General features: G+C 46.0%; 2 protein-coding genes across 2 annotated transcripts in view; both read left to right on the top strand.

The window, feature by feature from the left end:
* LOC136610416 (olfactory receptor 10A7-like) overlaps window positions 1-4,555 on the top strand; it is a 16,867-nt gene extending 12,312 nt beyond the window's left edge. The window contains exon 2 of the mRNA XM_066589647.1: window positions 3,601-4,555. Within this exon, the coding sequence (XP_066445744.1) occupies window positions 3,601-4,555 (955 nt within the window). The remainder of the gene's footprint in view (window positions 1-3,600) is intronic.
* Window positions 4,556-22,554: 17,999 nt separating this feature from the next.
* LOC136610415 (olfactory receptor 6N1-like) lies at window positions 22,555-66,162 on the top strand. The gene is made up of 3 exons (XM_066589646.1): window positions 22,555-22,755; window positions 59,335-60,242; window positions 66,129-66,162. Exons 1-3 carry the CDS (start codon window positions 22,555-22,557, stop codon window positions 66,160-66,162), a joined length of 1,143 nt encoding a protein of 380 aa, XP_066445743.1.
* The last annotated feature ends 5,927 nt before the right edge of the window (window positions 66,163-72,089 follow it).

The following is a 72,089-nucleotide window of genomic DNA, read 5'->3' as shown; positions in this document are numbered from 1 at the left end:
CTTCCCTGCAATTCATCCAGAAATGTGTTACAATAAAAATATATACCGGCGTATAAGGCGACGGGGCGTATAAGACGACCTCCCAACTGTCACCTTATACGCCGGTAATACAGCGGAGCAAAGAATAAAAATCATTACTCACTTCTCCTGGCGTTCTGCGGCGCTGCTGCAGGATGTTGCTCCCTCCTGGTCCACGGCAGAGCATTGCTTTCTGGACGCAGGGCTTGAAATCCCCGCCTCCAGAAACACACGTGCCTTCAGCCAATCACAGCCATTCAATGACATCATTGTCATTGGCTGTGATTGGCTGAAGGCACGTGTGTTTCTGGAGGCGGGGATTTAAAGCCCTTCGTAGAGAAAGCAATGCTCTGCCGGGAACCAGGAGGGAGCGACAGCCTGCAGCAGCACCGCAGAACGTCAGAAGAAGTGAGTAATGATTTTTATTCTTTGCTCCACTGTATTGCCGGCTCATAAGGTGACAGTTGGGGGGTCGTCTTATACGCCCCGTCGCCTTATACGCCGGTATATATTTTTATTGTAACACATTTCTGGATGAATTGCAGGGAAGGGCTTATATATTTAACCCCTTCCCGACAATTCATCCTGCGATCGCCGGCAGCCCATTGCTTTCAATGGAGGCGGCTGTATTGCTGGCTCCATTGAATTCAATGGGCAAACATCGTTCTTCTCTGCCACAGCTGTTACAGCTATGGCAGAGAAGAATGATTTGTCTTCTACATGTTCTCAATGGGGTCGGCGCTGCTGCCGCCAGCCCCATTGAGCGCATATAGAGAAGAGAACAGAAATCGCAGATCGCACATAGGTGCGATCTGCGATTTCTATGGCCTTAAGAAGGACCGTTGGGGTTCTTGAAGCCTAAAATCACTCTTAACACTCTCCCTATAGCAGCTCCGCCATCAACAACACTTTCCCTGAACTATGTCAGAATGCATCTGAGGCGAGCCGCGGGAGGGGCCGATTTATATACTCGGGTGACACCTGATCTCGCCAGCCACTCACTGCAGGGGGGTGGTATAGGGCTTGAACGTTGCAGGAGGAAGTTGTAATGCCTTCCCTGTCTTTCTATTGGCCAGAAAAGCGCGCAAATTTCTCAGTGAAGAAAGTGAAAGTAACCCGAACACTGCGTGGTACTCGTCACGAGTAACGAGCATCTCGAACACCCTAATACTCGAACGAGTATCAAGCTCGGACGAGTATGCTCGCTCATCTCTATTAATTACCTTTTTTGCCTGGAATAACCCTTTATAAATATTATATTATAATATTTTTGCCAAGAACATTTATTTAACTCACTGAGGAAGAATAGTCTCAAATAAAATCGTCCCCTTTCACTGACTAGACTATTTTATAATATATTTTTGCATTATATATATATATATATATATCACATTTTATTTTATTTTCCTTATTATCTTTGTCTTTTTGTTCATACTGAAAAGGGAGGGAATTTAGCCTAGAACAAATTTAGACACTCTGACCCACAGAGAAAGATCACTGAATGATTGGGCAGGATAGAAAAATCTATGAGCTAAAGCTAAAAACTAAAATACGATCATCCACTTTCTTTCCAGACAGATAGAAAACCATTGAGAGATAGGATAACGGATAAGATAGAAATATTGTTGCTTAAACTAAAGCTGGATTAGGATCGTTTTCTCTCCCTAGAAAGATAGGGCATATGTCAGAGTTAGATTAAGGCAGCACAAGACAAATAGAATCTAAGTGCTACTTAAAACGGATAGGAAGTACTTAAGGGATAGAAAGATCAAGGATTAGAATAAAAGTGAAGCAACAAAAATTATATGTTGGGATTAGAGATGAGCGAACGTACTTGTCCACGCCCCTTTTTCGCCCGAGTAGCGCGATTTTCGAGTACTTCTGTACTCGGGCGAAAAGATTCGGGGGGCGCCGTGGGTGAGTGGGGGGTTGCAGCGGGGAGTGGGGGGGGAGAGGGAGAGAGGGCTCCCCCCTGTTCCCCGCTGCTACCCCCCGTGCCGCCACACCTCCCCCCGCCCCCCGGCGCCCCCCGAATCTTTTCACCCGAGTACTGAAGTACTCGAAAATCGCGGTGCTCGATCAAGTAATTACTCGATACGAGTACGTTCGCTCATCTCTAGTTGGGATAGGAGAAAGATAGATTTAGTAAAAGGCAGAGAGAAGTGAATATCTAGCATAAGGAAACATGAATTTGTTGTGCAAAAAGACACTTCCTATCATGCAGAGAACGCTCTTTTGGTCTTTTCATTTATTATATGGATAAATGATCTTGAATATTATTAAAACTTTCTCTTTCCTTCTCTATCCAGCACTCTATATCTCTATCTGTGAGTACTACGAGGGAATGAAATTAGCCATTGAGCATGCTCCCTCCTATTACTTGACTCTATGGTTGATCCTGGGAAGTGTCATAAAGCAAATGACATGATATTTGTATTTACATATTAAACAGAGGTTTATTTTGGGTCCCTAAGGAGCTTACCTTGAGCAAAATGCGTTGGACCAATAGAGACCAATTATAGCACTCTCTAAACATAGAGGTTGATGATACAACTCGATCAGGCCACTCGGTCTCCCACAAACTTGGAGACACTGTTCAACACTCTTTGTGGACACTTAGTTGTACTAATACCCTTTGAAAAATAATACGCAGTTATTTTCATACTGAAAGGTTTATTTTGGTGGAAATCTTCCATATGTGTCACTGTCTAGAGCAATTATTTGCCAAATTTGGGGTGAACTAGTATCCTAAATCCATTGAGATCTTAAATAATCTTATAACACCCCGGTCTAAATTAGAAAGGGTCTCATGGTTGGATTTTTCCTTAGGTCCTTTGCATTTGTGGGTTTCCAGTGTGATTAGTCACCCTCCACAGGATGGACCTACACTGGAACTTCAAGAATATGTGTTTGCTTTTGTTTTGTAAAAAACATAAACCTATGTGTGTTTTAATATATGATCATTAAAAGTTATTTTAAAATAGTCTAGTCAGTGAAAGAAAAACATTTATTTAGCCCTAGCTCCTAATAATTAAAGGGGTTGTCCCGCGCCGAAACGTTTTGTTTTTTTTCAATAGCCCCCCCCCGTTCGGCGCGAGACAAACCCGATGCAGGGGTTACAAAAGAAAACCGGATAGTGCTTACCTGAATCCCCGCACTCCGGTGACTTCTTACTTACCTGGTAAAGATGGCCGCCGGGATCTTCACCCTCGGTGGACCGCAGGTCTTCTGTGCGGTCCATTGCCGATTCCAGCCTCCTGATTGGCTGGAATCGGCACGTGACGGGGCGGAGCTAAGAGGAGCCGCTCTCCGGCACGAGCGGCCCCATTCAGAAAAGAAGAAGACCGGACTGCGCAAGCGCGTCTAATACGGCGATTAGACGCTGAAAATTAGACGGCACCATGGAGACGAGGACGCTAGCAACGGAACAGGTAAGTGAATAACTTCTGTATGGCTCATAATTAATGCACGATGTACATTACAAAGTGCATTAATATGGCCATACAGAAGTGTATAGACCCACTTTGTTTAGCGGGACAACCCCTTTAAATGAAAAATAAATTTGGTGTTCTTTTTGCTTAGTGCTACAAAACTGTTGTTTCACACACAGGAGAACAATCTGACTGCGGTCACAGAATTTTTCCTCTTAGGATTTCAAGTCAGTCAAGGTTTGAGACATTTCTTATTCTGTATTTTCCTGGTGATTTACTGTGGGACAATATGTGGGAACCTTCTGATCATCACCCTGGTGTCCACCAGCAAGAACCTCCACACTCCAATGTACTTCTTCATCTCACAACTGTCCATCAGTGACATCCTATTAACCATAGATCTTGTCCCCAACATGCTCCACATCCTACTGAATAATGGGGGGACCATCACTTTTTTAGGTTGTTTCACTCAGTTCTGTTTTTTTGGTGCTATGGAAGGATCTGAATGTCTCCTCCTCACAGTGATGTCTTATGATAGATATGTGGCCATCTGTAATCCCCTCCATTATGCTTCTATAATGACAAGTTCCAGTTGTGTGATACTGACTGCTATGTGTTGGTTGTTTTCATTTTCCATAGTTTTGATTGAGACCATATCAACAGCAAAGCTGATTTTTTGTGGACCAAATACCATTGACCATTTATTCTGTGACATGGTTCCTTTAATAGAACTTGCCTGTTCCGACACCTCCTTTATCCATTTGGAAATTTATTTAATAGGCATTCCAATTATCCTCATTCCAACCGCAATCATTGTAGTGTCTTATACTTATATTGTTTTAGCAATCTTAAGGATCCCATCCATCTCCGGTAGACAGAAAGCCTTCTCAACCTGCAGCTCCCACCTCATTGTGGTCTCCTTATTCTACTGGACTATGTTTAGTGTTTATGTTGTCCCAACAAAAGGCCAAACAGTCACCATGAGTAAAGTCCTATCCCTGCTATATACTGTATTAACTCCTCTGGTCAACCCCATTATATACAGTCTGAGAAATAAAGACATTAGGAAAGCTGTACACAAAATAGTTTATCAGCGTGTGATATAGTGTAGATAATATAATATCTCTGAGCTTCTACATGAGAATACTGTAGACATACTGTACACATCGGCTTAATTCCTGTTATCTGCTTTGTCTTGTTAGATTTATTTAGACATTGTGTATAGTAGGTAGAAGATGTGAGAGGGGCAGAGCTACTAATATCCTAATGAATAGTACAGAACATTAAAGGATATGTTTAAATTGAACATGTTCTATTTTAGAGCATTTTTTATATATTTAAATAAATGTATCAGTTCTCCAAATTATCAAAGGCTTTCTTTTTTATTCACTGGAAGGTGTCAAAAAGTTAAGCACCAAAATGATGAATATTTTATCTGGTAGTTATATTGTCCGGGCTGTATGCATAGTACAACTAGAAAAGAGTTGTTTGGGGTTTTTTTTTTTTTTCTTTTTTTTGGGGGGGGGGGGCAATCTCTTTTTATTGAGGAAACATATATGATTTGAAAAGACACATAAACAAAGACAAAAACATAAATAAACCAGCAGCAATGCAGTGTCAAATCGAGAAAGTAATCCTAATAGAATGAACATAACAAAAAAGTAAATTACATCAATGAGAAGTAAAACCAGATAAATGAGATCCAGGCAAAAAGGGTTGATAGATTGTATGCTTAATATTGAGTATTTTAGAGCATTGCTGTGTTGGGTTAGTTTATAAGATTTGTTCCTTTAAATATGTTGTCCATGGTGACCAGATTTCATGAACATTAATTCTCAAGCCAGACTCCCAGCTTCTAATTCCTTTCATCTATATAATTGTATTACTTTATCTCCCCATTTTCACACTTTGGGTATTTGTTTTTCTTTCTAAAAAAGTGGAATAAGAACTTTTGCTGCTGCTATTAACATGGTAGGTAGGCATTTCTTCGATAGTTGAGACTGTTTCTATAGCAACACCTCCTCGGGGGAGAATGAAAAAGAAGTCCCACAAATATTATTTATTTGTTCCATGATAAGTTGCCAGTAGAGTTTGATATTTGGGCAATTCCACCAAATATGCAACAGAACCCCCTTTATCTGAGTCGCATCTCCGGCATGTGTCTTTTGGGAAAGTTTGGATTTGAATAGTGAGACTGGGGTTTTATAGGATTGTCTGACTTATGTATATGATTTCTCTTGTATGCAGACACATTTGGAGAAACCATGAGAATTTTTTAGAACTCTCCTGGTTTAAAACTCTCTATCAAAAGTGACAGCCAGTTCTCTCTCCCATTCTCTAACAAACCATGGTTTTTTTGCAGATGGACCTATCATTAGGCCCCTGTAAGGATGTGTCATGAGCTTTTCTGGCATCAGGAAGTGATATAAATTGTTTGTACCATGATGGGTCTCACAGCCCGAGTCGGTACTTCACCTGAAATTGTTTTAGGCCTCCTTCACACGGGCGACACCGCATCGCTGCGAGAAAATCGCAGCGATATTGCATCGCTGCACTGTATGATATCGCTGCGATTTTCTCGCAGCAATACCGCGATTTTGTAGCGCTACAAAGTCGCAAGTGACGCTACAAAATCACGCGACTTTGTATCATCTGCTACTGTCAAAGTTGCACCGCATCGCATGCAAACCGCATTTTCGTGCGATGCGATGCAACAGAGAGGAAGGCTCCATAGAGAAACATGGGCTACAAAACCTCGCGTGTCGCGGGCATATCGCCGGACCTGCGAGGCTTGTGTGTCGTTTTGTACCATGCTACAAAACATCTCATGTGTGAAGGAACCCATAGGAAACCATGGGCTTCTCATACATGCGATTTGTAGCATCGTAGCAATGCTACAAAATCGCGCGACTTTGCCGCCCCTGTGAGAAGGGGGCCTAACGAAGAATAAATGTTCAGTATTTCAAGAAACTTTAGGGAATTATTTGGAAACAGCGAATCAATGTGAAAGAAGTTAGTAATCTTGGCCCCATTGATAATATCAGGAACTGTTAAAGAATTGAGTCTTAGGCCTTAGTCACACGGGCGTTTTTTCACGCGATTTGCGCATCGCATGACGGATGCGCATGCGCAAATCGCGTGACCGGCGCCGAAAAATCGGCCCAAAAATCGCCCGAAAATCTGCTCCTAGCCGCGTTTCATTAGAAACGGGCCGGAGCTGTCCAGCGCATTGCATTCAATGGAGCCGGCAATACAGCGGCTCCATTGAATGCAAGCGCTGCGGGCGTGCGCGGGGTTAATTGTCGGGAAGGGGTTAAATATATAACCCCTTACCTGCAATGCATCCTTAAATGTGAAAAAATAAAAAAAAAGGATGTACTCACCTGCTCCCGGCAGCTGGAGATCCCGGCGGTCGGCCTGCAGTGGGTGTGAAGGAGGTGTGACTCAGGCTTGCCCCTGATTGGCTCAGCGCTGAGCCAATCAGAAGCAAGTCTCAGTCACACCCATTCATGAATTCATGAATGGGTGTGACTGAGCTCAGCCTCTGATTGGCTCAGGCTGAGCCAATCAGGGGCAAGCCTGAGTCACACCTCCTTCACACCCACTGCAGGCCGACCGCCGGGATCTCCAGCTGCCGGGAGCAGGTGAGAACATCCTTTTTTTTTATTTTTTCACATTTAAGGATGCATTGCAGGTAAGGGGTTATATATTTAACCCCTTCCCGACAATTAACCCCGCGCACGCCGGCAGCCCATTGCTTTCAATGGAGCGGCTGTATTGCCGCTCCATTGAATTCAATGGGCAAACATCGTTCTTCTCTGCCACAGCTGTTCCAGCTGTGGCAGAGAAGAATGATTTGTCTTCTATATGTTCTCAATGGGGTCGGCGCTGCTGCCGCCGGCCCCGTTGAGCGCATATAGAGAAGAGAACAGGAATCGCAGATCGCAGATAGGTGCGATCTGCGATTTCTGTTCTCTAATTTATCGGACGAGCGCATAAAAAGCGCTCATGTGTCCGATACCATTGCAAAGCAATGGTTTTAAAAAGTCGCCGGACGCATGCGCATGCGCAAATCGCGGCAATAAACGCCCGTGTGACTAAGCCCTTATGCATGGGTTTGCTGCTTTCAGTATTTCATTAGCTAAGATAGAGGGAACTAAGGATGCAGGTGTCATTGGTGCTAGTTTGTGGTAATCACTCCCTTCCAGCCAAATGGAACATATAATTTTAACTGTGCCTCTTGCCTCTACATAATGAGCTGTTACTGGTCTAGAGCAGGTATTGTCCTTCTTGGTCTATCAAACTTCTCTCTACGTTGAAAGACATTGAGGAGCTCCAGTATCCTGCTGTTCCTGCTCCAACAAACAAACACATACAGCCTGCCTGCAAGTGGCTGTGGATAATGGAGGAAACAGACAGTAAAACTGACACAAATCGAGGAAAGCGGAGTGGACGCGGGGGCTGACTGAACCGGCTGCCACGTGGAGAGGACAGAGGTGAGGGGACTCCAGCCAGCAGCCGGAGTGTGTATAACTGTGGGCTCGCAGCCTATCAGCAATTACTGCTGCAATAAGCTGAAGAAGTGACTTCATGACTTGATAATTTATTAAAGGGGTTGTCTCGCGGCAGCAAGTGGGGTTATACACTTCTGTATGGCCATATTAATGCACTTTGTAATGTACATTGTGCATTAAATATGAGCCATACAGAAGTTATTCCACTTACCTGCTCCGTTGCTAGCGTCCTCGTCTCCATGGTTCCATCTAAATTCGCCGGCAGCTTGCTTTTTTAGACGCGCTTGCGCAGTCCGGTCTTCTCCTTCCAGCACGAGCCGCTTCAGTGTGCTCCCCGCTACAGCTCTTCTGCGCATACGCAGACGAGCTGTCACTGCTCGGGAGCGCGCTGGAGCAGCCATTCTGTACCTTCCTCTCTTAGAGGAAGGTGCAGAGCTGCCGAGCTGTCCGGAGAAGCCGCCCAGCTGTCCCGCCGTCCAGCTGTCCAGGTAAGTGATGGGCCGGGGGGGCTGCCGCTGCGCCGGGCTGCGCGGGGGAGGGGGGGCTGCCGCTGCGATGGGGGGGGGGCTGTAGCTGCGATGGGGGGAGGGGCTGTCGCTGGGCCGGGGGAACTAGCGCTGGGCCGGGGGGGGGGGCTGTGGCTGGGCCGGGGGGGGTTGTCGCTAGGCCGGGGGGGGCTGTTGCTGCGCCGGGGGAACTAGCGCTGGGCCGGGGGAACTAGCGCTGGGCCGGGGGGGGGCTGTCGCTGCGCCGGGGGAACTAGCGCTGGGCCGGGGGGGGGGCTGTCGCTGGGCGGGGGGGGCTGTCGCTAGGCCGGGGGGCTGTCGCTGCGCCGGGGGAACTAGCGCTGGGCCGGGGGGGGGGCTGCCGCTGTGATGGGGGAGGGGCTGCGCCGGTTACCTTCTGCCTGGCGGTGGGTGACTGGTCGGCCGTGTTCACTCCAGGGGTCCGGTCGGTGGCTGCGGGGCGTCTGGTTGCCATGGAGACACAGCTGGTAGCGTCTCGGGAGCGCGCACGTCGGGCTACAGCAAGCGATGCGAAAAGAGCTGGCGGCCATCTTGGGAAAAAGTTTTATAAGTTGCTGAAACGCTGGAACGGTAAGTAGAAACCAGCTAGGAAAGTCATTTACAGGGGTAATTAGTAATGTATGTTTAATTAGGGGGACTGGGCAAAAAAAAAAATTCACTGCTTCCTCGAGACATCTCCTTTAATTGCTCTGAGGAGTGCCAGCACAGGGCTGAGCAAGTGGAGTAATTTACTAATTTATTCACTGTGCTCAGGGTATTCCAGCAACCAGCTGACCTAATTTATTCACTGCGCTCAGGGCGTGCCAGCAACCAGCTGACCTAATTTATTCACTGTGCTCAGGGCATGCCAGCAACCAGCTGACCTAATTTATTCACTGCGCTCAGGGCGTACCTGTAATCAGCTGACCTAATTTATTCACTGTGCTCAGGGTGGGCCTGCAAAGGGGCTGACCTAATTTATTCACTGTGCTCAGGGCATGCCAGTAATCAGCTGACCTAATTTATTCACTGTGCTCAGGGCTGGCCAGCAACCAGCCGACCTAATTTATTCACTGCGCTCAGGGCGGGCCTGCAACCAGCTGACCTAATTTATTCACTGTGCTCAGGGGCTTGCCAGCAACCAGCTGAGCTAGTTTATTCACTGCGCTCAGGGCGGGCCTGCAACCAGCTAACCTAATTTATTCATTGCGCTCAGGGCATGCCAGCAACCAGCTGACCTAATTTAGTCACTGCGCTCAGGGCGTGCCAGCAACCAGCTGACCTAATTTATTAACTGCACTCAGGGCATGCCTGTAACCAGCTGGCCTAATTTATTCACTGCGCTCAGGGCGGGGCTGCAACCAGCTGACCTAATTTATTCACTGCGCTCAGGGCGGGGCTGCAACCAGCTGACCTAATTTATTCACTGCGCTCAGGGGCATGCCAGCACGGAGCAGATATCACTCTCCACCCTACTCTGAGACACAAGTGAACACAGTTGGATTAACCATTACATCACCACTACCTCAGGGCTCTTAACCACGAGCGCATATACAGGGACGGCATTATTCCTTTTTCACGCCTACTCCGTATAAGCGCCTGACTGGGCATTTTTCCGTGATCACGGCCAGCGTTTTCTCGTCCATTCACTCGACCGGGAGCGTCGTTTTTAGCGAAAAAATACACCGGACCCTGGACAAACCCTTGCTCTGCCAAAATTCCAATACCTATATAGAGGCACCTGTAAGCTTTTCGCAGTGTTGGACGCTGCATAAATGCCTCCCTCTCCCTTTCTCTTTTACTGCTCCCATAGGACTTTATAGGACCCGCTGGCGTATATTAGCCAACACATAGTTCCAGAACTATGCTTTCGCTGAACATATATGCGCCAGCTGCATATATCTTCAATTTTTCGCGCAGCCGGCATATTTACATGTTGTATATTCGTATGAAAGTCTGCACTGGAAACCAATGCTTCTCATGGGTACCATATATGCACCTGGGCGGGAAAACATGGCGTATATGTGCTCATGCGAATAAAGCCTCAGAGAGAAACTTTGCTGCGGTTCATCTCCCCACTGGTGGAGATAAAACGCTCTGATGACCAAAATGAAAAGCACACTGTAACAGCAACTTCTCATTTTAATATACAGACTGCTCCTTCTCTTACTCTCCCACTCCACTTCAGCCTCAAAGGAGCAGAAGAAGAAGTCAACAGGAGTTTGGCCAGCCAGGAGGAATTGCAGAGGGCCGTGCCACAATTGCCCAGACAAAACCTTTAAGAGACATACAGTGGTCTTACGTAGAAAAACACACTGAAATACTTCCTTAACTAATATCTAATATTACTCTGACAGTAGGAACTACTGAGGATCCTGATTAAGAAAAAGTCAGTGTAACTCCATGTCAGGATACCTTACCACTACTACAGAAAACATAAAAATGCCCTTGCCCTCCCAGAAGTAATGTGTGAGAGAGCTCCATGACCAATGTGGAGGAGGCATTTTATTAGCAACTTACCAGGTGGACCCCCCCCCCCCCCACACACACACACACACACACACACACACACACACACTCTCTTCCTCTATCAACTAGCAGCTGTAGGGCAAACAGAGAATCCAAGTTCAACAAATTATAAAGAAATTCACTTTTGTCACTCAAGATGGTCAAGATTGGACGAAAATAGGGACTTGGCCGTTACTAACAAATCTGGAAATATAGACAACTTTGTGAAAAAACGCAGCTGCCTCTCTCAGCACCTTCAGCGCATCAGACGCCATGCTCTGTGAAAAAAGCTATGCTGATGACCTCCAACACGAGGGCAGACAAAGTGAGCAGTGAGGATGAGGACCCTGCAAGTAACAGAGAACTGCCCATCACTAGAGACTTCCTCACCAGAGCACTGGGCCCCTGATGAGAGAAATACAGGACTTTAGACATGAGATGAGACTGATATGAGGGAGAGTGGAGCAGCTAGAAGCAACACAAGAGAAGCTGGTAACCTACACCACAGCCGCTACCTCATCTCTCACAACCTGTCAAAGCCATGTAAATCAAATCGTTGACTGCCTGGAAGATCAAGAGAATAGAAGGAGGATAAATAACCGGAATCCATCCTACCGGAGTCCATCACTGGAGCAATAAGGCAGCTCTTTATCACACTGCTAGATGACAACTACCCAGAGGAGATTATAGAAAGAGTGCACAGGGCCCTGAGACCAAGACCCAGGCAAGATGAACCACCCAGAGATATAATCTGCGGGCTACTTACTTCCAAAGTCGGAGATGACATCCTGAGAAGAAGCAGAACGTATGGAGAACTATTACTGGGAGGAGCCAAAATCTCAATTTTCCAAGACCTGGCGAGAGTCACCCTCTCTAAAAGGAATGTGCTAAGACCCCTGACGGAAGTCCTCAGGAACAAAGAGATACCATACAAGTGACTCTTCCCATTCGGCTTATCATTCACAACTGAAGGGAAAAGGTTCCAGATTTGGAAACACTCCGACCTTTCAGACGTATGTGAGACTTTGGGAACATATGATTTGAGAATTCCAGATTGGGCTGCTATGCAGGACATTGGAGATTTACCAGCTATTACAACCCCCGCACAGTGGGAATTGGCTTGACCTCCAAGACCACCCAGATCTTGCAAGGGATCAGGCAAGCTTACCCCCAAGAGGATCAATATGGACACCCCATTGAAAGCTACCATACACTTTGCTGTCTGACTGCCGGCCACAAACACCAACGATGAGGTCAGACCCAATCTTGATGACTACTCCGTCATATATTAAATTGCCCCTCATTATTTCCCTCAACAGGCCCTTTAAGGACTTTTGCACCATACAAAATGATCCTCGACTACCTCGCACGCTATGACCCACTAATTGTATAATCCGAGTTCATTTGGATTGAGGGTGACTCAATTGACGGATCTGTCCGGGAGAGGTTCTACTAGAGTCTCAGTGAGTGTGCATGAACTTAACTACGCTGTCCCCTCCCCTCCTTCCCCTGCTCCCCCCTCTTCTCTCCTTACCTGTGTTTATCCCTGCCTATTAACGAATTATATAATATCACATTCAGGGGCATTTTGATGGCCCTTATTACCTTTGTTTCCTCCTCTAGCGTGGGCATGACTCTGCTGAAGGAAACTTGTATAGCATGTGAGAGATTAGCATTTAGGATCGGTAGCAACCTGGGCATAAGCAGTCAGAGACAGTGACACTTGCAATAAAGTCTTTAGTCCAGGCTTTGCCTGGGTTTATTTCCAAGCAAACAAAAGCAAAATACAGGCCTTAACATCAGGCAAACATAAAGGAAATCCTGCTCGTCTGAGCACTTACTATACATGTAGCGTCCCTGTCTACACACTGGTAACCAAATAGCTCCTGCACACAGCCAGCCAGGACTCTCAGACCTGCAAAGGTCTCAGCTCTCCTCCTGGCCCTGTAGGCCCAGGCTTTATAAGGCCTGGTACCAGCCCCACCTGGTACGTGGGAGTGACCATCCCACCCTTCACTTTGGTCACTCCAGGAAAAGCCGGCCCGGATTATGCGGCTTGGAGCCACTTACTTACTACAACGTGTTAGTAGCTTAATGCTACTAACACTATACTGCCGGCTTCCTCCACCGAGCCCAGGCTGCTCGGTGGCACGTATCTGCCCAAGCGCTCCCCAAAGCAGCATAGGAGAGCATCCTAGGCGATATATACCTGCCCTCCAGCACCTTGCCGGTCACCGTCTCACAAGCAATAAATCTGTTTCTCACGTTTTTCAACTGCATTATAGATTTTTGAAAATGTTACAAACGGTCTCCTTAAGAGGCCAAGTGGTTGCCGCCCATGTGTCAGGATCAGGTAAGAAGAAAATCCCTTATGGGTGTCGATATTATGGCTAGTGGTTCTGCCCCCAGGCCCATCGCCCTGGTCTCATACAATGTCAAAGGACTGAAAGAGCCCCGGAAAAGAGGTCAAATACTATCTCTATTGAAGAAATCTAATTATGATATACTCCTGCTCCAAGAGACACACTTTAAACTCAAGAATATACCTGACCTAAATAAACATCGCCAATATGACAAATGGTATCACAATGCTCAGTCAGACTCATCTTCAAAAGGTGTGAGCATTGCCCTACATAAGAACACTCCCTTTAACCATATAGTCACACAGTCAGACCCAGAGGGTAGGTTTCTTATCAAAGGTACTATCACAAATACATTGGTAACAATAGCCAACCTATATGCCCCTAACCAAGGACAAATCCAATCTCTGCTGCAAATACTAAAAAGGACTGAATATGTTTGCGGAGGCGATAGTGATAGTGGGAGGAGACTTAAACCTAGCACTAAACCCTCTAATAGACACCTCAAATGGAAAGTCCTCTATATATTACAAAGCACTTAGTAAATTAAAAAGCTATTTAGCAGATCTCAATCTTATAGATATTTGGAGAACACACCATCCTGATGATAGGGACTATTCTTTCTACTCCCCTCTACATAAATCGTATCACAGGCTAGACAATTTTTTTTTTTTATCAATAGCTGGTTTCTCCCACAGACAAGTGACACACAAATAGGCTCTATTACATTGTCGGACCATGCACCAGTATCTTTCTCGCTAGAGATCAATAGTATCCCTCTGCGCGCTTGGTCCTGGACATTAAATGAAACCTTACTAGACTCTTCACAGCACCAGGCCCAACTAAACAATGCTGTAAAAGATTTTTTGGGAGAGAAATGACACACCAGGAATATCGCCAGCTATTTTATGGGAGACCCATAAGGTCTTCATCAGAGGTGAGCTCATTGCTCTGGGAGCTAAATGCAAAAATCAGCAACAAGCTGAACTAAATTCTTTACTTGTGCAGATCTCTACGTTGGAAAGAATAAATAAACAATCGGGCGTGACCGGAGTTCAAGAGGAACTCAGAGAGCGACGAGGGAATCTCAAAAATGTACTTAATAAACGTACTGCGAGACTGTACCAGAGGAGCTCTTTCAAATATTACATGCACGGAGACAGAGGCTCTAAAGTCATGTTTGCCCTGCTAAAAAAACGTAAAGAAAAAATCTTTATAGAGGCAATTAAATCCCCCAGCAAAGGAGTAGTCTCTAAAATAGATGAAATCACGAAAGAATTTGTAAAAGTTTACAGATCCTTGTACGACCTCCCAAGACATCCAGACACAAAAAAATCTAACCTTCAGTTAACTGGATTTGATTGAGCTCCCTTCTCTCACTGACGAGATTAAACACCTCCTGACCCAACCATTTACTAGAGATGAAATTGTGGAGGTGCTATCTTCCATAGACAGCGGGAAGGCACCTGGCCCTGTTGGTTTGCCAACCAGCTACTATAAAAGATTCCGAGAGGTACTAACTCCGAGATTCCTGATGTTGTGTAATAGAGATGAGCGATCACCAAAATGCTCGGGTGCTCGTTGCTCGAGTTGAACTTTCCGCGATGCTCGGGAGTTCGTTTCGAGTAACGAATCCCATTGAAGTCAATGGGCGACTCGAGCATTTTTGTGTATGACCGATGCTCCGCTTAGGTTTTCACTTGTGAAAATCTGCAAAACCTACGAAAGTGATGGAAACGCCACAGAAACGGATAGGGCAGGGGAGGGGCAGCATGCATGGCTGGATCTCAGGCTCCCAGGTCTCACTATTAAGCCACAATAGCGGGAAGAGTGTGCCCCCCCCCCCCCTTCCTAACAATTTTTACTTCGGACAAACCCTCATTAGCAAGGCACACCTTAGCTAAGCACAACACTACCTTAAACCAAGCACAATCACTGCCTGCGGGTCACACTGCTGCCTCTTCTCCTCGGTTACATGCTGCCCAACCCCCCGCACGACCCAGCGTCCACAGCGCACACAAAAGTATCCCTGCGCAGCCTTCAGCTGCCCTCATGCCACACGCTCGCTTCATAGCCACACCATCCTCATGTCTATTTCCAAGTGCCTCTGCTATGAGGAGGAATCGGAGTGTCACACACTGCAGAGGGTTGGCAGGGCCAGGTAGCAACCTTCTGTAAAGGGGGGGGGGGGGTGACAGCCCACAATGCAGTTGATAATCAATGAGAAATTGACATTCGATCTTCATTCCAATAAAGTGCCAACCTCCGTCAGGAGCTGCAAACGTGGGCATGAGTTACATAACTATGGGGAATCTATATGCCCACACAGTATTCATTCTGTCTAGGTGTTGGATAGCTCAATCGAAACCGCAAGGGTAAAGCCATCTGCACTCTGCCCCCTACCCAAGTCAGTCAGTGTCTTTGTGCCAGACAGGTAAATCACCGCAATGGGAAGTCTGTGTGCACCCACAGCATAGGTGGGTCCTAGGCCACCCAAGACATGTACCATGAAGAACCCAGGTAATCAAAGTCGCAGCAGCACTCCGTTAGATCCGACCACTATAGTGGGAGGAGGGAAAAAGAAATGCGCAAAAAGCTCATATATGAGGACCCGATTCCTTTGGATCCTCAAAAGACCGTCAGTTCATAAGAAAGTAATGAGCAGCGCCGGAAGTGGTTAAATTTTCCTTTTAAAAGTGCATCAGCAGATGCCTCTTTATTAGGTGCAGCAAATCCAGTAAAACGCACAACGTTTCGACCCGACAGTGGGTCTTTTTCAAGTGCATAAAATCCATATAAAACATACACAGCATTTATATAAAACCTCCACCTATCCACAGACAAAGAAATAATTAAAAAACGCCCACATACACCTGTAGATCATGCTGGTGCCGTCCTCCATGCTGTTCCACAACCACTTCATCTTCTCCCAAAAAGGCTTCCGACGTCATCACAAGGCGTCACGTTGCCCGGACGCATCACAAATCCTTCTGGTGTCCTGAGTTCAAGTCTGCGCATGCGCTTAGAGTTGCGTAGCGGGACGTGTGTTGGTGATGTCCTCCAGACGCCGCTTGTTACCATAGCAGCATCGGGGAGTACGTTCTCGCAAGGCTTCCTGTGTGGAAACACTGTCTCGCCCACCTGCCGCTCATTACTATAGCGGCACCGGAGAGTACGCTCTCGCGAGGCTTCCTGTATGAATACACTGTCCCGCCCACCTGCAGCAGTAGCTATGGATGCAGCAGATAGTATCCAAGGAAACCACCAGCGGTCTTTATTCGATGTTGCTCAACGATATGGGGGTGACACAGTGGAATAACAGAGGAGACCATATTATATGCGCATTAAAGGGGAATCCTACAAAGACAAAGTAAACTGACTCCATAAAAAGTATTATCACGGGGCCAGATCTGCATCACTGATTCTTTAAATAGGGAGATCAATTAGTTGATATACACAAAAATGCCTTGTTGCCGGTCAAAATATATTTTATTGACACTAAATACATAGCAAAGGTTATTTATTGATATCCAATATGTTACGGCCGCTCATTCCCCAAGGCTAGTAATCTGTCTTTCAAACGTCAACCAAGGTGATCTAGTGAAGAATGAATCAGGTTGTGGACACAGCAACGGTGGCGGCGCATGATCTGTGGGACAAGAGAGGCAAAAATTAAGATATATACAGAAAGGGATGGATCAATCATCAAAGTAATGGTAATGGATCGTATTCTAGGTTTAAGCCATTTGGTTGTAGTGCATCAAGTTCAAAAATCCACCTTGTTTCCCTAAGCTTTAAACATCTCTCCCTATCGCCACCTCTGTTGTTCAATGGCTCACAGTCTATTATTTGGAATTTAAGTTGACTTATGGCATGGTGGAAATCTACAAAGTGTTTGGCTACAGGTACGTCAGATCTTTCTGTACGAATCGTACTTTTATGCTTTGATATTCGCGTCCTGCATTCTTTTGTAGTCTCGCCCACATAGATAAGGCCACACGGGCATGTAATGACGTAGATGACATAAGTCGCGTTGCACGTAAATCTATATTTAATCGGGTAACGTTTCCCCGTCCGAGGGTGTGTGAATGAGCTGCCTTTAGTCATGTTATGGCAGCTGGAGCAGCCAAGGCACGGGAAATTCCCCAGTTTAGGTGGCGCAAGAACCATCTGTGTCAACACTTGTGTCTTCTTTACCGTGTGTACTAATTTATCCTTAAAATTAGGGCCACGTCTATAGGACATGAGGGGTGGATGTTTAAATTCTACAACCACGGGATGGCATTGGTTCAAAATCGACCAATGTCTCCTCAAAATATTGGCTATACGTCCACTCATCAGACCAAAAGTAGACACGAATGTAATTCGTGTCAACACCTTTTCTCTTTGCGTCGTAGTGAGAAGGGTTTCACGTTTGATATCATGTGCTTTCGTGACCAGAGGCTTAACAATCCGCTCTGGATATCCTCTTACTTTGAATTTATGATGCATTTCGTTAAGCCTGTGGTCTACGTGCTCATCGACCACTATCCTGCGTACCCGTAACAGTTGGCTCGAAGGTAGAGAGTCTCGCATTTTTGGCGGATGACAACTATTATACAGTAATAGGCTGTTCCTATCTGTGTCCTTCGTGTAAAGGTCCGTTTAAGGGACCCTTCGTCCTTGTATACCATGACATCGAGGAATTGGACCCTTTCACTCGATTGGGTAAGCGTGAATTTAAGGTCAGGGTGAACACTATTCAGTTCGTCATGGAAAAGTTGCAGTTCGGCCTCAGTTCCCTCCCAAATCATGAATATGTCGTCTATATACCTTGTCCATAATCGTACTTTAGACCAATGCGCAGATGTATATACAATTGATTCTTCAAAATGTGTCATGTACAGGTTAGCGTATGTCGGGGCTACGTTCGTCCCCATTGCGGTTCCACACCGCTGTTTATAGTAACTATCCCCGTACATGAAACAATTATTTGTCAAGATAAGTTCTAACAATGTCAGTATCAACTGCATATTCGCATTGTCAAAGTCAGACTCATTTAAAAAGGAGTGAACCGCCTCTAAACCTGCTTCGTGTTGAATGTTAGTATATAGCGCAACAACGTCAAAAGATCCTAGGATGGAATTGGGCAAGATGTCAACTTCACGCAATTTTATCAAAAAATCGGTGGTATCTTTTATATAGGATTTGGCCCTGACTGAAAATTCTCTAAGCACCTTATCCAGAAAGACAGAGACTCTACTGTATATGGAGTCTCTACCCGAAATAATAGGTCAACCCGGGGGCTGATGCAAGTTCTTATGTATTTTGGGAAGAGTATAAATGACTGGAGTAATTGGATGCGGGACAAATAAATAGTCATGCAGCCTCTTATCTATAATTCCTGCTTGATAAGCTTCATCTAGTATAAGTCGCAGTTCGTTTTGCAATCCAAACATCGGATTACTATCCAGTCGTTCATACGTAGTGTCATCATTCAATTGTGACATGACCTCCTGATGGTAATAGGTTGAGTCCATTACCACAATGGCGCCCCCTTTATCGGCAGCTCTGATGGTAACCGACTCATCCTTGCTTAACGCCTTCAATGCCAAAACCTCATTTCTGGTCACATTATTCCTATGCACATACTTATACTGTTCACATCTTAACTTATTCAAGTCATGGGAAACCAGTTTTGAAAAGGCCTCTATGCCACCATATGTACCTGGTGGCTGAAAAGCACTTTTGTTACGCAGCCCTAATTTTTTTGATGAGAAACCCGTTTCAAGCTGTACATTAGGGGAAGAGCTCTCAACAGTAGTTGCAAAATATGTTTTAAGTTTCAAAGATCTGAAAAGACGACGGCAGTCAATATCAACTTGGAACCAATCGGTCCTAGGAACCTCACAGAATGACAAACCACGGGATAAAACCTTAATATCGGTCTCATTCAATGTTTTAGAGGATATATTTACCACCAGGAGTTGATCTGCGATTAGCTCCTCTGTTTCCTGTATGATCTTGTTTGAATCCCTGGTCTTCGTCTTCCTCCATCGGTTGTGTAGCTTTCCGCCCCGCCTGTTGCGCTGCCGCTTCCCACATGAGCCCTCTGACGAGGAGGGCGTTGCTCTAAAAAATTAGATCTCCTATTGTCCGTTATGGGAGGATTTTCATCCATGAACTCTGAACTGGCGGATGTGAACCCAAACCTTTGTGGAGGTCTTGGTCGCCGCCGGTTCCTAGGGACCCGTGTCCGTCTTGGGACCTGTGGGTTCTGTCTCCGTTTTCCAGATGATTGCCAATTGAATATATGACCACTTTTATAATCTTCCGTATCACGGAACCATTTATTTCTCTTCGTGCTTTCCGTGTCTTCCCTATATTTTTTAAGGAAAACATCGCATTTATCTTTAAGTTGTTGTAAATCATCCGATTTCATAGTCGTCTTAAGTTCATCCTCAAAATTCCTTAGTTGTTCCTGGCAAATCTTGATCTCCGCCTGCAAAAACTCCATATTCAAAAGCATCAAGTCAAATGTGTATTTGTTAGTAATTTTTATGAATTTCGAGCATAAATCATCGTTATCGGCAAACAGAGTTGGTCTTATATGCGATCTGAGACCCCGTGGGATCCTCCCCACGCCATAATATTCCCGCAGGGTCGCAAGATGTAACTGGTACGAAATCAAATGCTTATTAAGTGTCTCCCATTTCCTTTGTAAGGCATTAGCATTAGGAATGTCCAAAAAAGATCCATCCACAATCATATTAGAATAAATTTTATCCGCTTCTACCTGTGTGTAGGTGAAGGTACTGGAGTAAACAGGCCCACCTCTTGCCGTTTGTACTGATCCACCTCGATCCATGGGTGCCTGCTGCATGGAATCCATATTCAATCATCCAGGTAATCAAAGTCGCAGCAGCACTCCGTTAGATCCGACCACTATAGTGGAAGGAGGGAAAAAGAAATGCGCAAAAAGCTCATATATGAGGACCCGATTCCTTTGGATCCTCAAAAGACCGTCAGTTCATAAGAAAGTAATGAGCAGCGCCGGAGGTGGTTAAATTTTCCTTTTAAAAGTGCATCAGCAGATGCCTCTTTATTTGGTGCAGCAAATCCAGTAAAACGCACAACGTTTCGACCCGACAGTGGGTCTTTTTCAAGTGCATAAAATACATATACAACATACACAGCATTTATATGCCTTACAAAGGAAATGGGAGACACTTAATAAGCATTTGATTTCGTACCAGTTACATCTTGCGACCCTGCGGGAATATTTTGGCATGGGGAGGATCCCACGGGGTCTTAGATCGCATATAAGACCAACTCTGTTTGCCGATAACGATGATTTATGCTCGAAATTCATAAAAATTACTAACAAATACGCATTTGACTTGATGCTTTTGAATATGGAGTTTTTGCAGGCGGAGATCAAGATTTGCCAGGAACAACTAAGGAATTTTGAGGATGGACTTAAGACGACTATGAAATCGGATGATTTACAACAACTTAAAGATAAATGCGATGTTTTCCTTAAAAAATATAGGGAAGACACGGAAAGCACGAAGAGAAATAAATGGTTCCGTGATACGGAAGATTATAAAAGTGGTCATATATTCAATTGGCAATCATCTGGAAAACGGAGACAGAACCCACAGGTCCCAAGACGGACACGGGTCCCTAGGAACCCGCGGCGACCAAGACCTCCACAAAGGTTTGGGTTCACATCCGCCAGTTCAGAGTCCATGGATGAAAATCCTCCCATAACGGACAATGGGAGATCTAATTTTTTAGAGCAACGCCCTCCTCGTCAGAGGGCTCATGTGGGAAGCGGCAGCGCAACAGGCGGGGTGGAAAGCTACACAACCGATGGAGGAAGACGAAGACCAGGGATTCAAACAAGATCATACAGGAAACAGAGGAGCTAATCGCAGATCAACTCCTGGTGGTAAATATATCCTCTAAAACATTGAATGAGACCGATATTAAGGTTTTATCCCGTGGTTTGTCATTCTGTGAGGTTCCTAGGACCGATTGGTTCCAAGTTGATATTGACTGCTGTCGTCTTTTCAGATCTTTGAAACTTAAAACATATTTTGCAACTACTGTTGAGAGCTCTTCCCCTAATGTACAGCTTGAAACGGGTTTCTCATCAAAAAAATTAGGGCTGTGTAACAAAAGTGCTTTTCAGCCACCAGGTACATATGGTGGCATAGAGGCCTTTTCGAAACTGGTTTCCCATGACTTGAATAAGTTAAGATGTGAACAGTATAAGTATGTGCATAGGAATAATGTGACCAGAAATGAGGTTTTGGCATTGAAGGCGTTAAGCAAGGATGAGTCGGTTACCATCAGAGCTGCCGATAAAGGGGGCGCCATTGTGGTAATGGACTCAACCTATTACCATCAGGAGGTCATGTCACAATTGAATGATGACACTACGTATGAACGACTGGATAGTAATCCGATGCTTGGATTGCAAAACAAACTGCGACTTATACTAGATGAAGCTTATCAAGCAGGAATTATAGATAAGAGGCTGCATGACTATTTATTTGTCCCGCATCCAATTACTCCAGTCATTTATACTCTTCCCAAAATACATAAGAACTTGCATCAGCCCCCGGGTTGACCTATTATTTCGGGTAGAGACTCCATATACAGTAGAGTCTCTGTCTTTCTGGATAAGGTGCTTAGAGAATTTTCAGTCAGGGCCAAATCCTATATAAAAGATACCACCGATTTTTTGATAAAATTGCGTGAAGTTGACATCTTGCCCAATTCCATCCTAGGATCTTTTGACGTTGTTGCGCTATATACTAACATTCAACACGAAGCAGGTTTAGAGGCGGTTCACTCCTTTTTAAATGAGTCTGACTTTGACAATGCGAATATGCAGTTGATACTGACATTGTTAGAACTTATCTTGACAAATAATTGTTTCATGTACGGGGATAGTTACTATAAACAGCGGCGTGGAACCGCAATGGGGACGAACGTAGCCCCGACATACGCTAACCTGTACATGACACATTTTGAAGAATCAAGTGTATATACATCTGCGCATTGGTCTAAGGTACGATTATGGACAAGGTATATAGACGACATATTCATGATTTGGGAGGGAACTGAGGCCGAACTGCAACTTTTCCATGACGAACTGAATAGTGTTCACCCTGACCTTAAATTCACGCTTACCCAATCGAGTGAAAGGGTCCAATTCCTCGATGTCATGGTATACAAGGACGAAGGGTCCCTTAAAACAGAACTTTACACGAAGGACACAGATAGGAACAGCCCATTACTGTATAATAGTTGTCATCCGCCAAAAATGCGAGACTCTCTACCTTCGAGCCAACTGTTACGGGTACGCAGGATAGTGGTCGATGAGCACGTAGACCACAGGCTTAATGAAATGCATCATAAATTCAAAGTAAGAGGATATCCAGAGCGGATTGCTAAGCCTCTGGTCACGAAAGCACGTGATATCAAACGTGAAACCCTTCTCACTACGACGCAAAGAGAAAAGGCGTTGACACGAATCCCATTCGTGTCTACTTTTGGTCCGATGAGTGGACGTATAGCCAATATTTTGAGGAGACATTGGTCGATTTTGAACCAATGCCATCCCGAGGTTGTAGAATTTAAACATCCACCCCTCATGTCCTATAGACGTGGCCCTAATTTTAAGGATAAATTAGTACACACGGTAAAGAAGACACAAGTGTTGACACAGATGGTTCTTGCGCCACCTAAACTGGGGAATTTCCCGTGCCTTGGCTGCTCCAGCTGCCATAACATGACTAAAGGCAGCTCATTCACACACCCTCGGACGGGGAAACGTTACCCGATTAAATATAGATTTACGTGCAACGCGACTAATGTCATCTACGTCATTACATGCCCGTGTGGCCTTATCTATGTGGGCGAGACTACAAAAGAATGCAGGACGCGAATATCAAAGCATAAAAGTACGATTCGTACAGAAAGATCTGACGTACCTGTAGCCAAACACTTTGTAGATTTCAACCATGCCATAAGTCAACTTAAATTCCAAATAATAGACTGTGAGCCATTGAACAACAGAGGTGGCGATAGGGGGAGATGTTTAAAGCTTAGGGAAACAAGGTGGATTTTTGAACTTGATGCACTACAACCAAATGGCTTAAACCTAGAATACGATCCATTACCATTACTTTGATGATTGATCCATCCCTTTCTGTATATATCTTAATTTTTGTCTCTCTTGTCCCACAGATCATGCGCCGCCACCGTTGCTGTGTCCACAACCTGATTCATTCTTCACAACATCACCTTGGTTGACCTTTGAAAGACAGATTACTAGCCTTGGGGAATGAGCGGCCGTAACATATTGGATATCAATAAATAACCTTTGCTATGTATTTAGTGTCAATAAAATATATTTTGACCGGCAACAAGGCATTTTTGTGTATATCAACTAATTGATCTCCCTATTTAAAGAATCAGTGATGCAGATCTGGCCCCGTGATAATACTTTTTATGGAGTCAGTTTACTTTGTCTTTGTAGGATTCCCCTTTAATGCGCATATAATATGGTCTCCTCTGTTATTCCACTGTGTCACCCCCATATCGTTGAGCAACATCGAATAAAGACCGCTGGTGGTTTCCTTGGATACTATCTGCTGCATCCATAGCTACTGCTGCAGGTGGGCGGGACAGTGTATTCATACAGGAAGCCTCGCGAGAGAGTACTCTCCGGTGCCGCTATAGTAATGAGCGGCAGGTGGGCGAGACAGTGTTTCCACACAGGAAGCCTTGCGAGAACGTACTCCCCGATGCTGCTATGGTAACAAGCGGCGTCTGGAGGACATCACCAACACACGTCCCGCTACGCAACTTTAAGCGCATGCGCAGACTTGAACTCAGGACACCAGAAGGATTTGTGATGCGTCCGGGCAACGTGACACCTTGTGATGACATCGGACGCCTTTTTGGGAGAAGATGAAGTGGTTGTGGAACAGCATGGAGGACGGCACCAGCATGATCTACAGGTGTATGTGGGCGTTTTTTAATTATGTCTTTGTCTGTGGATAGGTGGAGGTTTTATATAAATGCTGTGTATGTTTTATATGGATTTTATGCACTTGAAAAAGACCCACTGTCGGGTCGAAACGTTGTGCGTTTTACTGGATTTGCTGCACCTAATAAAGAGGCATCTGCTGATGCACTTTTAAAAGGAAAATTTAACCATCTCCGGCGCTGTTCATTACTTTCTTACGAACCATGAAGAAATCAGAGTGCCCAGACATGCCAGACTTTCACTGCGCCGAGGACATAGGCCTCTGCACAAACCCTCAGCTCTTGAGGGCATGAAGCAGACTTTGATGCTAGTTCAGCTGCGAAGGTCTCCTTAAATCAGCTACATTTTCTTTCACCGCTCCAATGACTGGATTAGCCAGGAAAAAGTTCCACAGGCCCAACTTTGCATACATGCAGTTCCCCCGGGACTTAGGCCTCAGCCAACAACTTCAGCAATCGTAAGCATGAAGCCAACTTCGATGCTAGTTCATCTGCAACGGGCTCATTAAATCAGTTACGTTTGCTTTCACCGCTCCAATGACTGGAGTAGCTAGGAAAAAGTTCCACAGGCCCAACCTGGCGTACTTGCAGTTCCCCGGGACCTAGGCCTCAGCCAACAGCTTCAGCAATCGTAGGCATGAAGTGGACTTCGATGCTAGTTCATCTGCGACGGGCTCATTAAATCACTTACGTTTCCTTTCACCGCTCCAATGACTGGATTGGCCAGGAAAAAGTTCCACAGGCCCAACCTGGCGTAGTTGCAGTTTCCCCGGGACGTAGGCCTCGGCCAACAGCTTCAGCAATCGTAGGCATGAAGCGGACGTCGCTGCTAGCACAACATTGAAGGTCTCATTAATGCAGTAACACTCCTTTTCTTTTGTAAAAACTAGTGTATCAGATAGCTGTGGTAACACGACAGCAACTACATGATGCCCAGTGCTGATCCCATGACCCCAAGCAGGAGGAGGAGGTGGCCTTACAAGGCCAAGAAACCATGACCAGGACGCGCTGTAGCCTGTGTGGGAAGTATGTGAGCGGGCCCTTGGTCAGGCTCGGTCCCAGCAAACACACTGAGTGACCAAAGGTGCCGCGAGTTACATAGCAATGGGCAATCCATGTGCCCACACACTATTCATTCTGTGTTGGTGTCGGATAGCTCAATCGACACCGCAAGGGCAATAAGCCATCTGCACTCTGCACCCTACCAAAGCCAGTCAGTGACATTGTGCCCGACAGGTAAAACACCACAATGGGAAGTCTTTGTGCACCCACAGCATAGGTGAGCAAAAGGAACCAAAATAAAGTAATTAATATGAAGAAATTACAGTGCCCAGACTTTCGTTTCACTGAGGACATAGGCCACTGCACACACCCTGAGCAAACGCAGGCATAGAGCGGACTCCGATGCTAGTACAGCACTGAACATCCCATTAAGCCAGTAACGCTCCTCTTCAGTGGCCCAAACGAGTTTCACAGATAACTGTGCTAACCCAAGAGAAAATACATATCGGCCTCGGCCCACAATTCATGCCCTAGTCAGTGAGTGTTTTTGGGCATGATAGGTAAAACACCGCGATGGGAAGTCTGTGTGCACCCATAGTATAAACAGGCCACTGTAACATTCCAGTAGAAAAGGTATAAGCAGACCCCAGTAACTTTTCGGTTGTAATAGTATAGGCAAACCCCAGAACCATTTCTTTAGTAGAAGTATAGGCAGACCCCTGTAACATTTAAGTGGCAGCAGTATAGGCAGACCCCAGTAACATCCTTGTGGCAGCAGTATAGACAGACCCCTGTAACTGTTACGTGGCAGAAGTATAAGCCGACCCCTGTAACATTTACGCAGCAGCAGTATAGGCACACCCATGTATCATTCTTATAGCAGAAGTATTGGCAGACCCCTGTAACATTTTTGTAGCAACAGTATAGGCAGACCCCTGTAACATTTACGTGGCAGAAGTATAGGCAGACCCCCGTAACATTTTAGTGGCAGCAGTACAGGCAGACCCCTGTAACATTTACTTGGCAGAAGTATAGAAAGACCCCTGTAACATTTAAGTGGCAGCAGTATAGGCAGACCCCAGTAACATCCTTGTGACAGCAGTATAGGCAGACCCCTGTAACATTTACATGGAAGAAGTATGGGCAGACCCCTGTAAGATTTATGCGGCAGCAGTATAGGCAGACCCCAGTAAAATTCTTGTAGCTGCAGTATAGGCAGACCCCTGTATCATTCTTGTAGCAGAAGTATAGGCAGACCCCTGTAACATTTACGTGACAGAAGTATAGGCAGACCCCTGTAATATTTTTGTAGCAGCAGTGTAGGCAGACCCCTGTGACATTTAAGTGGCAGCAGTATAGGCAGACCCCAGTAACATCCTTGTGGCAGCAGTATAGGCAGACGCCTGTAACATTTACATGGCAGATGAATGGGCAGACCGCTCTAACATTTATGTGGCAGAAGTATAGGCAGACCCCTGTAACATTTACGTGGCAGAAGTAGAGGCAGACCCCTGTAACATTTTTGCGGCAGCAGTATAGGCAGACCCCAGTAAAATTCTTGTAACTGCAGTATAGGCAGAACCCTTTATCATTCTTGTTGCAGAAGTATAGGCAGACCCCTGTAACATTTTTGTAGCAGCAGTATAGGCAGACCCCTGTGACATTTAAGTGGCAGCAGTATAGGCAGACCCCAGTAACATCCTTGTGGCAGGAGTATAGGCAGACCCCTGTGACATTTACGTGGCAGAAGTATAGGCAGACCCCTGTAACATTTAAGTGGCAGCACTATAGGCAGACCCATGTAACATTTTTGTAGCAGCAGTATAGACAGACCCCTGTGACATTTAAGGGGCTGCAGTATAGGCAGACCCCAGTAACATCCTTGTGGCAGCAGTATAGGCAGACCCCTCTAACATTTATGTGGCAGAAGTGTAGGCAGACCCCTGTAACATTGAAGTGGCAGCAGTATTGGCAGACCCCAGTAACATCCTTGTGACAGCAGTATAGGCTGACCCCTGTAACATTTATGTCGCAGAAGTATAGGCAGACCCGTGTAACATTTACGCGGCAGCAGTATAGGCAGACCCCAGTAACATCGTAGTGGCAGCAGTATAGGCAGACACCTGTAACATTTACGTGGCAGAAGAATAGGCAGACCCCTCTAACATTTACGTGGCAGCAGTATAGGCAGACCCCAGTAACATTCTTGTAGCAGCTGTATAGGCAGACCCCTGTAACATTTACGTGGCAGAAGTTTAGGCAGACCCCTCTAACATTTACGTTGGAGAAGTATAGACAGACCCCCTATAACATTTAAGTGGCAGCAGTATAGGCAGACCCTTCTAACATTTATGTGGTAGAAGTATAGACAGCCCCTGTTACATTTTCGCGGCAGCAGTATAGGCAGACCCCAGTAACATTCTTGTAGCTGCAGTACAGGCAGAACCCTGTATCTTTCTTGTAGCAGAAGTATATGCAGACCTTTGTAACATTTTTGAAGCAGCAGTATAGGCAGATCCCTGTGACATTTACATGGCAGCAGTATAGGCAGACCCCAGTAACATCCTTGTGGCAGCAGTATAGGCAGACCCCTGTAACATTTACGTGGCAGAAGTATAGGCAGACCCCTCTAACATTTACGTGGCAGAAGTATAGGCAGACCCCTGTAACATTTTTGTAGCAGCAGTATAGGCAGACCCCTGTAACATAATTGTAGCTGCATTATTGGCAGACCCCAGTAACATCCTTGTGGCAGCAGTATAGGCAGACCCCTCTAACATTTACGTGGAAGAAGTATAGACAGACCCCTATAACATTTTCGCGGCAGCAGTATAGGCAGACCCCTGTAACATTTTCGCGGCAGCAGTATAGGCACACCCCAGTAACATTTCTGTAGCTGAAGTATAGACAGGCAGACCCCAGTAAAATTTCTTTAGTAAAAGTATAGGAAAACCTCTGAAACATTGGGGTACCATGAGCGTAGGCGAAGGCCGGAAAAAATTAGTTGGATAAGAGTGTAGGCGTGGGCCCCAAAAATAAGTGTACCTCTGAAAAATTTATCAACCGAGAGGGCAGGTGAAACCCATAAATATTTTTTGAAAGATACAGCTCACTGTTGCTTAATTTGCAACAGAGCCTGTAGGCAGCACGGGTACGCTTGTCCGTGATGATTCCCCCAGCTGCACTAAACACCCTCTAAGGCATACAGCGCAGGTTCGTGCCACGTGTCCAGCTTTGACACCCAATAGTTGTATGGAGCAGAGGCATCACGGAGGACGGTGGTACGATCGGCTACGTACTCCTTCGCCATCTTTTTACAGTGCTCCCTCCGACTTAGCCTTGACTGGGGAGTGGTGATGCAGTCTTGCTGGGGAGCCATAAAGCTGGCAAAGGCCTTGGAGAGTGTTCCCCTGCCTGTGCTGAAGATGCTGCCTGATCTCCGCACCTGCCCTGCTACTTGGCCCTCGGAACTGCGCCTTCTGCCACTAGCGCTGTCAGATGGGAAGTTTACCATTAGTTTGTCCACCAGGGCCCTGTGGTATTGCATCACTCTCGAACCCCTTTCCTCTTCGGGAATGAGAATGGAAAGGTTCTCCTTGTACTGTGGGTCGAGCAGGGGGTACACCCATTAATCCGTAGTGGCCAGAATGCGTCTAACGCAAGGGTCACGAGAAAGGCAGTCTAACATGAAGTCAGCCATGTGCGCCAGAGTACCAGTACGCAACACATCGCTGTCCTCACTAGGAAGATTACTTTCAGGATCCTCCTCCTCCTCCACAGGCGATACACGCTGAACAGATGAGTGGCAAGCAGCATGGGTACCCTCTGCAGTGGGCCCCGCTGTCTCATCCCCCTCCTCCTCCTCAGGCTCCTCCCCCTCCTCCTCCTCCTGAACGCGCTGAGATATAGACACGAGGGTGCTCTGACTATCCAGTGACATACTGTCTTCCCCTGCCTCCGTTTCCGACAGCAAAGCGTCAGCCTTTATGCTTTGCAGGGAACTTCTCAACAGGCATAGCAGAGAAATGGTGACGCTAATGATTGCAGCATCGCCGCTCACCACCTGGGTAGACTCCTCAAAGTTTCCAAAGACCTGGCAGATATCTGCCATCCAGGCCCACTCCTCTGTAAAGAATTGAGGAGGCTGACTCCCACTACGCCGCCCATGTTGGAGTTAGTATTCCACTCTAGCTCTACGCTGCTCATAAAGCCTGGCCAACATGTGCAGCGTACAATTCCACCATGTGGGCACGTCGCACAGCAGTCGGTGCTCTGGCAAGTTAAACCAATGTTGCAGGGTGGCAGAGTCCATGGTGGACTTGCGGAAATGTGCGCAGACGCGGCACACCTTGCTGAGCAGGTCTAACAAGTGTGGGTAGTTTTTCTGAAACCGCTGAACCACCAAATTGAAGACGTGGGCCAGGCATGGAACATGTGTGACACACGACCATGCCCGATTGGACGCTCAGAGGCGAAAGCCAGAGGTTGGTCTGCTCTGTCAGACCCTGCAACAGTTCAGGGACTGTGTACCTCCTGTTACCTAGGCTGAGGAGTTTCAGCACGGCCTGCTGACGCTTGCCCACCACTGTGCTGCCGCGCCACTCCGACTGCTGGCGACGTGCTGCTCACATTTCTCAATTAAGAGGTAGAGGTTGTGTAGGAGGAGGAGGAGGGGGAGGGTTTAGAGGAGGTGGCATAGACTACCGCAGATACCAGAACCGAGGAAGGGCCTGCTATTCAGGGTGTGGGTAGGACGCGAGAGGTCCCAGGCTCAGCCTCGGTCCTAGCCTCCACCAAATTCACCCAATTTGCCGTCAGGGAGATATAGTGGCCCTGCCCACCAATACTTGTCCACGTGTCCGTGGTTAAGTGGACCTTCCCAGTAACCGCATTGGTGAGGGCACGATTGATGTTGCGGGAGACATGCTGGTGTAGGGCTGGGACGGCACACCAGGAAAAATAGTGGTGACTGGGGACCGAGTAGCGTGGGACCGCTGCCGCCATCATGTTTTTGAAAGCCTCAGTTTCCACCAGCCTGTACGGCAGCATCTCCAGGCCGATCAATTTTGCAATGTGCACGTTTAAAGCTTGAGCGTGCGGGTGCGTGGTGGCGTATTTGCGCTTGCGCTCTAACGCTTGCGCTAGCGACAGCTGGACGCTGCACTGAGAGACATTTCTGGATGGGGTCGAGGACAGCGGAGGTGATGGTGTGGTTGCAGGCCAGGAGGCGCTCGTGACTGTATCCTGAGAGGGGGGTTGGATCTGAGTGGCAGGTTGGGGCAGATGGTGAGGAGAGGCAGTGGTGCGACCCGGAGGTGGTGAACGGTCTTTGTCCCACCTTGTGTGGTGCTTGGCCATCATATGCCTGTACATGCTGGTGGTGGTGAGGCTGGTAGTGGTGGCTCCCCGGCTGATCTTGGCGCGACACAGGTTGCACAACACTGTTCGTCGGTCATCCGCGGTCTCATTGAAGAACATCCACACCTTTGAACACCTAGGCCTCTGCACAGTGGCTTGGCGCGAGGGGGTGCTTTGGGAAACAGTTGGGGGATTCTTTGCTCTGGCCCTGCTCTTCCTACCCCTGGCCACCCCACTACCTCTTCCAACCTGTCCTGCTGCTGAACTTGCCTCCCCCTCTGAAGACCTGTCCTCAATTGGCTTAGCAAACCAGGTGGGGTCGTCCAGCGGCTCTTCCTCCGAATCCTCTGTGCGCTTCTCCCTCGGACTTACTGCCCTTACTACTTCCTCACTGATAGACAACTGTGTCTCATCATCATCGACCTCCTCACCCATTGAAAGCTCTTGAGACAGTTGCCGTAAGTCCCCAGCCTCATCACCCGGCCCCCGGGAACTTTCCAAAGGTTGGGCATTGGTCACAACAAACTCCTCAGGTGAGAGAGGAACCATTTTTTCCCAATCAAGGGAGGGGCCCAAGAACAGTTCCTGGGAGTCTGTCTGCTCATCAGAATGTGTCATTTTCATGGAGTGAGAAGGCTGGGAGGAAGGAGGAGCAGCAGCGAGAGTATTCAGAGTTGCAGCAGTGGACAGCGTAGAAGACTGGGTGGTCGATACATTGTTGGATGCATTTTCTTCCATCCATGTCAGGACCTGCTCACACTGCTCTGTTTGTAATAAAGGTCTACCACGTGGACCCAAAAATTTTGATATGAAGCTGGGGACCCCAGAAACTTGCCTCTCTCCTAATCCCGCAGCAGCCGGCTGCGATTCACCTGGACCAGGAATTCGGCCTGTGCCCACACCTTGACTTGGACCTCCGCGTCCTCGCGCGCGTCCACGTCCTTTACCCCTACCCCTCAGCCTGGTGTATTACGAATAGAGCAGACACAGAGCGGTGCGTGAACTTCACGGCAGACACAGACCGGTGTAAGAAATTATGAAAATATTGGCATACAGTTGGAGGTTGACAGCGGTATTGTAACGCTAACTCCAGGCATAAACAAATATGGAAGGCTGCAAACAGGCCTAGCTATGCAATACTGAGGCACTACAACTCCCACCAGACAACCTGTAAAATACACACGGTCACAGGTAGCCGTAAAAAGGAGTTTTTTGTTTTTTTTTAAATTTAAAAGGAATACAGACTTTATAGCGTGTATATGACTTTCCCTCTATCAGTGGCTGTGGCCGTACGCTGTGCGTGAAGTTGATGGCAGACACAGACTGGTGTAAAAAATTATGCAATTATTGGCGTACAGTTGGAGGCTGACAGCGGTAATGTAACGCAAACTGCAGGCAGAAAAAATTATACGGAAGGCTGCAAAAAGGTCTGGCTCTGCAATAGTGATGCACTACAACTCCCACCAGACAACCTGCAAAATGCACACGGTCACAGGTAGCCCTAAGAAGGACCATTGGGGTTCTTGTAGACAGGATTGTACACTACCACTGTCCCTCTCTCAGCAGCACTGGCCCTATACTCTGTATAATAGACTGCAGACTGAGAACGCTATAGCTGTAATAGCCTGCACAGTCCGAGATGGGAAAAAAAATTTTTGGTGCAAAACTGCTCCCAGCAGCCACAACAGTAATGCACATGGTCAGATATGGCCCTAAGAAGGACCGTTGGGGTTCTTGGAGACAGGAACCTACACTAACACTTTCCCTATAGTAGCAGCAGCACTGTCCCTGATCTCTTCCAGTGTGTGCCTGAGGCGAGCAGCGGGCGAACCGCTTTTAGTACTCGACGGTCACTTGATCTCACCAGCCACTCACTGCTGGGGGGTGGGATAGGGCTGACCCGTCAAAGGAGGAAGTGGTAATGCCTTCCCTGCATTTCTATTGGCCAGAAAATGGCGCTAAACATGCAGGGAAGGAAATGGAATTGACCCGAGTACCGTGTGGTGCTTGTCTCGAGTAACGAGCATCTCGAGTGCCCTAAGGCTCGAACGAGCATCAAGCTCGGACGAGTACGCTCAGTCATCTCTATTGTGTAACTCTCTTCTGAATGGCAAGCAATTTACAGAGCAAAGTTTGATGGCCCCTATCTCCCTCATTTCCAAAGAAGGCAAGGAAAGCAAGGAATGTGGCAGCTATCGCCCAATTTCCCTACTTAATGCTAATGTGAAGTGATGGGTAAAGCTGCAGGCATATAGAATACGACACCTCCTACCTAAAATAATAGGTCCAGAGCAAGAGGGTTTTGTTAAGTTAGGAGAGGGTAAACACAATACCTCACGAGTAATTAACCTAATACAACACGCAAAGTCCCATGTGTTTCCACTGACTTTGTTAGGTACTGATGCCGAAAAGGCATTTGACAGAGTCAGCTGGCCTTACATGGAGGCTACACTCACCAAATTCGGTTTCCCATCCCCCTTAATCCAAGCCATACTCACGCTATACAAATTCCCCTCTGCGCAACTTACAATTAATGGCACCTTCTCTCCCATTTTCCGTATTTTTAATGGAACAAGACAGGGATGCCCGCTCTCCCCCTCCCTTTTCATCCTTGTTATGGAAACATTAATACAAAAAATAAGACAGAATTATCTGTAGGTTAGACGTGTGTGATTCCAGTTTGTGGTCAACCAAAGAAAACCACCTAGCAATATAAATTGCATGTTCGGAAGGCCGAAACCTTCCTGTGGCCTTTTTTGTGTTAACTGGGAAAATGCTAGGTTTGTTTTTGTTTATTTCTGATGATCCTCCTAAATAACCCATGCAGGCTGCTGAAGAAGTGACCAGGGATTTCTATTGGAACTGTGTGTAAAGTATATAAATTATAGGGTAGCAAATAGGTGGATATCAAGTTACCGTGTTTCCCCCAAAATAAGACAATGTCTTATATTTTTTTTTTTTCAAAAAAGTTTAACTTTTTTACATGTATAGCTGCCTGGACACTATTTAAATTGACTTTTTAAATTAACTGTTAGCAGGGCTTAATTTTGGAGTAAGGCTTATATTTCAAGCATCCTCAAAAAGCCGGAAAAATTATTTTGCATCCTCAAAAATTCTGGAAAATATTATGTCTTACTTTCAGGGTAAGTCTTATTTTCAGGGAAACGGGGTAGTTTCTTCCCCACCAAAAAAAGAAAAGGGTGTTTATGTGTTGTAGTTGGATTGTACCTTTTGCAGAAAAGGGCAGCAGTTTGCTTTGAAGAGGAGCGAAGGAACATATGTTAGAGTAATACCAAGGTGCAGGATGCTTTCTTTGGGCCATTTAAAGGGAAATTTCTTATGAATGGACTTATTAGCTGGTGCTGTGATGTTCAACAATTCTGATTTCTCATAGTTATCTTTTAAGTGAGATATTTTGCCAAGTTGCTCAAAGATCTCTAAGATTGCAGGGAAGTCCTTTTTTAGATTGGTCATGAGTGCCAGAAAGTCATCTGCAAATGCAGCTGTAGTAAGTGTGAGATTCCAATTTTTTAGCCCTAATATGTTGGGGGGTTGTCTTATTTGTTGTAGCACTGTCTCCATAACCAAGATACAAAAGTTGAGGATCGCGGACAGCCCTGTGTATTCCAGTTTGTAATATGGAAGAGATCTGAAAGTGTTCCATTTATATGAATTCTAGCCAAGGGATTTGAATATAGAGAGACTATGGCTATTATAAATTGGTAGGGGAAGGCAAACTATAACAATGCGTTTTTCATCCCAACTCACTCTGTTAAAGGTCTTTTCAGCATCTGTTCCCAGAATTGGTATTGGCATAATGAATTGCATTTATAATTAGAGATGAGCGAGCACACTTGTCCGAGCTTGATGCTCATTCGAGCATTAGGGTACTCGAGATGCTTGTTACTCGAGACGAACACGACGCGGTACTCGAGTCAATTGCCTTTCCTTCCCCGCATGTTTAGCGCCATTTTCTAGCCAATAGACCTGCGGGGAAGGGATTACCACTTCGGGAGGAGGATGCGGGGGATGACAGTATATCGCTTGATAGCCAGACCACTCTCACGTCTATATGTCAGCGCGTTTTAGAGGAGGAGGAGGAGAGGAAAGAGACTGCTGGCCACACTGTAGAGGGTTCCCATGCTGCTGGCATGGGTTTAGTGTGTATGGGCTGAAGAGGAGGAGTATCCTCCTAGTGAGGACAGCGATGTGTTGCATACTGGGACTCTGGCACACATGGCTAACTTCATGTTAGGCTGCCTTTCCCATGATGCATTTTGGCCAACACAGATTACTGGGTGTACACCCTTCTCGACCCACGGTATAAGGAGAACCTTTCCACTCTCATTCCCGAAGAGGAAAAGGGTACGAGAGTGCTGCAATACCACATGGCCCTGGTGAAAAAAGTGATGCTAAAGTTCCCATCTGACAGCGCTAGCGGTAGAAGACGCTGTTCAAAGAGCCAACTAGCAGGGGAGGTGCGGGGATTAGGCAGCATGTCCAACGCAGGCAGGGGAACACTCTCCAAGGCCTTTGCCAGCTTTATGGCTCCCTAGCAAGACTGTGCCGCCACTCCCCAGTCAGGACTTAGTCAGAGAGAGCACTGTAAAAAGATGGTGCCGACTGTACCACCGTCATCCATGATGCCTCAGCTCCATACAACTATTGGGTGTCAAAGCTTGACACGTGGCACGAACTTGCGCTGTACACCCTGGAGGTTCTGGCCTGCCCTGCCGCTAGCGTCTTGTCAGAGAGGGTGTTTAGAGCTGCTGGGGGGATCATCACGGATAAGCGTACCCACCTGTCAACTGACAGCGCCGACATGCTTACCCTCATAAAGATGAACAAAGGCTAGATTTCCCCAGACGTCTCTTCTCCACCAGTGGAAAACAGCGGATCCTAAGGAATCTTTTCGCTGCAACAGGAGAAAAATGCATCCTCTATCACCCCAAAAAAGGGGAGAATTTGCTTTGTGTGTCCCCCTCGGATATTATGACTCCTCCTTCGAAAATAGCATGTCATCACGCTGAACTGCCAATTTCTATGCGGTCCAAAATGTTATGTTTTTAAGTTTTATCAGTTTTTAAAGTTTTAAACGTAAAACCTAAACCAATTTTTGTGAAGCATTGCCTACAGGCTCTGTTACAAATTAACCAATAACGAGTTGTATCTTCAAAAAATGTTTGTGGGATTGACCTGCCCTCGGTGTTCAGCAAATTTTTAAGGGGTACACTTGTACTCTTGGTACACCAGTTTTTCCGGCCATTGCCAATACTGTTAGCAAACTAATTTTTCCAGGCTTCGCCTATACTCTTGGTAAATAAATTCAACAGGTGTTCCCCTATACTATTGGTACACCAATCTTTCAGGGGTTCGCCTGTACTCTTGCTACTGAAATGTTACAAGGGTTTGCCTATACTCTTGCTACAGAAATGTTACTAGGGTCCGCCTCTACAGTTGTTACTGAATGGTTTGAGGGGTTCGCCTATACTTTTGCTATAGAAATGTTACTGGGGTCCTCCTATACTCTTGCTACAGAAATCTTACTGGGGTCTGCCTATACAGTTTCTACTGAATGGTTTGAGGGGTTCGCCTATACTCTTGCCACAGAAATGTTATAGGGGTTTGCCTATACTTTTTGTTAAAGAAATGTTACTGTGGTTCGCCTATACTCTTGCTACAGAAATGTTACTAGGGTCCGCCTCCACAGTTGTTACTGAATGGTTTGAGGGGTTCGCTTATACTTTTGCTATAGAAATGTTACTGGGGTCCTCCTATACTCTTGCTACAGAAATGTTACTGGGGTCTGCCTATACAGTTTCTACTGAATGGTTTGAGGGGTTCACCTATACTCTTGCCACAGAAATGTTACAGGGGTTTGCCTATACTTTTGTTAAAGAAATGTTACTGAGGTTCGCCTATACTCTTGCTACATAAATGTTACTGGGATCTTCCTATACTTTTGCTATGAAAATGTTACTGGAGTCCGCCTTTACTCTTGCTACAGAATGTTACAGGGGTTTGCATATACTTTTGCCACAGAAATATTACTGGGGTCTGTCTATACAGTTTCTACTGAATGGTTTGAGGGGTCTGCCTATACTTTTGCTACAGAAATGTTACTGCTGTCCGCCTATACTCTTGCTATAGAAATGTTACTGGGGTCTGCCTATACTGTTGCTACAGAAATGTTACTGCGGTCCGCCTATGCTCTTGCCACAGAAATGTTACTGGGGTCTGCCTATACAGTTTCTACTGAATGGTTTGTGGGGTCCGCCTATACTCTTGCTATAGAAATGTTACTGGGTCTTCCTATACTTTCGCTATGGAAATTTTACTGGGCTCCGCCTATACTATTGCTACAGAAATGTTACTGGCATAGGTGAGCGAGCACCAAAATGCTGGGGTGCTCATTGCTCGAGTCGAACTTTCCGCAATGCTGGAGAGTTCATTTCAAGTAATGAACCCCATTGAAGTCAATGAGCGACTCGAGCATTTTTGTATATGACCGATGCTCCGCTTAGGTTTTCACTTGTGAAAATCCGGAAAACCTCAGAAAGTGATGGAAACACCACAGAAATGGATAGGGCAGGCGAGGGGCAACATGGAGGGCTGCATCTCAGGCTCCCAGGCCTCACTATTAAGCCACAATAGCGGCAAGAGTGTGCCCCCCCCCTAACAATTTTTACTTTGGACAAACCCTCATTGGCAAGGCACGCCTTAGCAAAGCACCACACTTCCTCCAACCAAGCACAATCACTGCCTGTGGGTCACACCGCTGCCTCTTCTCCAGGGTTACATGCTGCCCAACCCCCCGCATGACCCAGCATCCACAGCGGACACAAAAGTGTCCCTGCGCAGCCTTCAGCTGCCCTCATGCCACACACTCGCTTCATAGCCATACCACCCTCATGTCTATTTCTCAGTGCGTCTGCCATGAGGAGAACCCGGAGGCAAACACTGCAGAGGATTGGCAGGGCCAGGTAGCGACCCTCTTTAAATGGGAGGCCATAGGCCACAATGCAGTTGAGAATCAATGAGAAATTGACGTTCGGTCTTCATTCCAATAAAGTGCCACCTCTGTCAGGAGGTGCAACCGTGGTCATAAAGGGGACCCAGGTGCCAGCCCAGCACTTCTACACATCTCCACAATGCAGCAATACTCTGTGTGGGAAGTATGTGAGCAGGCCCTGGTTCAGCCTCTGTCCCAGCATACACCTTGTGCGGCCCAAGGTGCTGCGAGTAACATAGCAATAGGGGATCTATGTGTCCACACACTACTCATTCTGTTTGGGTGTCGGATACCTCATCGACAACGCAAGGGGTAAACCATCTGCCATCTGCACCCTACCCAAATCTGTCAGCGTTTTGGGGACAGACAGGTAAGACACCTCTATGGGAAGTCTGTATACACCCAGAGCATGAGTGGGTCCAAGAAACTTAAAGACAGTACACATAAAGAAAATCAGAGTGCCCAAACATGGCAGACTTTCACTCCGTCAAGGACATAGGCCTCTGTACAAGCCCTCAGCAATCGCTGCCATAGAGCGGACTCCAATGCTAGCGTAGCTGTGAGCGTCTCATTAGCGATGTATCACTCCTCTTGTTTGTTCCAATGCAGTGCCACGGATAGCTGTGAGAGAAAATTCATGCTGGCTTCAACCCACACTCCATGCCCTAGTCAGTCTGTTTTTTTTTAAAGTGCCAGACAAGTACAACAGCACCATGGGAAGTCGGTGTGCACCCACAGCATGGGTGGGTCCCAGGAACCCAGAGAAGGTACATAAATAAATCCCATTGCAGTGCCCCGGATGGCTGTGGTAACGCGAGAGAAAATATATGTCGGCCCAGAATCCATGCCCTAGTCAGTCTGGGTTTTTTTTGTGCCAGGCAGGTACAACAGCGCCATGGGAAGTCTATGTGCACCCACAGCATGGGTGGGTACCAGGAACCCACAGACTGTACATAAAGAAATCCCATTACAATGCCCCGGATAGCTGTGGTAACATGAGAGAAAATACATGTCGGCCTCGGCCCACAATCCATGCCCTAGTCAGTCTGTTTTTTGGGGGGGGTCCACATAGGTAGAAAACTGCGATGGGAAGACTTAGTGCACGCATAGTATACACATACCCCTGTAATATACCTGTAGCAAAGGTATAAGCTGACCCCAGTAACAGTTATGTTGCTGAAGACTAGGGAGACCACAGTAACATTTCTGTTGTGACAGTATAGGCAGACCCCTGTAACATGTGTGTAGCAGCAGTATCGGCAGACCCCTGTAACATTTCTGTAGCAGCAGTATAAGCAGACCCCTGTAGCATTTCTGTAGCAGCAGTATAGACAGATCCCAGTAACATTTATGTAGTAGAAATATAGGCAGACCCCAGTAACATCCTTGTGGCAGCAGTATAGGCAGACCCCTGTAACATTTACATGGCAGAAGTAAAGGCAGACCCCTGTAACATTTAAGTGGCAGCAATATATAGGCAGACCCCTCTAACATTTACGTGGCAGAAGTATACGCAGACCCCTGTAACATTTCTGTAGTAACAGTATAGACAGAGCCGAGTAACATTTCTGTAGTAACAGTATAGGAAAACCCCAGTAGCATTTATGTATCAGTAGTATAGGCAGACCCCTATAACATTTATGTGTCAGCACTAAAGGCAGACCCATGTATCATTTCTGTAGCAGCAGTATAGGCAGACCCCTGTAACATTTGTGTAGCAGCAGTATAAGCACACCCCTGTAACATTTATGTAGCAGAAGCATAGGCAGACCCCAGTACCATTTTTATAGCAGCAGTATAGGCAGACCCCAGTACCATTTCTGTAGAAGTAAAGGCAGACCCCAGTAACATTTTTGTCGCTGCAGTATAAGCAGACCCCTGTAACATTTATGTAGCAGAAGCATAGGCAGACCCCAGTACCATTTTTATAGCAGCAGTATAGGCAGACCCCAGTACCATTTCTGTAGAAGTAAAGGCAGACCCCAGTAACATTTTTGTCGCTGCAGTATAAGCAGACCCCTGTAACATTTATGTAGCAGAAGCATAGCAGACCCCAGTACCATTTTTGTAGCAAAGTATACCCAGACCCCTTTAAGATTTCTGTAGTAACAGTATAGACAGATCCCAGTAACATTTATGTAGCAGAAGTATAGGCAGACCCCAGCATCATCCTTGTGGCAGCAGTATAGGCAGACCCCTGTAACATTTACGTGGCAGCAGTATAGCCAGACCCTAGTAACATCCTTGTGGCAGCAGTATAGGCAGACCCCTGTAACATTTACATGGCAGAAGTATAGGCAGCCCCTGTAACATTTAAGTGACAGCAGTATAGGCAGACCCCTGTAACTTTTTTGCAGCAGAAGTGTAGGCAGGCAGACCCCTGTAAAATTTCTGTAGTAATAGTATAGGCCAACCTTTGAAACATTGGGGTGCCATGAGCATCGGCGAAGGCCGAAAAAATTAGTTGGATAAGAGTGTAGGCGTGGGCCCGAAAAATAAGTGTACCAAGAGTACCAGTTTACCTTTGAGAAATTTATCAACCGAGAGGGCAGGTGAAACCCATAAATATGATTTGAAAGATATAGCTCACTGTTGCTTAATTTGTAACAGAGCCTGTAGGCAGCCCTGTTGAAAAAATAGGTTCATTTTAAAGTATCAATACTTTTGAAACTTTGAAAAATTGTAAAAACATTGGTAGATGAGTCTTTTGGGCCGCAGAAAAATTGGACGTTCAGCGCGATGACATGTTGTTTCTGGAGGAGGAGGAGCAGGAGGAGGCCTAATGTCAGAGGCAGATTGACAAAGCTAAAAGCACCATTTTCCCGTTGATACAGAAGAGTGTTTTTATCTGCGGTTGCAGCAAAAAGCATCTTTAGGTACCGCCGCTTTCTGCTGGTGGAGAAGAGAAGTCTGAAGAGATCCAGGCTATGCTCATCTTTATGAGTGTAAGCATGTCGGCACTATCAATTGACAGGCGGGTACGCTTATCCGTGATGATTTAGCTGCACTAAACACCCTCTCTGACAAGACGCTAGTGGCAGGGCAAGCCAGCACCTCCAGGGCATACAGCGCAAGCTCGCGCCACGTGTCCAGCTTTGACACCCAGTAGTTCTATGGAGCAGAGGCATCACGTAGGACGGTGGTACGATCGGCTACGTACTCCCTCACCATCTTTTTACAGTGCTCCCTCCGACTCAGCTTTGACTGGTGAGTGGTGACGCAGTCTTGCTGGGGAGCCATAAAGCTGGCAAAGGCCTTGGAGAGTGTTCCCCTGCCTGTACTGAACATGCTGCCTGATCTCCGCGCCTCCCCTGCTACTTGGCCCTCGGAACTGCGCCTTCTGCCACTAGCGCTGTCAGATGGGAAGTATACCATCAGTTTGTCCACCAGTGCCCTGTGGTATTGCATCCTTCTCGGACCCCTTTCCTCTTTGGGAATGAGAGTGGAAATGTTTTCCTTATACCGTGGATCAAGAAGGGTGTACACCCAATAATCTGTAGTGGCCAGAATGCATCAAATGCGAGGGTGGCGTGAAAGGCAGCCTAACATGGATTCAGCCATGTGTGCCAGGGAGCCAGTACGCAAGACATGGCTGTCCTCACTAGAAAGATGACTTTCAGGATCCTCCTCCTCCTCGTCCACAGCCCATACATGCTAAACAGATGACAGTCAAGCAACATGGGTACCCTCTGCAGTGGGCCCAGCTGTCTCTTCCCCCTACTCCTCCTTTTCCTCCCCCTTCTCCTCCTCCAAAACGTGCTGAGATATGGACATGAGGGTGGTCTGGATATCAAGCGACATATTGTCATCCCCATCTCCTGCTCCAACCGCAAAGCGTTGGCTTTTATGCTTTGCAGTAAACTTCTCAGCAGACATAGCAGCGGGATGATAACGCTAATGATTGCAGCATCGCCGCTCACCATCTGGGTAGACTCCTCAAAGTTCCTGGCAGATATCTGCCATCCAGGCCCACTCCTCGGTAAAGAATTGGGGAGGCTAACTACCACTACGCCGCCCATGTTGGAGTTGGTATTCCAAAATTGCTCTACGCTGCTCATAGAGCCTGGCCAACATGTGCAGCGTAGAATTCCAGCATGTGGGCACATCACACAGCAGTCGGTGCTCTCGCAGATTAAACCGATATTGCAGGGTCCTCAGGGTGGCAGCGACCGTGGTGAACTTGCGGAAATGTGCGCAGACGTAGCGCACCTTGCCTAGCAGGTCACACAAGTGCGGGTAGTTTTTCAGAAACCGCTGAACCACCAGATTGAAGACGTGGGCCAGGCATGGCACGTGTGTGAGGCTGCCGAGCTGCAGAGCCGCCACCAGGTTATGGCCGTTGTCACACACGACCACGCCAGTTGGAGGCTCAGCGGCGAAAGCCAGAAGTTGGTCTGCTCTGTCAGACCCTGCAACAGTTTGGGGGCCGTGTGCCTCTTGTCACCTAAGCTGATTAGTTTCAGCACGGCCTGCTGACGCTTGCCACCGCTGTGCTGCCGCGCCACGCCACACTGACTGCTGGCGACGTGCTGCTCACACTTCTTAATTGAGAGGTGGAGGTTGCATAGGAGGAGGAGGAGGGGGAGGGTTTAGAGGGAGGGTTTCATAGACCGCTGCAGATACCAGCACCGAGGTAGGACCCGCTATTTTGGGTGTGGGTAGAACTTAAGCGGTCCCAGGCTCTGACTAGGTCACAGCCTCCACCAAATTCACCCAATGTGCCGTCAGGGAGATATAATGGCCCTGCCCGCCAGTACTTGTCCACGTGTCTGTGGTTAAGTGGACCTTCCCAGTAACCGCATTGGTGAGGGCACGATTTATGTTGCGGTAGATGTGCTGGTGTAGGGCTGGGTCGGCACACCGAGAAAAATTGTGGCGACTGGGGACCGAGTAGCGCGGGACCGCCGCCTCCATCATATTTTTAAAAGCACCCATTTCCACAAGGCTGTACGGCAGCATCTCCAGGCTGATTAATTTGGCAAGGTGCATGTTTAAAGCTTGTGTGCGCGGGTGCGTGGTGGCGTATTTGCGCTTTCGCTCCAACGCTTGTGCTAGCGACAGCTGAATGCTGCGCTGAGAGACATTGCCGGATGGGGTCGAGGACAGTGGAGGTGAGGGTGTGGGTGCAGGTCGGGAGGTCCTGAAATTGGGGTTGGATCTGAGTGGCAGGTTGGGGCACAGGGGAAGGGGCAGAGGTGTGTCGCGGAGGCTGTTGAATGGCCTTCAGCCCACCTTGTGGGGTGCTTGACCATCATATGCCTGTGCATGCTGGTGGCGGTGAGACTGGTAATGGTGGCTCCCCGGCTGATCTTGGTGCGACACAGGTTACACACCACTGTTCGTCGGTCGTCCACGCTGTCACTGAAAAACATCCACACCTTTAAACACCTAGCCCTCTGCACGGAGGCTTGGCGTGAGGGGGTGCTTTGGGAAACAGTTGGGGGATTCTTCGTTCTGGCCCTGCCTCTTCCTACCTGTCCTGCTGCCTCACTTGCCTCCTCCTCTGAAGCCCTGTCCTCAGTTGGCTTAGCACACCAGGCGGGGTCAGTCACCTCATCGTCCAGCTGCGATTCCTCCGAATCCTCTGTGCGCTCCTCCCTCGGACTTACTGCCCTTACTACTACCTCACTGATAGACAACTGTGTCTCATCATCATTACCCTCCTCACACACTGAAAGCTCTTGAGACAGTTGCCGAAAGTCCCCAGCCTCATCACCCGAACCCCGGGAACTTTCCAAAGGTTGGGCATCGGTCACGACAAACTCCTCAGGTGAGAGATGAACCATTTTTTCCCACTCATGGCAGGGACCAGAAAACAGTTCCTGGGAGTCTACCTGCTCATCAGAATATGTCATTTTCATGGAGTGAGGAGGCTGGGAGGAAGGAGGAGCAGCAGCCAGAGGATTCAGAGTTGCAGCAGTCCCTAAGCCGGGAGCAGTGAACTGCGAAGAAGACTGGGTGGTCGATACATTGCTGGATGCATTTTCTGCCATCCACGACAGGACCTGCTCACACTGCTCTGCTCGTAATAAAAGTATACCACGTGGACCCATAAATTGTGATAAGAGGCTGGGGACCCCAGAAACTTACCTCTCTCCTAATCCCGAAGCAGCCGGCTGTGATTCACCTGGACCAGGAACTTGGCCTGTGCCCACACCTTGACTTGGACCTCCGTGTCCTCGTCCACGTCCACGTCCTCGACCCCTACCCTACTCCTCATCATGGCGGATTTAAATAGAGCTGGGGCCAAATAAATTACCCCACTGTACAGCACTGACAACTGGGCCTTAATTCACCGCACACAGAGACTTGTAGATAGCGGAGGCTCTATGCTGTGACTTAGAAAAAAGTAACCTGCTGTCTTGCGCTGATACCTAGGGGTAATTTACTGCTCGCAAAGACTTGTAGATTATAGTGGCTGTGTGGAGTGGGAGAAGACTCTAAAGCCAGTGGACAGTGCTGGTAACCCCACCAAGGAAAGGGTATTGTGAGACGCTCTGCACTGCTGCTGAGCTGAAAGACTTTGCAGTGGCCCCGGTAATATTATGGTACTTTTTAGTGGCGAGACCACTGTCTAATTCACTGCAGACAGAAAATAGTATAAATAAGTATGGAATTATTTGTGTATGTTTTCACACTGAGAGCGGTATTGTAACGCAAACTCTGGCCAGAAAAAAAAATATGGAAGGCTGCAAACAGGCCTAGCTGCGTAATACTGAAGCACTACAACTCCCAGCAGCCACTCAGTAAAATGCACACGGTCAGAGGTAGCCCAACGAATTAGCTTTTGTTTTTTTTTGGACAGAGAATACAGGCTGTATAGTGCATATCACTTTCCCTCTAAAAGTGGCTGTGGCGGCACTACGCTCTGCGTATAATTCACTGCAGACACAGAACGGTATAAATAAGTATGGAATTATTTGCATACTGTTTCAGGCTGACAGCGGTATTGTAACGCAAACTCCAGCCAGAAAAAAATAATACGAAAGGCTGCAAACAGGCCTAGCTGTGTAATACTGAAGCACTACAACTCCCAGCAGACACCCAGTAAAATGCACACGGTCAGATGTAGCCCTAAGAAGGACCGTTGGGGTTCTTGATGACAGGATCCTACTCTAACACTTTCCCTTTCTCTGCAGCAGTTTCCCTATACTCTGTATAATACACTGCAGACTGGGAACGCTATAGCTGAAATGGCCTGCACAGCCCGAGATGAAAAAAAAATAAAAATTGTGCAAAAATGCTCCCAGCCAGCCACAACAGTAATGCACATGGTCAGATGTGGCCCTAAAAAGGATTGCTGGGGTTCTCGATGACAGGATCCTACACTACCACTTTCCCTATCTCGTCAGCAGCACTTTCCCTATACTCTCCCAGTGTGTGTCTGAGGCGAGCCCCGGGCGGGACCGCTTTAAATTTAAGTACTTGGCGGTCACTTGATCTCGCCAGCCACTCACTGCAGGGGGGTAGGATAGGGCTGGCACGTCAAAGGAGGAAGTGGTAATGCCTTCCCTGCATGTCTATTGGCTAGAAAATGGCGCTAAACAGGCAGGGAAGGAAATGGAATTCACTCGAGTACCGCGTGGTGCTCGTCTCGAGTACCCTAATGCTCGAACGAGCATCAAGCTCAGACGAGTGTGCTCGCTCATCTCTAGTATTCAGCACAGCTGGGAGTGTGAGAACTGACAGATACATCCCCCGTTCACAGACAATATGGACTACCTGACATTTATAAAAAGGAACCCGGCATGCATTTCACCTGACTTCTGCACCCCCATAGCTGATTCCACTGACTAGTTAGCATACTGGCAATTTTTATTCACATATGACTAAGCATGGATTTATATGAAAGACCACACTGTGCCCTCAAGGTGCTGTTTCTGGTCTTGGTGGTGATGCTCCACTTCTTCTGCTTCCATCATGTTCCCTTCTTCTTCTTCTTCCAAAACAAAAATCTCTTAAAGCACAAGAAGCAGCTGCAGCTCTACAGCTCTTCTTGGAGCAGGCCCGTGCTGGGCTGTTCTGTTTGCCTGGCAGAATTTCTCCTTTGCAAACTTTAAAAGCATTTAGATACATAGTTGGGAGGGATGACCATAACAGTGAACAATCAGTCCAGTGACCAGGAATGTAAAAGGAATGTGAAATTTTTCCTTCAGACCATCAATCAAGGACAATGGAACAATGCCTCTGCAGTGCCACATATCGTATGGCAGCATTCCTTTAAATCAATGTATGAGTTTTTGCCAAGTTTGTAAAACATAATTGGGAATAGCACCCCTTCTGGGTGCTCTCCTTGGGGAGAGATTATGCCATCCCCTGACCAACTCACCCCCCAGGTGTCTTCACACACTCCCATGCTGGTGGGCTCTCCTTAGGGCCACCCCTCGACCTCCCTCAGAACTTTCATATTCTCCACTGATGCAAGAACCCCACTCTATGCCTGGAGTAGTCACTTTCCATTGATAAAACACGAAAACTACTGTACAGTGTGAGCAAGATAAAGTCCCTTTAGCCTTGTAGACCACACTAGTCCTGTTATAGTGAATCATGGGCTAATTGATCAAGTCTACAGCCCTTCAAACAGTTCAGCTAAACAGTATGTATATACAGACTAAACGAGCAAACTGATATCTTTCATCCGTCCAAGTGAGAAATTGGCTCATCTAATCACAACCCTTAGCCACAGGAAAGCAAATTTTTATTCCCAAGTATGATATGGACTCTTCTTCCCAATTATATAAAAATGTCATGGCCTAATATTGTGTTCGGCCTTCTGAAACTAGCCTAAGAAGCTAAAACAAGTTTATTAAGTTTTCCTTTAACTTAGGTCATATATTCTATGCTTTATGTAAAACGATTTGTATTGAAACTTCCTGGGTAAAACAAGAAACATGAATTTATTACATCATCAAAGATATAACAAATAAGTTGTAATTAAATAAATTGTGCATCTTGTCATATTGTCTTTTGCTTTATAAGAATGTAATCACATTTTCACATAGACTTAGAGGGAGTAATTTTGTTGGTGACATATGCCACCTCTCCGTGTATCCCCTTCAAGTATGAATCTACCTGAGGGTATTCTACACTTTGTTTTCTTTCTTTACTCAAAATAGAAGTTTTAAACACAGTCACTGACTCAGATAGTTTTGAAAATCAAGTTACTAAGGCTTCTTTCCCACAAGCGTATATCGGCCGGCGTTTTCGCGGCTGGCTGATATACGCTACCATGTGGGGCATAGAAGCTCATGAACGAGTACACAAATCTACCGTTTGTTCGCCTGTTCACATGGCATGGCCCCCCGACACATATATGCACCAAGGTCACCATCCCCTCCCCCTGCAGGCTCAACTCTGCTCTCCTCCCCGCTCATTCTTTGCAATGGGAGGGGGCGGTACGGGGAGGGAGCACTGCCCCGTTCACACCTTCTCCCATTGCTGGCTGCGGACAAAGGGTGGGGAGAGCCACACCTTGTCCACATCCAGCAATGGGAGGAGGCAGAGGAGGTAGCTTAGCTCCACCCCTGCCCTGCCCTCTCCCATTGCAAAGAGCGAGTGGGGAGGAGAGCAGAGGGAGGGAGTTTAGCAGCCATGCTGCTAAACTCCCTTCCACTACTGGCTGCTGTCATGGGCTCCCATAGGAGCCCATGCAGCGGCCAACGTATTCTGGCTCAAAAGATAGTTCCAGGATTATCTTTTCGGCCCAAAATAAAAACGCCTGGTGCTATATTGGCCCGACCGGATGCTTTTACATCTCAGGAATATAGCAAGGTAATCTAATGCATTGGAATCCAATGCATCAGATCACAGCGTATATCAGCCGGCTGTGAAAACAGACGCTTGTGGGAATAAAGCCTAATTGTCATTTATTTTTATACATTTCATTTTGCAGAAGTAAAAGCGTCTCTAGAGACAAAAGTAAAAACTCCCCAAAGCCTTATGGTCCCTGGCACCTCACCTTCCTTCTTGTATATAAATATCTGCTGTAGTTCATGTTCTTGTGCCTGACGGCCGGACTGCATGACTGTAACGCTGGGTGAAATTTCACTAATTTCCTCCTGGGAGATTTCATTAGAGCAGAACTGAGATTCATGCAAGAAACTTTGGGAAAAGGATTTGAGAAATGGATTTTAAGTACAAATGGATATCTGATGTAAGTATTATATGGGAAGGTTTGTGACTCTGTGGATGATAAAGTGTCTATAAACATTTTCTCACCATTCATGTCTGGAATATATGAATAGAAAATATATTTGGAAACTGTTTGTTTTGCTGTTAAGATTTTGGCCTTCCAGAGGAAACACAAGATCCCTGATATTTATGTAATCTGATTCTGTAGCCAAGATTATATAAAAATGCATTTCATTGCAAAAAAAAATTATTTATATTTATTATCAGCTATTAAATTTCATTGCACCGAGTTTTTGTCTTTCCTTTTTATTTCTATTCAATCTTGGGAAAAAAATGGCCATATTTTAAATTTAAATATATAAAGAGTTGTTTATGCCACTAATGTGTTCCTAATGTATATTATGTTCTACATGATATACGTGATAAAATCAGATTGCAGGTTTTTTGTTCCCATTCCTCTGTATATTATTTTATTTAGAATTATTAGTCTTCTAATTTGTAAAAATAATGAAAAAAACGCCGGCTCTTTATTACATTTTGATTAATTTCACTGGGAGTCATGCAGTATTACTCTTTGGCCTCATTCAGATGAATGTAGTTTTCGCGCTGCTAGCCGCACAGAACAAGCTACTACAAGGATCCAATAGGTTCTCATAGAAGCGTTCACATGGATGATTGTTAGACGCGCAAAATTGCGTGCACCTCACAAAGATAGGACTGCGAGTGCAAACTCCGTGGTGTCGGCAAATACAGGACATGTCCCATCTTTGCTGCGTGCTTTCCATAGTCTCCTATAGGAGCCTTGAAAGTATGCAGCACACACCTAGGATTGTGTGATCATGCTACTTCAAGTAGCAGTAAGCAGCCCGATCATGCGATCTTTACAGCTCTCTAACCACGATCTTTTTGCCCTGCGAGCAGTACGACAACTACATCAAGAGCCCTTGATAATTCCCTCAATATATTACATTGTGAGTAAAAGAAATGAAAAAGGAGGGTGGAGCAAGACCCAGTGAGGGTAGTGGAATATTTATGGAGTACAAAGAGTTTTCAATGATTGAGTATTTTGAATGGTGGAGGTGCTGCCAACCAGATGACGCTCCACCAGTGTGGGCGTAAGTGTAGCAAAAAGCATGTGAAAAGAACTGGTATGGAGGCGCAACACTCTAAGCTACTAGAAGATGTAGATCAAAGTCCAATGTGTGATGGTGAAAGCACTTCTTTTTTATTTATTATTTTTTCAGAAATTAAAAACCAGCAATGGAATACGCGTTTTGGGGAAGAACCCCTTCGTCAGTTCGGCTGGATAGGACAACAGGATGCCTAGGGGTGACACGATTCCAAAGATATATAGGATGTGTCGGAGGTCCTGTGTGCAGGAAGACAGGGGAGAAAAAAAAAAGGTTAAAGCACTATCCAGCCGAACTGACGAAGGGGTTCTTCCCTGAAACGCGTATTCCATTGCTGGTTTTTAATTTCTGAAAAAATAATAAATAAAAAAGAAGTGCTTTCACCATCACACATTGGACTTTGATCTACATCTTCTAGTAGCTTAGAGTGTTGCGCCTCCATACCAGTTCTTTTCACATCCTTTTCAATATATTACATGTCCAATTGAAGATAAATGGGGTTGTGTTATGACCGAAATTATGGGAGTTTGGGTATTTAGTTTTTTAGTTTGGTATTTTTAGAATTGGTTGCAAATAACTTAGGACCAGAATGAGCAGTCACAAATCGATATTATTATAGTTATTACGTAGAATAAAAGAAGCTCAGAAGGATCCAGAGACCAGAAAAACCTTCAAAGACACTCGAAAGATTTCTGCTTTCATATTCCAACCATTAGTCACAACATGCGATGGGGTAAAAACAGTTGATTTAGAGAAGCAAAATGTACCAATAAAATGCATAATATAAGTCATGTGATACAAACAACAATACATACCACCAATTTAGGGCAGACGCCCACTGGTGATATTTTCTTTCTTGCGCTGCGAGAGCATGGGAAAACACTCGCCTCACAGTGCAAGAAAGACGCCGGGATGAGACCGGGATATCGCCAGTCTTTTTATTGGGGCCAGCGGCAGCAGCACTAGCCTCGTTGAAAAGATATGGAGAATACCGCAGACTTCTGCCCCAGCTGTCACAGCTGTGACAGCTGTGGCAGAAGTGCAGCATGCTATCCCATTGCTTTCAATGGGATCTGAGCTGCTCCGGTCCCATTGGAAGCAGTGGTGTGTGACAAACCCTGCATTATGATTTTCGGTGAAGCGCTTGAAATATAAGCCCTTCCCAGAAAATCATCATGAAGTTGTTAAAAAAAGGGGGGGGGGAAAGTACTCACCTCTCCGCAGCTCACACATGTCCTCCGGCTGACTCCCCGACACTGCTATCCAGCACTTCCAGCAGGCGGGGATTTAAATGGGTTGTGCTGATTGGCTGAGCTCTCCAACAATTACAGCTAGTGCTTAGCTATTTATGAATGTGACAGCTGTGGCAGAAGTCCGCAGTATTATCCATATCTTTTCAATAGGGCTAGCGCTGCTGCCGCTGGCCCCATTGAAAAGACTGGCAATATCCCGGTCTCATCGCGGCATCTTTCTTGCGCAGTGAGGTGAGTGTTCATTCATGATTGTGCCTGCTCTGCACCTTTTCAGGTACTGCATTTTAGGCTTTTTTACAGGGAAATATGATTTTGTTTTCCCTCTCACCTCTGTGATTTACACTCTTTGCCTGTTAGGCTAATGTTTGGTTCCCTTTCCCAGGAGGCAATAAATGCTTGTCTGAGGTCAGACTGTTGAGAATGAATTGCCTTTTAAATATAGTTTTGAAGATAGTTTTCTACTGGAGCAACAGTGTGCAAGAATTATGCTCTCTAGGTCCGAAAATGGGCGGGAAGAAGGGTAGGCTTTATTAAATTGCTCAAGAGTCTTGGTCAAGTGAAACAATCCTAAGGTATTGAGAGAGGGGATTGTTGTCTTAGACAGCAGACCTTCCAGTAATTGCGTAGTCTTAGATGTGCGAAGAGACCAAAGGTCGGCAATTGATATCTCATCAAGATAAGACCAGATATGCTTTGTGTGAATTTTCAAATTTAGTCCTAAGAATTCTGGTATTAGCCTAAGGGGAGCAGCTGGAGATGGATGTAGGGCCAGCTAGCCTCTGAGAGCATCCCCGATCTCGCAAGCACCTCTCAGGAGGGTGTCAAATGAGGCTTTCTTATATAGCTTTTGTGAAGGAAGCCAGAGGTCTCCAAGGAAAGATGTTCCATAGGAAGTTTGGGCCAAGTGTCTCACTATTTGTTTTTTGGAGGGGTTAGACAATTCCATCCATCTAATTGACTGAATTGACTTATAATTTTGAGATATATCAGGGAGGTGTATTCCACCACTCTCCTTCTTCTAAATGAGGATGCTGTGAGCTAAATGAGGCCTTTTATGTTTCCAGATGAATCTTGAGAATTTTGACCTGCTTTGTTTAAAGAAAGAGTCTGGGAGGTAGATCAGGAACATTTGTAATTTGTATAAGATTTTAGAAGCTAGATATGTTTGTATGAGGTTTTTCCAGCCGAACCAAGAGAGTATTGGAAGGTCGTGTGTAAGTAAAAGCGAAAAAATGTCTTTAAGGGAGGTACTTTGGTGATTTTTAATTCTCAAATATTCAATGTAAGTTTCAGTCCAGGCGTACTTAGTAGATTTTTTGATTTTTTTAGCCATATCTGAGGGTAACGTTATATTTAGAAGACATGAGGTGGTCTCCTTTGTTGCCATTAACATAAAGTTGGTGTTTATAGTACAATAAAGATTTAGCAAATTTGTGGTTTAGGATGTCTTTAAGACTCTCTTAATTCATTCAGTTTAGATTGGACCTCTTTACTTACTAGAGCTTTGGGTCAGAATTTCATCCATTTCCCTGCATTGTTGCTTTTTCTGTGCAGAGCCTATTGCTATGAGGATGCCCCTAATATATGATTTGTGTGTTTCCCACACTAATGGGTTTTTGTCTGGAGATTGTACATTTTCCTTATTTTTTTTTTTTTTTTAATGGTTAGATATATTTTTAGTTGCTTCTTGGTTGTCTAAGATAGATTCATTTAATCTCCAGCTCCAGGTTTCATGGGAAGCAGTAGTCAGATTGAGTGTGATTGTATTCAGGGATGATCCAATACTGTTATATTTTCTATGTTAGCACTATTTATTTGTTGAATTAGGGAGGGGGAGTGAAGATATAATCTATTCTTTGATAGGTATTGTGCACAGGGGAATAGTCCTCCATGAATCAGTGATTTTTAAGTTCTGTAATATTTTGTGGAGGTTCTTGCATGCCTGTTGTGAGATCTGGGACTTCCCAAAGGAAGAGTCTAGTATGGGGTTTAAAGTGAGATTCAGATCAGATCCAACAATTATTTTGCCCTCCACGAAAAGTGAGAGTTTATTCAAAGCCTCTGTAAGCCAGGGCACCTGATTTTTATTTGCAGCGTATAAATTTACAAATGTAAAAGTTTCTGTTAAGATTTTGCCTTTTAGAAAAAGCATGCAGCCCTCCGAGTCAGAGAGGCTGTTTCCCAGAATGAATGGGACTGAGGAGTGCATTGCAATGGCTACCCCTTTGGCTGCGCTAGTCGGATGGGTATTAAATACCATTTATCAAAGGGCATTTTTGGAAGTCTTCTTTCCATGGTCCCCTTAAAATGAGTTTCCTGAAGAAACACAATAAACGTTTTTAACTTCTTCAAGAGCCACAGTACTCTACTTTTCTTCTGTAGGGGAATTTAGACCTTTCGTGTTCAGGAAAGTTAAGGTAAGTTTATTTGACGTTTTAGTTTCCGATTTAGTGGCCACTTGTAGGCAAGTTTGATCAAGATGGTATGTCAGATAGAATTCACCCAACAGAAACACTCTACCTTAGTGGAATTAGGGGTTAAAGGGGTTGTCCCGCGCCGAAAAGGGTTTTTTTTTTTTTCAATAGCCCCCTCGTTCGGCGTGAGACAAACCCGATGCAGGGGTTTAAAAAAAAAACGGATAGTACTTACCCGAATCCCCGCGCTCCGGTGACTTCTTACTTACCTTGCGAAGATGGCCGCCGGGATCTTCACCCACGGTGGACCGCAGGTCTTCTCCCATGGTGCACCGTGGGCTCTGTGCGTTCCATTGCCGATTCCAGACTCCTGATTGGCTGGAATCGGCACACGTGACGGGGCGGAGCTACGAGGAGCAGCTCTCTGGCACGAGCGGCCCCATTCAGAAGGGAGAAGACCGGACTGCGCAAGCGCGTCTAATCGGGAGATTAGACACTGAAAATAGACGGCACCATGGAAACGAGGACGCTAGCAACGGAGCAGGTAAGTGAATAACTTCTGTTTGGCTCATATTTAATGCACGATGTATATTACAAAGTGCATTAATATGGCCATACAGAAGTGTATACCCCCACTTGCTTTCGCGGGACAACCCCTTTAAGAAGGGAGTTTAACTCGGGTTCAGGGGTAAATGTGCTACATGTTCTAGTTGGGCCTTAAGGTGCCAGACCAATTACAAAGTTTTCAGCAATGGATTTAATAGGATGTTGGATCTAAATTTAATCCCACATTGTGTGCACCTACTTGATGCAGTGAACAACTTAAATTAACCAAGAAAAAGAAGGAAAACACAATCTGCGCTAACTTTTGTTGTTTCTAAATATGTGTTTTCCCTCCAACCTAATTGAGTTAGACAGGTCAAATGAGCCATAGCTTGATGAATGTCCAGAGTAACGGAGCCCAGCTGACTCCTGACCACTAGAAACAGAGACAAGAGGGAGGGCTAGGGAGAACCACAGGGGAAGGGGGGGGGCCTTATGCCCAGCTCCCCCTGTACCAAACCCTACATGCCCCAGGCCAAAAGACCCGACTCAAGTCTCCCCTGTCTGCAGGCCCCAAGGAAAGCCCCCAGAGAAGAGCCCCTGGATTGGCCAAACATTCTACACAACCTTATCCAGCATAACCAATATGTCCCACATTAAGGCCATTCCCTGTAGCCCCCCCCCCCCCCCCCAACACCCCACCCGCCCCACCTGCAGCACAGCAGATACAGTCAAGTTGGCCTAGGGGGCCAAAAAAGCCCTGTGAGTCGACCCAAGCCACCCCAAAACCGAAGGCAGGGAGGAGATGGGAAAGGCCAGCTCCAGACAAGTGGTCTCACAATTCACTTCTACATATTAAGTATATGTGTCATGTAGTCTGTTACAAAGTAGTTTACTTGTCGTGGGATTTAGCAACATATCCAATCCACCGTTGAAGGTGTGCGAGTCTCTGAACCAGTCACACAGGTGTTCGAGTTAGTTCCATACCAAGGGCCATCCTCTGCCAAGAGAGTGAGAAAGGAGGAAAGATACAATCAGCAACAGTCCCTCTTCCGCTTTGATTTTGGGTACTCAGACTTCTCAGCAAAGATTTATCAGGCAATATGCAAAGAAGGGGGCAGTTCCGGGTCTTGTTAAGGAAAGTCAAGCCTAGTTCGGGATCTTCTGTTTTTTTGAGACTTGGAGTGAGAGATCTCCTTCCAGGGCGTTTGCACTACTGCTTTTGGAAGGGTCTCCTTCTCTCCCAGAGGCATCCAGGATGGAATATAGATCGGCTGCAGGCCCAAGACAGGCCAGGCTCTTTCTAGGTCAGAAGGAGTGTGTATAGTGATACGTTTGCCATCTTTATGTAACATTAACCCAAAAGGGAACATCCAGGCATATGGCAGATTTTTGGTTCTGAGGGCTTCTAGTAGTAGTTTAATTTGTCTTCTTTTAGCCATGGTTGTTTATTTGACCTTTATCTCTTGAGGCATGTAGGATAGCTTGTGTGTCGTTATAGGAGAGAAAGCCACAAATTATGTCACGCGTTGGATCGCCCGTTTTTGGTTTAGGGTGCAAAACTCTATAATTTTTTTTGAAACAAAACAAGCTCTCTCCTCTCCCAAGAGGTTTTCAAAAACTGTTTCAGCCATGTCTCAGAGCCATCTGCTCTATGAGATTCAGAAAGTCCCTTGAACATAATGTTATGCCTCTGACTTCTGTTCTCTTGATCCTCTATCAATAGCAGCGCTTTACCAATTTGATGTCTTTGCATCGTTATGTGATCAGTGAGATCATTGGTTTGAAAGATGCTATTAGAACAAGTACCCTCCACCTCCTCCACTCTGTTGCCGATATGAAGTATTTCTGTTTTTATATCATTTAGTTCTGAAAAGACAGGTTGTATGGCTTGTGCCAGGGCTTTTTAAAGAAAATCTTTAGATATATTTGATCTTTGAGAGTTACTTTGCTCCATCTCATTTTCGCTAGCTATGTCTGAATCTGTGGGAATATCTCCCCCACTTTTTTCAAATAGCTTTATGAATCAGCTTGGTTTTTGGTAGCTGACATCTGACTCTTGGTCTGACTGACTCTCTCTCTTAATGTCTTGACTATTTTATTGCATGAGTTGTACAGTAATTGCTGTGTAGGGCATTCAGGTAGGACACAATTCAGAGCATAGTAGTTCTGCAGCCTAGGTTGCTTCTAGAGGTGAATTATTAGATTGGGTGAGGTGAATTAAGGTCTCCGTGTGGGTTAGATTTCTGCTGTCATATATGAGTGCAATCTGGTTGCAAGTTCTTGCATAGCTATGTAAATATACAGGTGAGGCAGGGAAGGTTTGTGGTCTGCCACCATCCAGGGAGATAATTTCTATTGAAATAGATGCATTTCTGTCTCAGTGAGGAGGTATTATGTGTAACTCTTGGCAAGATGTTTATAATTCAGCTGTGCATGGTTGTCTCCAAAGTGGTTAATGGAGAAGTTACTCACTGAGATAGATATTTCTGCTCCCTGGGTAAAGTCACCACCCCTCGGTTTATGTAGGTTTCCAGTCCCAGTATGTGCACAGGGTTCTTAGTTTTATCCTGAGACACTTCACAGCCCTGCTTCTTTAGTTCTCTCTGTCAGCAGAATAAAAGACTTCCCAGCTAGAGAATGCAATCATCTGAAATCATAATGATCTTTTACTTCAGAATTAACTTAAATCCTGTTTTATCCACAAATATTTTTTTTTATTGTACAATGTTATGAAAAAACTAAAACATCATAAATCCTCATAAAACTGATAATATCTTGATTATTTAACTTTAATTCTCTGTTATTCTTATTTTATTATTATTCCTGTAGCTATATTTTTTCTAGTTGTTCGTTAAGACCGTGTGAGACTAAAGTTTTAAAAGATCATCATGATTTGAGATGATTGTTTTATGCCAGTATTACTAGAAGGGACACTAAGTCACTATTCTATTCACCTACTTTGTATGAATGAATATTGGTTCCCATCGCTTTCAGTGAACAATAACAAATGATTGCGCAATAGCTTTCTCATTGATAGTAAATTTGGAACGCATCTTGCGCTTCAGTCCACGTCCAACTAAAGATGAACACGTTTTCCTTGACACATACCCCCAGAGGTTACGTCATCAAATGATTTACTAGCATCCATCGTGACTAGAATCATGCAAGTGTCCTTTCACTATAAATAAGACCAATAGATTTGATATGTAATGAGCTCGACAAAGGTGGTTGTTTTCATGCTGAAACGCATTGCGATTAATAAAGATGTATTGATTCTATAACTCTGGAATTATTCACTCGTACCCGACGAGCGTGGAGGAACTTTTTTCCTTTCCTAAGAATATTTTGGGCTTAAGGACGCAACGATTTTTGGGGGATTCTCATTTCCACTTTTGAGGAGCCATAACTTTTGTATTTTTTCGTCAACACGGCCATATAAGGGCTTGTATTTTGCATGGTGAACTATAGTTTTTATTGGTACCATTTATTTGGTGTATGCAGTGTATTGTAAACTTGTATTTTTTTTTAGAGCAGGGAGGGAAAATACATCAATTTTGCCATTGTTTTTTAATTTTTATTTTTTTTACAGCGTCAATCACACAGCATAAGGGCTTCTTCACACGGGCGCTGCCAAGGAGCTGGCCGAAAATCACGTGAACACGGGGCTTTTAACGCCCATTCAGATGGCCGGGCCTGCAGTGTATATATGCCATAGCCCGGGATACCATCAGGCCCCTTTCCTCCCCCTTTCCGCCCCTTGCCATCTGAAAGAAAAAGCAAATAGGAAAAAGCTCCGTGCTCCGGGGCAGAGGGTATTTTCAAGACTCAAATTGGTCTGATGGTTATAAAACCTTATTTTATTACATTTACAAATGCAACGCGTTTCGGCGCTACACAGCACCTTTTTCAAGCATAAATAAAATGTCAAACATGCACGTCAAAAGGGTAACTTACAGTCAAAGTTCCCACCTTGGATGCCCAGATGGTCAATCTGACGTCACTGCAATGGGCAGGTTTTCCGTCTAATATGTGACGTTGGTCACCTGATTAATTTACATGGAACGCTACGTGCGTTCTATTCACACTTCATTCATAAATCTCATTGTGTCCGTAGTTAGGGTCACATCGTTAACTCATGCAAAACACCATGTAGTCACCGTTTTCATTAAATTGGGATAGGGGAGAACATATATTCTACGAATACCTTATTCTCTATGACCATATGGGGTTCATGGGGAATTCTTTTTCCTATTTGCTTTTTCTATTGTTTGTCTGTAAGCTCTAGGATACCAGAGAGTTTTAACCTCCGAGACGTCTCTCCGAAACTGGATAGAGGACCGAGGGTGTGATTGATACGCAAACCAGGACACAAGGTACCGGTGGGATTCCTACACAGGAGCCTTACCGTATACAAGGTGAGTGACATTCATTATATCTATTTATACTACAGGGCACTAATATATGTCGACACACTATCATTGCCAACTGATGGCAAAGAGAGGGGTCGGGGCAGGGCAGAAGCTTGTGTGCTAAACTCCGTACCCTGGAAGCCAATGCATCAGATGGTCGTGATTCTCGGTCAATGTTTCATCGCAGCGAAATTGCCACGAAAAAACGCTGGTATGAATAAAGCCTAAATGACGCAATACATGTTTTCTGTGGATCTGTACAATTAGTACAAAACCAAAATCATAATTTTTTCAGGTTTTCCACTTTTGTGCAATAAACCCCATTTTTAAAAAAATTATAATTATTTGTGCATTGTTGCATTCAAGGTCGTATTACTTTTTCATTTTTCCATGGACAGAGCTCTGTGAGGGTTTGTTTTTTTCTGTCACAAGCGGTAGTTTTTAACCCTTTCCAATCCAATTTGTATCCTGGTTTTCCTAGGGGGCTTACTCTTTTTCTGCCATTGTACAACAGCGCTATCTGCTGGCTAAAGCCAGTACTGCATGAGGTGACACGTTGGATAGGCTCCGACAGCAGAGCGTCTGGCAATATACAGTAACAGAACCCTGACGGACGTCTTCCAACATCGGAGCTGTACAGCCTTAAATCATAATGTTTTCAGAGGTCAGACAGTGGATTGGAAAGGGTTAATGTTACAATGTTGGGTACATATGGCTTTTTTGATCGCTTTTATTGTTCTTTTTTGGAGATAAAGTGAATAAAATAAGCATTTTGCTTTTGTTTTTTTATGGTTTTTGCTGCACAGGATAATTAGTGTGCTCAAATTATAGTACACGTTATTACAGACACTATATATGTGAGGTTTTTTCTTAAATGTTTTTTCATACAAATAGCAGAAAATGAGCAAAAAAGTTTTTTTTTTTTGTATTTTTTGTACATTTTTTTTACACTTTTTATGTCCCTGAAGGGGACCTGATCCATAGCAGCTATGATTGCTATGGCAAGGCATTGCAGAACTTATATACTGTAATGCCTCATCACTTGTAATAGCAATCATAGGCAGAGGCAAGTCAAGATGCCTGTATCCGGTGTCCTACTGCCATGGCAACCAGTCGGACCTTCACAATTACATCGTAGGGGTCCGATGACTCGCTCCCTCTATGAACCCTTTACATGCAGGGGGTTATCAGCAGGGGTCGCTGTCCACATGCACCACCCACTGTTGCAGCAGGAAGCAGGCTATCAGTAACAGTTGGCTCCTGCTGCTGGATGGTGTGGGCTCACTTCTGATCCTGCGTCATCCCCATGACGTAAGGTTACATCCTTGTGCGTTAAGTACCACGCTGCCATGATGTAACCTTACTTCTTGTGGTGTTAAAGGGGTTAAAGTAATCTGTGTGGAATCTTCTACGTCTTCTTTAATTCCATGTGTTACCAGCACATTTGTGTATCCTGTTTATTGGTGGTGCTGACAGACAGCAGCCAATGAGCTGATCATCCCGAACATTGGACCCCAGTCAATGAACTATTAATGAGCTTTTTTTGTCTGGAAAAGCCCTTTAAAGTATATTATATAAATGTACTATAATAAGGAAGCCAAAAACATTTATTTAGACCTAACTCCTAATAATAAGGCAAAAAATAAATTTGGTGTTCTTTTTGCTTAGTGCCACAAAACTGTTGTTTCACACACAGGAGAACAATCTGACTGCGGTCACAGAATTTTTTCTCTTAGGATTTCAAGTCAGTCAAGGTTTGAGACATTTCTTATTCTGTGTTTTCCTGGTGGTTTACTGTGGGACAATATGTGGGAACCTTCTGATCATCACCCTGGTGTCCACCAGCAAGACCCTCCACACTCCAATGTACTACTTCATCTCACAACTGTCCATCAGTGACATCTTATTAACAACTAATATTGTCCCCAACTTGCTCCACATCCTACTGAATAATGGGGGAACCATCACTTTTATTGGTTGTTTTGCGCAGTTCTGTTTTTTCGGTGTTGCAGACACATCTGAATGTCTTCTTCTCTCTCTTATGTCTTATGACAGATATGTGGCCATCTGTAATCCCCTCCATTATGCTTCTATAATGACAATTTCCCGTTGTGTGATACTGGGCGCTATGTGTTGGTTGTTTGCATTTTCCATAGTTATCATTGAGATTATATCAACAGCAAAGCTAATTTTTTGTGGACCAAATACCATTGACCATTTATTCTGTGACATGGTTCCCTTACTAGAACTTGCCTGTTCCGACACCTCCATTGTTCATTTGGAAATTTATTTAATAGGCATTCCAATCATCCTCATTCCAACTGCAATCATTGTAATGTCTTATACATATATTGTTTTAGCAATCTTAAGGATCCCATCCATCTCCGGTAGACAGAAAGCCTTCTCCACCTGCAGCTCCCACCTCATTGTGGTCTCCATATTCTACTGGACGCTGTTCTGTGTTTATGTTGTACCAACAAAAGGCCAAACGGTCACCATGAGTAAAATCCTATCACTGCTATATACTGTGCTTACTCCTCTGGTCAACCCCATTATATACAGTCTGAGAAATAAGGACATTAAGAAAGCTGTACACAAAGTAGTGTATAAGCGTGCGATATAGTGTAGATAATATAATATCTCTGAACTTCTACATGAGAATACTGTAGACATACTGTACACATCGGATTAATTCCTGTTATCTGCTTTGTCTTGTTAGATTTATTTAGACATTGTGTATAGTAGGTAGAAGATGTGAGAGGGGCAGAGCTACTAATATCCTAATGAATAGTACAGAACATTAAAAGATATGTTTATATAAATTCAACATGTTCTATGCCTCCCCTGAAAAACCTTGCATGTGGTACTACAAAATCGCATGACTTTGTAGCACCACATGCAACTTTGTAGCGCTACAAGGTCGCGGTATAACCGCGATAATTCGCAGCAAAATTGCACGGACCAGCGATGTGATATCGCTGCGATTTTATCGCAGTGATGCCGTGGCGTCCGTGTGAATGAGGCCTAATAGGCATTAGTACCAAGTAGTAGTTTATGCAAAAATAATCGCTCAAAAGCTATTATCTTTGTGTCTAAATGCATCTCAAATTAGATGTGTGTGATTCCAGTCTGTGGCCAACCAAAGTAAACCACCTAGCAATGAAAATTGCTTTATAATATAGGAGCATGTTCGGAAGGCCGAAACCTGCCTGTGGCCTTTTTTGTGTTAAGTGGAAAAATGCTAGGTTTGTTTTTGTTTATCCAAGATGATCCTCCTAAATAACCCATGAAGGCTGCTGAAGAAGTGAGCAGGGATCTCTATTGGAACTGTGTGTAAAGTATATAAATTATAGGGTAGAAAATAGGTGGATATGAAGTTTTTTCTTCCAAACCAAGAAAAGAAGGTGATGTTTATGTGTTGTAGCTAGTGTTGTACCTTTTGCAGATGAGGGTAGTAGTTTGCTTTGAAGAGGAGCGAAGGAATAGATATTAGAATAACACCAAAGTACAGGATGCTTTCTTTGGGCCATTTAAAGGGGAATTTCTTATGTTGGGGTGTTGTCTTATTCATTGTAGCAGTGTCTCCAGACCAAACAATCTGGGTGAGTGGAGATGGTGTCTATATGAGTCTGTGTTGAGGGGGAAAGAGAGTCGGCTGGAAATAACAAGGGATTAATAAAATTCTTCTAAATTAATTCTGGAGATAACACAAATTCCCCCATCATATGGGAACCACACAAAGCATGTGTGAGAGGCCTCTTTATTTCAATAGGCTCAAAAATCAAAACCAAAAAGAAATTGATGATATAGTAGCACGGATAGCAGTATTGGAGCAGAAGAGAAAGCTCTCAGCACTAGAAAAAGTACAACTTGAGCTCAACTCCTTCAGAGACCAACTCAAATACATGTTGGATAAGAAGCATACTAGATCACACATTCTATACAAACATAGGATTTATGAGCACAGAGACAAGGATGGTAAACTAATGTCCTCGCTCCTAAAAAAGGTGAGAGAAAAAAATTCTATTAAGGAAATTAGGAAAGAAAGAGGGGAAAAATTACATCCACACAGGATATAGCTTCAGTCTTTAAAACCTATTATACTAAACTTTATAATCTATAAGAAGGAACAGCCCAACCAGCCTTAGACAATAAATATAGGAAAATAGATTTTTAAAAGAACTGAACATACCCTCACTAAGGATCGGGGAGGCAGCGAATCTGTTGGCACTAGAGATGAGCGAGCACCGAAATGCTTGGGTGCTCGTTGCTCAAGTCGAACTTTTCGTAATGTTAGAGAGCTCATTTTGAGTAACGAACCCCATTGAAGTCTATGGAGGACTCAAGCTTTTTTGTATGGGACCGATGCTCCGCATAGCTGATGACTTGTCAAACACCAGAAAACATCAGAAAGTCATGGAAACACCACAGAAACGGATCGGAAAGGGCAGGGACAGCATGCATGGCTGCATCTGAGGCTCCCAGGTCCCATTATTAAGCCAAAATGAGGGCAAGAGTCTGGCGTCAACTCTCCAACAATTTACTTGGGACAAACCCTCATTACCAAGGTACACGTGCTGGCACATCTTAGCTAAGCACCACACTACCTGCAACCAAGGACAATCACCGCCTGCGGGTGACACCGCTGCCTCTTCTCCTGGGTTACATGCTGGCATTGCTGTCCAACCCCCCTCCCCCCGCATGACCCTGCGCCCACAGCGCACCCAAAAGTTTCAGCTGCCCTCATGCCACATGCTCACTTCATAGCCACACCACCCTCATGTCTATTTATAAGTGCGTACTGGATAAGAAGGAACCAGAGGCACACACTGCAGAGGGTTGGCAGGGACAGGCAACGACCTTCATTGAAAGTTTGGGCGATAGCCCACAATGCTGTTGAGAAGTGATGTTAAATTGAGGTACAATCATCATTCCAATCCCGTGCCACCTCCGGCACAAAATTGTCAGAAGCCGTAAACGTGGACATAAAGGGGACTCAGGTGCCAGCACTTCTACACATCTCCAGAATGCAGCAATACTCTGTGTGGGAAGCACGTGAGCAGGCCCAGGGTCAGGCTCGGTCCCAGCCTCCACCTTGTGTGACCCAAGGTGCCCCGAGCTACATAGCAATGGGAAATCCATTTGTCCCCACACAATTCATTCTGTGTAGGTGTCAGATAGCTCAAAACCGCTATGGGAAGTCTTTGAGAGTTTTACCTCGTCAAAGACCTCAGCCCCGGCCCACATTTCTGCCCTAGTCAGTCAGTGTATTTGTGCCAGAATGGTAAAACACTGCGATGGGAAGTCTTTGTGCACCCACAGCATAGGCGAGCCCAAGGAATTCAAACATGGTATTACACATGAGGACATCAAAGTGCCCAAACATGGCAGAGTTTCATCCTGCCAAGGGCCTCGGCCCACATTTCTGCACTAGTCAGTCAGTTTGCTTGTGCTATACACATAAAACAAAGCAATGGGAAGTCTTTTTGCACCCACAGCAATCGTGAGCCCATGGGACCCAAGGAATGTATTACACATAAAGAAATCAGACCGCCCAAACAAAGCAGTTTCACCCCACCAAGGACATTTTCCTCGGCTCCCACACTCAGTAATTGTGGGCTTAAAGCGGACTCGGATCCTAGTGCAGCTGTTAACGTCTCATTAATGCAGTAACGCTTCTTTTGTTAGGCCCAAACCAGTGTCTCAGATAACTGTGGTAACATGAGAGAAAATACATGTTGCCCAGTGCTGATCCCCAGATCCCAAGCAGGAAGAGGTAGAATAATAAGGCAGAGAAACTATGACCGAGGTAGGACCCGCAATAGTCTGTGTGGAAAGTACATGAGCGGGCCCTGGGTCAGGTTTGGTCCCAGCCTTCACCTTGTGTGACCCAATGTGCGGTGAGTTACATAGCTATGGGAAATCCATGTGTCCCCACACACTTCATTCTGTGTAGGTGTCAGATAGCTCAACACCGCAATGGGAAGTCTTTGAGTTCCTTGGGCTCGCCAATGCTGTGGGTGCACAAAGATGGTATTACACAGGAAGAAATCAAAGTGCCCAAATATGGCAGAGTTTCATCCCACCAAGAACCTCGGCCTTGGCCCACATTTCTGCACAAGTCAGTGCATTTGAGATAGATAGGTAAAAAACAGCGATGGGAAGTCTTTGTGCACCCACAGCATAGGCAGACCTCTGTAACATTTCTGTAGCAAGAATATAGGCGAACCCCTCAAACCATTCAGAAGAAACTGTATAGGCGGACCCCTGTAACATTTCTGTAGCAATAGTATAGGCGGACCCCAGTAACATTACTGTAGCAAAAGTATACGCAAACCCCTGTAACATTTCTGTAGCAAGAGTATAGGCGAACCCCAGTAACATTGATGTACTAATAGAATAGGCGAACACCTGTAAAAATTTGCCTACCAAGAGTGTAGGCGAAGCCTGGAAAAATTAGTTTGCTAACAGTATTGGCAATGGCCTGAAAAATTGGTGTACCAAGAGTACAAGTGTACCCGTGAAAAATTGCTGAACGACGAGGGCAGGTGAAACCAACAAACATTTTTTTGAAGATATAGCTCGTTATTGGTTAATTTGTAACAGAGCCAGGAGGCAGCCCTCTGCAAAAATTGGTTTGCTTAACTTTAAAACTTTAAAAACTGATAAAACAGAGCATTTTTGGCCGCATAGAAATTGGCAGTTCAGCGTGATGACATGCTGTTTTAGGAGGAGGAGGACGACGAGGAGTAATAATTTCCAAAAGGCATACAAAAAGCTAATTCTCCCCTTTTTGGGGTGATAGAGGATGCATTTATTTCCTGTTGCAGCGAAAAGATTCTTTAGGATTCGCTGCTTTCCACTAGTGGAGAAGAGAAGACAGGGGAAATCCAGCCTTTGTTCATGTCGGCGTTGTCAGTTGACAGGCGGGTACGCTTATCCGTGATGATCCCCCCAGCAGCACTAAACACCCTCTCTGACAACACACTAGCGGCAGGGCAGGCCAGCACCTCCAGGGCATACAGTGAAAGTTCGTGCCACGTGTCAAGCTTTGACACCCTATAGTTGTATGGAGCAGAGGCATCACTGAGGACATTGGTACGGTCGGCTATGTACTCCCTCACCATCTTTTTACAGTGCTCCCTCTGACTTAGTCTTGACAGGAGAGTGGTGACACAGTCTTGATGGGGAGCCATAAAACTGGCAAAGGCCTTGGAGAGTGTACCGCTGCCTGCGCTGGACATGCTGCCTGATCCCCGCTGCTTGCCTGCTACTTGACCCTCTGAACTGTGTCTTCTGCCACTAGTGCTGTCAGATGGGAACTTTAGCATCACTTTTTCCACCAGGGCCCTGTGGTATTGCATCACTCTCGTACCCCTTTCCTCTTCGGGAATTAGAGTGGAAAGGCTCTCCTTATAAAGGTGTACACCCAGTAATCCATGTTGGCAGGAATGCGTCTAATGCATGGGTCACGGGAAAGGCAGCCTAATATAATGTCAGCCATGTGTGCCAGAGTCCCAGTATGCAACACATCACAAACCTCAATAGGAGGATGACTTTCATGATCCTCCTCTGCCCATACACGCTGAACAAATTTGAAGGGTGTAGCATGGGTACCCTCTGCAGTGTGGACAGCAGTCTCTCTCCCTCCTCCTCCTCCTCTTCCTCGCCCTCCCCGTCCTCCTCCTCGTCCTCCTCCAAAACCCGCTGAGATATAGACGTGAGGGTGGTCTGGCTATCAAGCGACATACTGTCATCCCCCATCTCCTCTTCTAACCGCAAAGCGTTGGCCTTTATGCTAAGCAGCGAACTTCTTAGCAGGCAAAGCAGCGGGATGGTAACACTAATGATGCCCGCATCGCCGCTCACCATTTGGGTAGACTCCTCAAAGTTTCCTAGGACCTGGCAGATGTCGGCCATAAATGCGCACTCCTCTGTAAAGAACTGCGGAGGCTGACTACCACTCCGCCGCCCATGTTGTTGCTGGTATTCCACAATTGTTCTATGCTGCTCATACAGCCTGGCCAACATGTGCAGCATAGAATTCCAGTGCGTGGGCACATTGCACAGCATTGCTCTGGCAGCTGAAAGCGACGTTGCAGTGTCCTGAGGGTGGCAGCATTCAGGGTGGACTTGTGGAAATGTGCACAGACGCGGCGCACCTTGCCAAGCAGGTCAGACAAGTGGGCATAGTTTTTCAGAAACCGCTGAACCACCAGAATGAAGACGTGTGCCAGGCATGGCATATGTGTGAGGCTGCCAGGCTGCAGAGCTGCCACCAGGTTACGGCCGTTGTCACACACAACCATGTTTGGTTGGGGGCTCAGTGGCAAAAGCCATGTGGCTCTTGTCACCTAAGCTGATTAGTTTCAGCACGGCTTGCTGACGCTTGCTCACTGCTGTGTTTTGGCACCCCCGCTTCATCACCAAGACTCCAGGAACTTTCCAAAGGTTGGGTATTGGTCACGACCAGCTTCTCAGGTGAGAGAGGAACCGTTTTTTCCCACTCTGGGCAGGGACCTGAAAACAGTTCCTGGGAGTTTGCCTGCTCAGAATCTGTCATTTTCCTGGAGTTATGAGGCTGCGAGGAAGGAGGAGCAGCCAGAGGATTCAGAGTTGCAGTCCCTAGGCCGGGAGTAGTAGACTGTGTAGGAGACTGGGGGTTTGATACATTGCTCGATGTAATATCCGCCATCCATAACAGGACCTGCTTGCACTGCTCTTTTTGTAATAAAGGTCTACCACGCGAGCCCGCAAATTGTGATAGGAAGCTGGGGAGCATAAGGACTTGGTGTTCTCCTAATCCCTTAGCAGCTGGCTGTGATGCACCCTGCCCAGGACCTCGGCCACCGCAGACACTCTTACTTGGACGTACGTGGCCGCGTCCACGTCCTCGACTCTTACCCCTATTCCTCATCATGTCGGATTAAGGATAGAGCAGGGACAAAATAAATTACCCCACCATATAGCACTGAGAACTGTGGCTAATTACCGCACACAGACACGTGTAGATACCGGATGCTCTATGCTGTGACAGGAAAAAATTAAACCGCTGTCTAGCGCTGATTCGGAGGGGTCATTTACCGCTCACAGAGACTTGTATATAATAGAGAGGCTGTATGCAGTTGGATAAAAATAAAAAGGCAGTGGATAGTGCTGGTAATGCGGCAACTTAACTGCACCCAAGGGAAGGGTATTGTGCGACGTTCTGCCCAGGGGCAGAAAGCTATACAGCCAGTGAACAGTGCGAATAACAGGGGGAACTTCACCACAACCAAGGAAAGGGTGTTGTCGATGCTCTGCCCAGGGGCAGTAAGCAATACAGGCAGTGAACATTGCTAATAACTGCAGCAACTACACCACACCCAAGGAAAGGGTATTGTGCGACGCTCTGCCCAGGGGCAGAAAGCTATACAGCCAGTGGATAGTGCTGATAACTGCAGATACTTCACCCAACACATAGAATGGCATTTGTGAAATGCTGTTCTGCAGTGGGCCAGGAAATATTTGCGTACTATTTAGCGATGAGAGTGAGCCGTCTGTCTAAGGCACTGCACACATATAATGGTAAAGCTGCAATGATCTGGAGTGGCCCAGGAAATATTTGCATACTACTTAGTGAAGAAAGAGAGCTGCTATAGCTCTAAAGCTCTGCAGAGGGATATATGTTTTAAAAAAAAACAAAATTGATGCACTACTGCTCCCAGCCAGCCACAACAGTAATGCACACTAGTAGAGAGCACTAAGAAGGACCACTGGGGTTCTTGAAGACTGGATCCTACTCTAACACTTTCCCTGTATAAGCCTCAGCACTTTCCCTAACCACTGCCAGCATGCGTCTGAGGCGAGCCGCGGGTGGGACCAGTTTTAGTACTTGGCGGTCACCTGATCTCGCCAGCCATTCACTACTGCAGGAAGTGGTAATGCCTTCCCCGCATGTTTTTTGGCTAGAAAATGGCACTAAACATACAGGGAAGGAAACGCAATTGACTCGAGTACCGCGTGGTGTTCGTCTCGAGTAACAAACATCTCTGTAGTCAGTCACTGTATTATTTGTGCCAGATAGGTAGAACACCGCGATGGGAAGACTTAGTGCACCTATAGTATAGACAGACCCCTGTAACATTCCTGTAGCAATGGTATAAACAGATCCCAGTAACATTTCTGTAGGACAAGTATAGGCAGACCCCTGTAACATTTCTGTAGTAAACGTATAGACAGACCCCAGTAACATTTCTGTAGTAAAAGTATAGGCTGACCCCAGGAGCATTTCTGTAGTAACAGTATAGACAGATCCCTGCAACATTTCTGTGGCAGAAGTATAGGCAGACCCCTGTAACATTTCTGTAGCAGCAGTATAGGCATACCCCTGTGACATTTCTGTAGCAGCAGTATAGGCAGACCCCAGTAACATTTCTGTAGCAGCAGTTTAGGCAGACCCAGTACCATTTCTGTAGCAGAAGTATAGGCAGACCCCAGTAACACTTCTGTAGCAGACGTATAGGCAGACCCCAGTAACATTTCTGTAGTAACAGTATGGGCAGACCCCAGTAACATTTCTGTAGCAGAAGTATAAGCAGACCCCTGTAACATTTATGTGGCAAAAGTATAGGCAGACCCCAGTAACACTTATGTAGCAGAAGTATTCGCAGACCCCTGAAACATTTCTGTAGCAGGAGTATAGGCAGACCCCTGTAACATTTATGTGGCAGAAGTATAGGCAGACCCCTGTAACATTTCTGTAGCAGCAGTATAGGCATACCCCTGTGACATTTCTGTAGCAGCAGTATAGGCAGACCCCAGTAACATTTCTGTAGCAGCAGTTTAGGCAGACCCAGTACCATTTCTGTAGCAGAAGTATAGGCAGACCCCAGTAACATTTCTGTAGCAGCAGTATGGGCAGACCCCTGTAACATTTATGTAGCAGACCACTGGAATATTTAAGATTATAGGCAGACCACTGGAATATTTCTGTAGCAGAAGTATAGGCAGACCCCTGTAACATTTCTGTAGCAGAAGTATAGGCAGACCCCTGTAACATTTATGTAGCAGCAGTATAAGCAGACCCCTGTAACATTTCTGTAGCAAAAGAATAGGCAGACCCCTGTAACATTTATATAGCAGCAGTATAGGCAGACCCCTGTAACATTTTTGTAGCAGCAGTATGGGCAGACCCTAGTACAATTTCTGTAGTAGAAGCATAGGCAGACCCCTGTAACATTTCTGTAGTAACAGTATAGGCAGACCTCAGTAACATTTCTGTAGAAACAGTATAGGCAGACTCCAGTAACATTTCTGTAGCAGAAGTATAGGCAGACCCCAGTAACATTTCTGTAGTAACAGTATGGGCAGACCCCAGTAACATTTCTGTAGCAGAAGTATAAGCAGACCCCTGTAACATTTATGTGGCAAAAGTATAGGCAGACCCCAGTAACACTTATGTAGCAGAAGTATTCGCAGACCCCTGAAACATTTCTGTAGCAGGAGTATAGGCAGACCCCTGTAACATTTATGTGGCAGAAGTATAGGCAGACCCCTGTAACATTTATGTAGCAGAAGTTTAGGCAGACCCCAGTACCATTTCTGTAGTAGAAGTATAGGCATACCCCAGTAACATTTCTGTAGTAGAAGTATACGCAGACCCCTATAACATTTATGTAGCAGACGTTTAGGCAGACGGTAGCAGATGTAGCAGACGGTTGGAGGCTCAGCGGCGAAAGTCAGAGGTTGGTCTGCTGTGTCAAACCCTGCAGCAGTTCGGGGGGCCGTGTGTCTCTTGTCACCTAAGCTGAGTAGTTTCAGCACGGCTTGCTGACGCTTGCCCACCGCTGTGCTGCCGCGCCGTGCCACACCGACTGCTGGTGACATGCTGCTCACACTTCTTAATTGAGAGGTAGAGGTTGCATAGGAGGAGGAGGAGGGGTAGGGATTAGAGGAGGTGGCATAGACCGCTGCAGATACCAGCACCAAGGTAGGACCCGCTATTCTGGGTGTGGGTAGGATGTGAGCGGTCTTAGGCTCTGACTCGGTCCCAGCCTCCACTAAATTCACCCAATGTGCCATCAGGGAGATATAGTGTCACTGCCCGCCAGTACTTGTCCCCGTGTCCGTGGTTAAGTGGGCCTTCGCAGTAACCGCGTTGATGAGGGCACGATTTATGTTGCGGGAGACGTGCTGGTGTGGGGCTGGGACGGCACACCGGGAAAAATAGTGGCGACTGGGGACTGAGTAGCGCCGGACCGCCGCTGCCATCATGTTTTCGAAAGCCTCCATTTCCACAAGCCTGTACGGCAGCATCTCCAGGCTGATTAATTTGGCAATGTGCACGTTTAAAGCTTGTGCATGCGGGTGCGTGGCGGCGTATTTGCGCTTTCGCTCCAACGCTTGCGCTAGCGACAGCTGAACGCTGCGCTAGGAGACATTGCTGGATGGGGCTGAGTACAGTGGAGGTGAGGGTGTGGGTACAGGCCGGGAGGCGCTCGTGCCTGTGTCCTGAGAGGGGGGTTGGATCTGAGTAGCAGGTTGGGGCACAGGGGAAGAAGCAGTGGTGCGACCCGGAGGTGGTGAACAGCCTTCGTCCCACCTTGTGGGCAGCTTGGCCATCATATGCCTGTGCATGCTGGTGGTGGTGAGGCTAGTAGTGGTGGCTCCCCGGCTGATCTTGGTGCGACACTGGTTGCACACCACTGTTCGTCGGTCATCCGCGCTCTCACTAAAAAACATTCACACCTTTGAACACCTAGCCCTCTGTACGGAGGCTTGGCGCGAGAGTGTGCTTTGGGAAACAGTTGGGGGATTCTTCGCTCTGGCCCTGCCTCTACCCCTGGCCACCCCACTGCCTCTTCCAACCTGTCCTGCTGCTGCACTTGCTCCCCCTCTGAAGACCTGTCCTCACTTGGCTTAGCAAACCAGGTGGGGTCAGTCACCTCATCGTCCAGCTGCTCTTCCTCCCAATCCTCTGTGCGCTCCTCCCTCGGACTTACTGTCCTTACTAATACCTCACTGATAGACAACTGTGTCTCATCATCATCATCCTCTTCACCCACTGAAAGCTCTTGAGAAAGTTGCCGAAAGTCCCCAGCCTCATCACCCGGACCCCTGGAACTTTCCAAGGGTTGGGCATCGGTCACGACAAACTCCTCAGGTGAGAGAGGAACCATTTTTCCCACTCAAGGCAGGGACTCGAGAACAGCTCCTGGGAGTCTGCCTGCTCATCAGAATATGCTATTTTCATGGAGTGAGAAGGCTGGGAGGAAGGAGGAGCAGCAGCGAGAGGATTTAGAGTTGCAGCAGTGGACTGCGTAGAAGACTGGGTGGCCGATACATTGCTGGATGCTTTTTCTGCCATCCACGACAGGACCTGCTCACACTGCTCTGTTTGTAATAAAGGTCTACCACGTGGACCTATAAATTTTAAAAAGAAGCTGGGAACCCAAGAAACTTGCCTCTCTCCTAATCCCGCAGCAGCCGGCTGTGATTCACCTGGACCAGGAACTCGGCCTGTACCCACACCCTCAATTGGACCTCCGCGTCCACGTACACGTCCTCGACCCCTACCCCTCATCATGGCGGATTACGAATAGAGCAGGGGCCAAATAAATTACGCCACTGTACAGCACTGACAACTGGGCCTTAACTCACCACACAGAGAGACTTGTAGATAACAGAGGCTCTATGCTGTTATTAGGAAAAAAGTAACCTGCTGTCTTGCGCTGATACCTTGGGGTAATTTGTCGTGGAACCTGTCTTGTGGAACCACGCCTTACTCAATTAGGAATGATCACACCCTTCCAGATTGATTGATCAAAGATATCGGACAGTGCACTGTCTCCTAGAAATCACTTAGTCTGACACAAGTTCAAAGAAAAAGTAACTTCCTGTTTATTCTTGGCGCGTAAAAGGGTTTTATAAGGCACATCAAAAACAGCCCTTTTGGGGCAGGCAAGAATTACATAAACACAATGTGTTGATTGATTATTGGATAAGCGTCTTCCTTCATCCGGTCATCTGGTATTGCCTGTCACGTGGTAGCACTCTGGAGAGTAGAATGGGCTGTCTCGCCCCACGTGTGTCAAAACCGATATGATTGGAGGCTATATCATGAATTAGTAATTGCATAGACCGCCCATGTTATTTGCGTCTGTTTCCAGTAAAATCGCTGGGGGATTTTCGTGGTAAACGAAAGCGGTAGTCCGTCTCAGGTGCGGTTAATCGTCTAATTTTTACTTCCGTATTAATGCATGCAGCTGGACGGTCAGATATATTTATACATGTTGGTTACGTGCTAAATTTCATCTTTGTCAGCAGAGTTATGAAAAACAGATATTTCATATAAGCATTGCCTAATACTATTGTGTAATTGTACGTACGCTTCTATAGTTGAATCAAAACAGAATTAAAGCATTTGAATTAGCAAATTTCCCCGTAAGGCCCACCAAATCCCAATACACA

This window comes from Eleutherodactylus coqui, chromosome 2 (assembly GCF_035609145.1).
Source record: "Eleutherodactylus coqui strain aEleCoq1 chromosome 2, aEleCoq1.hap1, whole genome shotgun sequence".
Classification (NCBI taxonomy): Eukaryota; Metazoa; Chordata; class Amphibia; order Anura; family Eleutherodactylidae; genus Eleutherodactylus; species Eleutherodactylus coqui.
The sequence above is the reverse complement of the archived record's forward strand: the minus strand, read 5'-3'. Positions and strand labels throughout refer to the sequence as shown.

Coding starts and splice junctions, on each gene's coding strand:
- LOC136610415 (XM_066589646.1), top strand. CDS start 22,555: ATGGTATACAAGGACGAAGGGTCCCTTAAAACAGAACTTTACACGAAG. Junction 22,756..59,334: donor AAATGCATCATAAATTCAAA/GTAAGAGGATAT, acceptor TTTCACACACAG/GAGAACAATCTGACTGCGGT. Junction 60,243..66,128: donor AAAGCTGTACACAAAGTAGT/GTATAAGCGTGC, acceptor CAGGTGAGAGAG/GAACCGTTTTTTCCCACTCT.